General features: G+C 39.3%; 2 protein-coding genes and 2 non-coding genes across 4 annotated transcripts; 2 read left to right on the top strand and 2 right to left on the bottom strand.

Annotated features, from left to right (window-relative positions):
- Positions 1-23,329: 23,329 nt before the first annotated feature.
- On the top strand, positions 23,330-23,437 carry LOC130938557 (small nucleolar RNA R71). Its single transcript, XR_009069719.1, has one exon. It is a non-coding gene; the product is annotated as a small nucleolar RNA R71 (small nucleolar RNA).
- Positions 23,438-31,697: 8,260 nt separating this feature from the next.
- On the top strand, positions 31,698-31,805 carry LOC130937267 (small nucleolar RNA R71). The gene has a single exon (XR_009068491.1). It is a non-coding gene; the product is annotated as a small nucleolar RNA R71 (small nucleolar RNA).
- A 6,133-nt stretch (positions 31,806-37,938) lies between these two features.
- On the bottom strand, positions 37,939-40,489 carry LOC130933956 (protein FAR1-RELATED SEQUENCE 5-like). Its single transcript, XM_057863548.1, has 5 exons — positions 39,846-40,489; positions 39,586-39,734; positions 38,941-39,110; positions 38,148-38,852; positions 37,939-38,052 (listed from the first exon to the last, which is right to left on the bottom strand). Exons 1-5 carry the CDS (start codon positions 40,487-40,489, stop codon positions 37,939-37,941), a joined length of 1,782 nt encoding a protein of 593 aa, XP_057719531.1.
- Positions 40,490-55,849: 15,360 nt separating this feature from the next.
- On the bottom strand, positions 55,850-56,995 carry LOC130933955 (uncharacterized mitochondrial protein AtMg00810-like). The gene is made up of 3 exons (XM_057863547.1): positions 56,886-56,995; positions 56,063-56,480; positions 55,850-55,945 (listed from the first exon to the last, which is right to left on the bottom strand). The coding sequence occupies exons 1-3, from the start codon at positions 56,993-56,995 to the stop codon at positions 55,850-55,852; spliced, it is 624 nt and encodes a 207-aa protein (XP_057719530.1).
- Positions 56,996-72,089: the final 15,094 nt, after the last annotated feature.

Raw genomic sequence — 72,089 nt, 5'->3', positions numbered from 1 at the left:
CAACTAGTTTCAGAGATAAATTTTGAAATCCTGTACTTCTTGTTCTTTTGTGATTAAAGCATTTTTCTTTTAAGAGAGGTGATGGATTCATAGGACATTCATAGCTTTAAGGCATAAACTTTATTAATTTTATTAATTAAGAAAAAGACTAAAATATAGATATAAGATGAAACAAAAAAAATAATAATAAAAACAAAATAAAGGAAAATAAAAAAAATGAAAAACAGAGGCTCCTAATGATAGAGGTTTTCACAGAGTTAGGACTCAACAACCTTGATTTTGAGAAGTGGATGCTCCCTCAGCTTGAGAGGAGAGCTTTTGGCGCTTCAGTTCTTTGATTTCACGCCCTTGCTTCTCTTGTTCCTTCAGCAATTTGCAGATCATGCAGTTCTGATTCTGCTGTTCTTCCTTCAGTTGCTCCATAGTCTCTTGCAGCTTGTTGATGGATGCTTCTAGGCTGGCCCAGTAGCCAATTTCAGGGAATTCAGGGAGGAACTCATGCGCCCTCCTCTTGATAGAGTTGTCTTGCACTTGTCCTTCCATTGACTTCTTGGTGATTGGGTGTTCAATGGGTATGAACTCATCCACTCCCATCTTCACCCCAGCCTCTTTGCAGAGCAAGGAAATCAAGCTTGGATAAGCCAATTTGGCTTCAGTGGAATTCTTATTTGCAATTGTGTAAATCTCACAAGCAATCACATGATGGACCTCCACCTCTTTTCCAAGCATAATGCAATGAATCATCACTGCTCTCTTGATGGTGACCTCAGAACGGTTGCTAGTGGGCAATATGGAATGCCCAATATAGTCTAGCCAACCTCTTGCAATTGGTTTGAGGTCTCCCCTCTTGAGTTGGTTTGGGACACCCTTAGAATTGGTTATCCACTTAGTTCCAGGGAGGCATATGTCCTCTAGAACCTGATCCAACCCCTTATCTACTCTCACCATCCTCCTATTAAAGGAATCAGGATCATCTTGCAGTTGAGGCAACTTGAATATTTCTCTTATTTTGTCCAGATGGAAGTATATAACTTTCCCTCTGACCATGGTTCTATGGGTATGGTAAGCAGTTCCAGTCATTCTCTGCTTATCTGTTAGCCACAGATTTGAGTAGAATTCCTGAACCATGTTCCTTCCAACCTTTGTCTCAGGATTGGTTAGAACTTCCCATCCTCTGTTTCGAATTTGCTCTTGGATCCCCGGATATTCATCTTCTTTCAGATCAAATTTAACTTCCGGGATCACTGACCTCAGGCCCATTATTTTATGATAATGGTCTTCATGTTCTTTGGTTAAGAACTTCTCTTCATTCCAAAGATTCTTTGGATTATTCTCTTTCTTGCCTCTTAAATTGGTTTGTTTTCCCTTAGGAGCCATGATATTGATGAATCTTGGCTTAGTGATCATGGAAAAGCACACCAAACTTAGAGGTTTGCTTGTCCTCAAGCAAAAGAGAAGAGAGAAGAGAGGGGGAGGAAGAGAAAATTCGAATGGTGTGGTTGGAAGAGTGGAACAAACGTGTATTTATAAGGTGGGGAGGGGAGTTTTTCGAAAACAAAGAACAATTTGAAAGGAGATTTGAGAAGATTTGAGAAGAAATTGAGAAAAGGGTGAAATTTTTGAACAATGTTTGTAATTGATTTGAAATAAAATTTAAAAAAAGGTTTTGATTTTTGAAGATTTGGAAGTGAATGATGAATGATTGAAGTGTGATTTTGTAGAAAAGTATGGGTGAGAAAAGGAAAGTTTGAAAAAATCTGATTTGAAAACAAAATTGTGGTCCCCCCACCAAGCTGGCGTTAAACGCCCAGAATGGCACCCATTCTGGCGTTTAACGCCCATTTGTTGCCCTATTTGGGCGTTTAACGCCCAGCCAGGTACCCTGGCTGGCGTTAAACGCCAGAAATTCTTCCTCACTGGGCGTTTTTCTAAAACGCCCAGGATGCTGCACACCTGGCGTTAAACGCCCAGAATGGTGCCCATTCTGGCGTTTAACGCCCAAAATGGCACCATTCCTGGCGTTAAACGCCCAGAATGGTACCCATTCTGGCGTTTAACGCCCAAAATGCCCCTTACTGGCGTTTTTTCGCCAGTAAGCTCATTTTCTCTGCTTTTTGAGCTGAATCCTTCTGTAACTCTGTGAATTCCTTCATTTTTGATACTTGCCTCTGTAAGAACTAATCATACACCTTCCTAATGACTGGGTTGCCTCCCAGCAAGCGCTTCTTTACTGTCTTTAGCTGGACTTTCACTGAGAATCACTCAAGTCTCAGTTTTGAGCATTCCTGCTCAAAATTTCCTTCAAGATAGTGCTTGATCCTCTGTCCATTAACAATGAACTTCTTGTCAGAATCAATATCCTGAAGCTCAACATATCCATATGGTGACACTCCTGTAATCACATATGGACCCCTCCAACGGGATTTGAGTTTTCCTGGAAACAGTCTGAGCCTAGAGTTGAAGAGCAGAACTTTTTGTCCTGGCTCAAAGACTCTGGTTGACAATCTCTTGTCATGCCACTTCTTTGCCTTTTCCTTATAGATTTTTGCATTTTCAAAGGCATTGAGTCTGAACTCCTCTAGCTCATTTAGCTGGAGCAGTCTTTTCTCACCAGCTAACTGTGCATCCATGTTTAGGAATCTGGTTGCCCAGTAGGCTTTATGTTCCAGTTCCACAGGCAAATGACAGGCCTTCCCATACACTAGTTGGTATGGAGAGGTGCCTATAGGAGTCTTGAATGCTGTTCTGTATGCCCACAGAGCATCATCCAAGCTCTTTGCCCAATCCTTTCTTCGGGTCATCACAGTCCGTTCCAGGATTCTTTTTAGCTCTCTGTTAGAGACTTCAGCTTGCCCATTTGTCTGTGGATGATACGAAGTTGCCACTTTATGGCTGATTCCATATCTAACCATAGCAGAGTATAGCTGTTTATTGCAGAAATGAGTGCCCCCATCACTGATTAGCACTCTGGGGACGCCAAACCTGCTGAAAATGTTTTTCTGGAGGAATTTCAGCACGGTTTTGGTATCATTAGTGGGTGTAGCAATTGCTTCTACCCACTTAGATACATAGTCCACTGCCACCAGAATGTAAGTGTTTGAGTATGATGGTGGGAATGGTCCCATGAAATCAATTCCCCATACATCAAACAGCTCTATCTCTAATATCCCTTGTTGAGGCATGGCATATCCATGAGGCAGGTTACCAGCTCTTTGGCAACTGTCACAGTTACGCACAAACTCTCGGGAATCTTTATAGAGAGTAGGCCAGTAGAAGCCGCACTGGAGAACTTTAGTGGCTGTTCGCTCACTTCCAAAATGTCCTCCATACTGTGATCCATGGCAGTGCCATAGGATCCTTCGTGCTTCTTCTCTGGGTACACACCTGCGGATCACTCCGTCAGCACATCTCTTAAAGAGATATAGTTCATCCCAAAGGTAGTACTTGGCATCTGAAATTAGTTTCTTTCTCTGCACATAACTGTACTCTTTGGGTATGAACCTCACAGCTTTATAGTTTGCAATATCTGCAAACCATGGAGCTTCCTGAATGGCAAAGAGTTGCTCATCTGGGAAAGTCTCAGAGATCTCAGTAGAAGGGAGGGACGCCCCAGCTACTGGTTCTATTCTGGACAGATGATCAGCTACTTGGTTCTCTGTCCCTTTTCTGTCTCTTATTTCTATATCAAACTCTTGCAGAAGCAACACCCATCTTATAAGCCTGGGTTTTGAATCCTGCTTTGTGAGTAAGTATTTAAGAGCAGCATGGTCAGTGTACACAATCACCTTTGATCCCACTAAGTAGGATCTAAACTTGTCAATGGCATAGACCACTGCAAGCAACTCTTTTTCTGTGGTTGTGTAATTCTTCTGTGCATCATTTAGAACACGGCTAGCATAATAAATGACATGCAGAAGTTTGTTATGCCTCTGTCCCAACACTGCACCAATGGCATGATCACTGGCATCACACATTAATTCAAATGGTAATGCCCAATCTGGTGCAGAGATGACTGGTGCTGTGACCAGCTTAGCTTTCAGGGTCTCAAATGCCTGCAAACACTGTGTGTCAAACACAAATGGCGTGTCAGCAGCTAGCAGGTTACTTAAAGGTTTTGCAATTTTCGAAAAATCCTTGATAAACCTTCTGTAGAATCCTGCATGCCCCAGAAAGCTTCTGATTGCCTTAACATTGGCAGGTGGTGGTAATTTTTCAATTACCTCTACCTTTGCCTTATCCACCTCTATTCCCCTGCTTGAAATTTTGTGCCCAAGGATAATTCCTTCAGTCACCATAAAGTGACATTTCTCCCAGTTTAAAACCAGGTTAGTCTCTTGGCATCTTTTCAGGACAAGTGATAAGTGGTTAAGACAGGAGCTGAATGAGTCTCCATATACTGAGAAGTCATCCATGAAGACTTCCAGAAATTTCTCTACCATATCTGAGAAGATAGAGAGCATGCACCTCTGAAAGGTTGCAGGTGCATTGCACAGACCAAAAGGCATTCTCCTATAGGCAAACACGCCAGAAGGGCATGTGAATGCTGTTTTCTCTTGGTCTTGAGGATCTACTGCAATTTGGTTGTAGCCTGAGTAGCCATCCAAAAAGCAGTAATAGTCATGGCCAGCTAGTCTTTCTAGCATTTGGTCTATGAATGGTAAAGGAAAATGATCCTTTCTGGTGGCTGTATTGAGTCTTCTGTAGTCAATACACATGCGCCACCCTGTGACTGTTCTTGTAGGAACCAGTTCATTTTTTCATTATGAACCACTGTCATGCCTCCTTTTTTGGGAACAACTTGGACAGGGCTCACCCAGGGGCTATCAGAAATAGGATAAATAATCCCAGCCTCTAGTAATTTAGTGACCTCTTTCTGCACCACTTCCTTCATGGCAGGATTTAGCCTCCTCTGTGGTTGAACCACTGGTTTGGCATTATCCTCCAATAGGATCTTGTGCATGCATCTGGCTGGGCTAATGCCCTTGAGATCACTTATGGACCACCCAAGAGCTGTCTTGTGTGTCCTTAGCACTTGAATCAGTGCTTCCTCTTCCTGTGAATTTAAGGCAGAGCTTATAATTACTGGAAAAGTTTCACCCTCTCCCAGAAATGCATATTTCAGGGATGGTGGTAATGGTTTGAGTTCAGGCTTATGAGGCTTATCCTCCTCCTGAGGAATTTTCGAAAATTCCTTTGCCTCCTCTGGCTCTTCCTGATCAGTTTGAGCATCTTTGAAGATGTCCTCAAGCTCTGATTCTAGACTTTCAGCCATATTGATCTCTTCTACCAGAGAGTCAATAATGTCAGCGCCCATGCAGTCCTCTGGTGTGTCTGGATGCTGCATTGCTTTTACAGCATTCAACTTGAACTCATCCTCATTGACTCTCAAGGTTACTTCCCCTTTTTGTACATCAATGAGAGTTCGTCCAGTTGCTAGGAAAGGTCTTCCTAGAATGAGAGTTGCACTTTTGTGCTCCTCCATTTCCAGCACCACAAAGTCAGTTGGAAAGGCAAATGGCCCAACCTTGACAATCATGTCCTCTATTATGCCTGATGGGTGTTTAATGGAGCCATCAGCAAGTTGGAGGCATATCCTGGTTGGTTTGACTTCTCCAATCAACCCAAGCTTTCTGATAGTGGATGCAGGTATTAAATTGATACTTGCTCCCAGATCACATAAGGCTGTCTTGGTGTAAGTGCCTTCCAATGTGCATGGTATCAGAAAGCTTCCAGGATCTTGAAGCTTTTCTGGTAAGCTTTTTAGAATGACTGCACTGCATTCTTCAGTGAGAAACACTTTTTCAGTTTCTCTCCAATCCTTCTTATGACTTAAGATCTCTTTCATGAACTTAGCATAAGAAGGTATTTGCTCAAGTGCCTCTGCAAAAGGAATCTTTATTTCAAGAGTCCTTAAATAGTCTGCAAAGCGGGCAAATTGTTTATCCTGTTCCGCTTTGCGGAGTTTCTGAGGATAAGGCATCTTGGCTTGATATTCTTCAACCTTAGATGCTGCAGGTTTATTCCTTACAGAAGTGGTTGAAGAAGCCTTGTTAGAGGGATTACTGTCAGCACTCTCAGGTGTCTGATCCTCCCTTGGCGTTTGAACGCCAGGAATGGGTGAAGTTTGGGCGTTAAACGCCAACTTCCCTTCCTTTTCTGGCGTTTAAACGCCAGAACTGGGCAAGGAATGGGCGTTTAACGCCAGCTTTCCTTCCCTTTCTGGCGTTTGAACGCCAGAACTGGGCAAGGAATGGGCGTTTAACGCCAACTTTCCTTCCCTTTCTGGCGTTTGAACGCCAATATTCCTCTCTGGGCTCTTACTGTCCTCAGAGGGATTTTGAACAGTAGTTTGGTTGTCCTCTGTCATTTGTTCCTTATTTGGCTTTTTGCTCTTTTGAACAGTGTTATTCAAGGTCTTTCCACTCCTCAATTGAACTGCTTGACACTCTTCTGTTATCTGTTTAGATATTTGCTGTTTTGCTTGATTCAACTGTAGCTCTATGCTTTTATTAGCAACTTTAGTTTCATTGAGCATCTCTTTAAATTCTGCTAACTGTTCTGTCATCAGGAGTAGTTGTTGATTAAGCTCCATTACCTGTTCTTGAGGATTAGAGTCAGTGACTACTGTCATGACTTCCTCTTCTGGAGAGAACTCATTGCTAGAGTACAGATATTGGTTTCTAGCAACAGTGTCTATGAGCTCTTGAGCTTCTTCAATTGTCTTCCTCATGTGTATAGATCCACCAGTTGAGTGGTCTAAAGACATCTGAGCTTTTTCTGTAAGCCCATAGTAGAAAATGTCTAACTGTACCCACTCTGAAAACATTTCAGAGGGACATTTTCTTAGCATACCTCTATACCTCTCCCAGGCATTATAAAGGGATTCATGATCCTCTTGTTTAAAGCCTTGGATGTCCAGCCTTAGCTGTGTCATCCTCTTTGGAGGGTAAAAATGATTCAGGAATTTGTCTGATAACTGTTTCCATGTCTTTATGCTTGCTGTAGGTTGGTTATTTAACCACCTTTTAGCTTGATCTTTTACAGCAAATGGAAACAGTAATAGTCTGTAGACATCCTGATCCACCTCTTTATCATGTACTGTGTCAGCAATTTGTAAGAACTGTGCCAGAAACTCAGTAGGTTCTTCCTGTGGAAGACCGGAATACTGGCAATTTTGCTGCACTATGATAATGAGTTGAGGATTTAGCTCAAAGCTGCTTGCTTTGATGGGAGGTATACAGATGCTACTCCCATATGCAGCTGTAATGGGGTTAGCATAAGACCCCAGAGTCCTCTTGGACTGATTAATTCCACTTAAGTCCATAATGGACAAAAGGGAAATGAGAATGATTGCAAAGAGATAAATTTTGTTTATTTTTATTATTATTATTATTTTTTTTTTGAAATAACCGAAAAAAATAAAATAAAAAGAAATTTAAATAAAAAAAAATTCGAAAATCAAAAGGGAAAATGAGATCAAAGCAAATTGAGAACTGAATCAATTAGTAAAAAAAAGATTTTGAAAACAGCAATTAAGAAGATATGATTGAAAAATTTTTATGAAAGAGATTTGATTTTTTTTAAAAAGAGGAAAGAGAAAAACACAAAAGACACCAAACTTAAAATTTTTAGAAAATCAAACACTGAATTTTTCGAAAATTTTAAGAGAAAAACACAAAGAGGACACCAAACTTAGAATTTTTATGAATCAAAAAGGGACTAAGAACATGCAAAAACGAAAATTTAAAAGAAAAACAAAAGCATGCAATTGACACCAAACTTAGAATATGAAACTAGACTCAACTAAAAGACTCTAAACCAACAAAAATAAAACAGTCCTAATCTAAGCAACAAAATAAACCGTCAGTTGTCCAAACTCGAACAATCCCCGGCAACGGCGCCAAAAACTTGGTGCACGAAATTGCAATAACACTTTTGCAATCCCGCACAACTAACCAGCAAGTGCACTGGGTCGTCCAAGTAATACCTTGCGTGAGCAAGGGTCGATCCCACGGAGATTGTCGGCTTGAAGCAAGCTATGGTTATCTTGTAAATCTTAGTCAGGGTATCAGAAATTATCAGGATTGATTGTAAGAAGCAAAAGAACATGTAATGGTTACTTGTACTGCAGTAATGGAGAATGGGTTGAGGTTTGGAGATGCTCCATCTTCTGAATCTCTGCTTTCCTACTATCTTCTTCATCAAACACGCATGTCTCCTTCCATGGCAAGCTCGTGTAGGGTCTCACTGTTGTCAGCAGCTACCTCCCATCCGCGCAGTGAAAGCTAATGCACGCACTCTGTCACAGTGCTGCCAATCACCGGTTTGGTTCCCTCCCCTACCGGAATAGAATCACTCTTTTGCATCTGTCACTAACGCCCAGTAGGTTACAGGTTTGAAGCACGTCACAGTCATTCAATCATTGAATCCTACTCAGAATACCACAGACAAGGTTTAGGCCTTCCGGATTCTCTTGAACGCTGCCATCAGGTCCTGCCTATACCACGAAGATTCCGATGAAAGAACCCAAGAGATAACTACTCAATCTAAGATAGAACAGAGGTGGTTGTCAGGCACGTGTTCATGGTTGAGAATGATGATGATTGTCACGGATCATCTCATTCATCCGGATTAAGAACAAGTGTTATCTTAGAATGGAAACAAGCATGATTGAATAGGAAACAGTAGTAATTGCATTAATCCATCAAGACACAGCAGAGCTCCTCACCCCCAACCATGGGGTTTAGAGGCTCATACTGTGGAAAGAAACGTGTACAAAATGTTATGAGGTCATAAGGTACGGATACAATGTCAAAAGATCCTATAAGTAGTAAACTAGTGTCCTAAGGTTTACAGAATTGAGTAAATGACAGAAAAATCCACTTCCGGGCCCACTTGGTGTGTGCTTGGGATGAGCAATGAAGGAATTTCGTGTAGAGACCTTTTCTGGAGTTAAACGCCAGCTTTCATGCCAGTTTGGGCGTTTAACTCCAAATTTTATGCCAGTTCCGGCGTTTAACGCTGGAATTTCTGTAGGTGACTTTGAGCGCCGGTTTGGGCCATCAAATCTTGGGCAAAGTATGGACTATTATATATTGCTGGAAAGCCCAGGATGTCTACTTTCCAATGCCGTTGAGAGCGCGCCAATTGGGCTTCTGTAGCTCCAGAAAATCCACTTTGAGTGCAGGGAGGTCAGAATCCAACAGCATCTGCAGTCCTTTTCAGTCTCTGGATCAGATTTTTGCTCAGGACCCTCAATTTCAGTCAGAAAATACCTGAAATCACAGAAAAACACACAAACTCATAGTAAAGTCCAGAAAAGTAAATTTTAATTAAAAACTAATAAAAATATACTAAAAACTAACTAAAAGATACTGAAAACATACTAAAAACAATGCCAAAAAGCATACAAATTATCCGCTCATCAATAGGCTTCTCTTGGAGTTAAACGCCAGCTCTGGTGCCAGTTTGGGCGTTTAACTCCAATTCTGGTGCCAGTTTGGGCGTTTTACGCCAGAATTTTTATGCTGACATGGAACGCCAGTTTGGGCCATCAAATCTCAGACAAAGTATAGACTATTATACATTGCTGGAAAGCACAAGATGTCTACTTTCCAACGCAATTAAGATCGGGCCAATTGGACTTTTGTAGCTCCAGAAAATCCATTTCGAGTGTAGGGAGGTCAGAATCCAACAGCATCTGCAGTCCTTTTTAAGCCTTTGAATCAGATTTTTGCCCGGTCCTTCAATTTCAGCCAGAAAATACCTAAAATTATAGAAAAACACACAAACTCATTGTAAAGTCCAGAAATGTGAATTTTGCATAAAAACTAATAATTATATACTAAAAACTAACTAAATCATACTAAAAACTACCTAAAAATAATGCCAAAAAGCGTATAAATTATCCGCTCATCACAACACCAAACTTAAATTGTTGCTTGTCCCCAAGCAACTGAAAACAAAATAGAATAAAAAGAAGAGAATATACAATGAATCTCACAATATCAATGAAACTTAGTCCCAATTAGATGAGCGGGACTAGTAGCTTTTTGCTTCTGAACAGTTTTGGCATCCCACTTTATCCTTTGAAATTCAAAATGATTGGCATCTATAGGAACTCAGAATTTAGATAGTGTTATTGATTCTCCTAGTTCAATATGTTGATTCTTGAACACAGCTACTTTATGAGTCTTGGCCGTGACCCTAAGCACTTTGTTTTCCAGTATTACCACCGGATACATAAATGCCACAGACACATAACTGGGTGAACCTTTTCAGATTGTGACTCAGCTTTGATAAAGTCCCCAGTTAGAGGTGTCCAGAGTTCTTAAGCACACTCTTTCTGCTTTGGATCATGACTTTAACCATTCAGTCTCAAGCTTTTCACTTGGACCTTCATGAGACAAGCACAAGGTTAGGGATAGCTTGATTTAGCCGCTTAGGCCAGAATTTTATTCCTGTGGGCCCTCCTATCCATTAATGCTCAAAACCTTGGATCCTTTTTACCTTGCCTTTTGGTTTAAAGGGCTACTTGCTTTTTCTTTCTTCTCTTTTTTTTTCGCCACTTCTTCTTTTTCACTGCTTTTTCTTGCTTCAAGAATCAGTTTCATGATTTTTTAGATTATCAATAACATTTCTCTTTGTTCATAATGGAGTGCTGTTGGTGCTCCATCCTTAGTTGCTCCATATTGGAACTCAAATCTCCCAAAGAGGTGTTGAGTTGCTCCCAATAGTTGTGTGGAGAAAAATGTATCCCTTGAGGCATCTCAGGGATTTCTTGATGAGGGACTTCTTCATGCTCTTGTTGAGGTCCATGAGTGGGCTCTCTTGTTTGATCCATCCTCTTTTTAGTGATGGGCTTGTCCTCTTCAATGAGGATGTCTTCCTCTATGACATTTCTAGCTAAACTGCATAGGTGACAAATGAGATGAGGGAAGGCTAACCTTGCCAAAGTAGAGGTCTTGTCAGCCACCTTGTAGAGACCTCATAAACTTCTACTTCCTCTCCAATCATGATGCTATAGATCATGATAGCCCGATCTATAGTAACTTCGGATCGGTTGCTAGTAGGAATGATGGAGCGTTAGATGAATTCCAACCATCCTCAAGCCATAGATTTAAGTTCATGCCTTATCAATTGAACCGGCTTGCCTTTGGAGTCTCTTTTTCACTAGCTCCTTCCACACATATGTCCATGAGAACTTGGTCCAACCTTTGATCAAAGTTGACCCTTCTAGTGTAGGGGCGTGCATCTCCTTGCATCATTGGCAAGTTGAATGCCAACCTTACATTTTTCGGACTGAAATCTAAGTATTTCCCCCGAACCACGGTAAGCCAATTCTTTGGGTTCGGGTTCACACTTTGATCATGGTTCTTAGTGATCCATGCATTAGCATAGAACTCTTGAACCATTAAGATTCTGACTTGTTGAATGGGGTTGGTGAGAACTTCCTAACCTCTTCTTCGAATCTCATGTCGGATCTCGAGATACTTATTCCTTTTGAGCATGAAAGGGACCTCAGGGATCACCTTTTTCTTGGCGACAACTTCATAGAAGTAGTCTTGATGGACCTTTGAGATAAATCTCTCCATCTTCTATGACTCAGAGGTAGAAGTTTTGCCTTCCCTTTCCTCTTTCTAGAGGTTTCTCCGGCCTTAAGTGTCATAAATAGTTATGGAAAAACAAAAAGCAATGCTTTTACCACACAAAACTTAAAAGGTTTGCTCGTCCTCGAGCAAAGAAAGAAAGAAGGACGGAGAAAAAGAAGAAATAGAGGAGAATGAGGTTGAAGAATGGTCCGACCAAGGGGGGAAAGAAGTGTTTATGATGTGTGAAAATGAAGGAGGGATGAAGGGTTTATATAGAAGTGGAGAGAAGGGTGTCCATATGTGGGGGTTGAGTTTGGAAGGGAAAGTTTTTGAATTTTGAATGGTGGGGTAGGTGGGGTGTTTGGGGAAAAGTGGATGGAGGTTATTGGAGAAGGGTATTGGGGAAAAGAAACGGAGGTGATTGGTGAGGGGTCTTTAGGGAAGGGTGTTATTGGAATGTGTGAAGAAGTGAGAGAGTGAGTTGAGGTAGGTGGGGATCCTGTGGGGTCCACAAAGCCTGAGTTGTCAAAGTTTTCTCATTCTTGCACCATTCTGGCATGTAAACGCCCTCTGAGTGCTAATCCTGGTGTTAAACGCTAGGTTACTGCCCATTCCTAGCGTTAAACGCCAGCTTTTCTTCCCTTTCTGGCATTTAACGCCAGCTTTTCTTCCCTTTCTGGCGTTTAACGCCAGCTTAGTGCCCTTTTCTGGTGTTAAATAATGCACGAAAACTTGTCTCTCAACAAATTTCCCTTCGGCAAGTATACCGAATTATCGTCAAGCAAAAACTCACAATAGAGTGAGGTCGAATCCCACAGGGATTGATTGGTCAAGCAACTTTAGTTGGAAGAGTATGCTAGTTGAGCTAAACAGAATGTAGTTTGAGAATTGTAGAAAATTAAATGCCGGGAAAGTAAATAGCAGAAAATAAAGTGCTGAATCTTATATGGGAAATTGGGGAAATGAGCATAGAAATAAATGGCAGAAAGTAAAGAGAATGGGTAAGATCAGAAATGGGGAATTCATTGGGCTCAGGAGATGTTGTATTCTCCAGATCAAATTCATTTTCATCTCTTCCTCAATCAAAGCATCTATTGATCTCATTGGCAATCTTAGGTGATTGGGTTCCAATTCCTTGGCAACCCAATCTCTCTAATCTTGAACAATTGCCCAATTCCTTGATTTAATTGCTCATGGAAAGAGATGAAGTATGGTCACGGATTATACCACATGTATTTCCAAATCAAAGTGTTGGGAGGATTACATGTCACTATATCCGCCCATACCTCCAATTTGGTCCAACATGAGAAATCATTTCTAGCATGATCTCCCCATCCCTTTTCCAAGGTTCAGAGGAGATCCAATTATGGAGAGTTTCTTTTCCAAGACAACTAACCAATTGAATTAAGATCGAAAGCTTTCTAGTAAATCAAAAGAGAAGAAAGAAGAAGAAGAATGAAAACTATAATTGATCCACCAAATTACAATAGAGCTCCCTAACCCAATGAAAGGGGTTTAGTTGTTCATAGCTCTAAAAATGGAAAATGGCAGAAAATAATACATGCTTAGCTAAAAGTGCAGAAAAGTAAATATACAGAGGGTAGTTCTCCAAAGTGCCAAGCTTCTCTATAGTTCAAAACTACTCCTATATATACTACTCTTCTTGATCTTCTAGTGAGTTCTCCAAGTCCTGGATGTGGGCCTTAGATCTTGACTTGAAGCAGTTACAATCTTTAGTGGGCTCAGCTTGCAGAAAAGTGTGAGTTAGGCATGGGCGTTAGTAATGTTAACGTTAAGTGAAATTGTGGGTTCGAGAACGTTAGTGGCAATCACCTTTTTCACTAACGTTCCAACCCCATATAGCCCACGTTAACTCCAACGTTAGTGGCACTAACGTGACCACTAACGTTGCTTTATGAACCTTCGCAAGTGTTATTAGGACTCACATTTCCCAATAGCGTTGCCTTGTGGCCCTTGTCCCTACGTTAGAGTTCACGTTAGTGTAACTAATATGGCTCTTAACGTGGGTATGCCTCATCTTCGAGAGCGTTAGTGACACTTACCTTTGTCACTAACGCTCCAAGTGCCCCTACTCTCCACGTTAGAGCTCACGTTAACTAAGTTAACGTGGCCACTAACGTGGTAGTGAATGTCATCTCCAACGTTAGTGACAAAGGTGAGTGTCACTAACGTTGGCTCATCAATCTTAGCTTCACGTTAACTTTCACGTTAGTTGTCTTAACATGACCAATAACGTGGGCAATGCTAGTTTGATTCAACATTAGTGACAAAGGTGAGTGTCACTAACGTTGGCATTGTTCCTCTCTTCCACGTTAGAGTTCACGTTAACTAAGTTAATGTGACTCTTAACGTGGCTCATTGCCAAATTTTGGAGCGTTAGTGGTGTTCACGTTTACTACTAACGCTGGAGCTCTCTTTGTCTCCACGTTAACTACCACGTTAACCTAGTTAACGTGGCAATTAACGTGGGCTTATGATGGCTTCGCAGGCGTTATTGGTTATCACTTTTCTTATTAACGTTGCAAGCACATTCCCATTCCACGTTAGTGGTCATGTTAACTAGGTTAACGTGGCTACTAACGCGGTTCTTCCTTGCTTCCTTTGTCCTAAAATCAAGCAAATAAAGTGCATCAAAGCTCTAGCCAAAGTCATGAGATTATGCATCATCAATTTGTCATTCAATTCTTGCAAAATTCTCATGAAATCATGTAAAATTCACAATAGTTGCTTGAATCAAGGTGTGAGTATATTTTCATCCAAAACTTGCCTTATTCTCTAAGAAAATGCATGAAACTACCCTAAAACAGTAAAGAAAAGGTAAGTAAAACTAGCCTAGATGCCCTGGCATCACAACACCAAACTTAAAGCTTGCTTCTCCCTAAGCAAGTACTGAAACATAGGAAGAATGGATGAAAGAACAAGAAGACAATATAGAAGTAAAATTCCAGGTTTATGGGGTTTCATGCATAGCAACTTAGGTTCATTCCTTTACTAGGTTTTAGGCCTTTATCAAGTCCTTGGTCACTCACTTGATTGTATCCTTTGAGACTTCTTAATTATTGATCCTTGCCCCTTTTTTTTTCAAGATTTATTGCATTCTTCTTTTGGCTAAGTGCTCTATAAGAGGGCGACTCTTTATGATAAGCTTTCAGTCAACACTCCCGAACCAGTTGGTTCAAGGTGCTAGGTGTTAAGACACCCCTAAGGACTTACTCCCTCAAGTCTCTTTCCCTCATACATACATACAACAGGCACATGGTTTGTTATTTTTCTTTCTTGAGACCTTGGTGTCCAGCACCTCTTTGTGTTACTAAGTGTTCTGTAGCAAAGGTCACTCTTGATAGTGGACTTTCAGCTGATAATCCCGGATTAGTTAATCCAAGTTACCAAGTGATGAGGCACCCTTAAGAGCTTATTCATCCAAGCATATCCCTTGCACATGAACACCACAGACACATGCCTCACTCTTCAAACCCTTGGTGCCTAGCATTATTTCTTATTGTTTTTCCTTTCTTTCTAACTTTTATTGCTCTTTCTCTTTTCTTATTAGGATCTTATTATTTAGTTAGTCTCATAGGATGTGTTTCAAGCATAAGATTCAGGATAGATAGTTGCCTTCTTTCCTTGTTGGTGAACCAACTTAGCTAACTAATCACCCTACCACAAACATTCAGAACTCACTTCACAAAATAACTCCACTCTTGTTCTTATCATAATATTTTCTTTTTGATTAACTTAAAGGACAGGCATACAAGTAAGAAAGATGAAGATGAAAACTAGGGACCTAGACTAGTGAGCATGGACCTAAGCAATAGCATTTTAAAGCATAATTAAAAATTCCTAAACTACTATGGAAGCATGTTTTGTTTCATACATGATTTTTCTTATTTAATGCTTTGAAAAAAATAGAACTAAAAAGGAACTCCACCACCTTTCACTTATTGGAATGCTCATGTTCCTTTGTCTTGGGATCCTCCTTGATTGTTTGAGTCCACATTCCCTTTGCGCTTCCCTATTAGCTTTTTCCAGAAACCAGCATCCTCCATCTTCTTCTTTAATTCTTTCTTTTGCTATTTCACCTTCCCCTCTTCTTGTTCTGTTAAGTCCTTGCGGACTGCCTCATAACTTGGGATGTCAGGGTGCAAGTTATGCATATACCCAGTCATATAAGTTAACTTGGCCTGAGTGTTTATGCTAAATTCTTCTCGATGTAGTTGTCTTCCTTCATTGAGCACACTGAATTCGTTGAAGGCTTTCATCTGAGCTATCTAGCGTTGGTTGAGTTCTTACAGGCGTTTGTCCTGGCTTTCTTGCCTTTCGGACACTTGATTAATGGCTTGGGTGAGCTGGGAGTAATGCTCCTGTTGCAACTCCATTTGCTGTTTCTGCCACTCCTGTTGCAACTCCATTTGCAACTCCATTTGCCATTTGCAACTAGAGAGTACCAAAGTCTAGCACCTGGATCATTCTTCTCGGCTGAATCCTGGATCCCTTCAGCTATAATTTCATGCACATTGATGCTTCCACCCTTCACTAGGAAATGTACCATGGTGGCTCGAGCAATATTGACCTCAGAATTATTTGCGGCTGGAAGGATAGACCTCTTTACTAGCTCAAACCATCCCTTGGCTTCTAGGATAAGGTATCCTCTCCTAATGAACCTCGATCTCTTGTCCAAGTATCTTTCCCAATCAAACCCAATAACACACATATCACTCACAATTTTTTCAAGTTCATCTTCCTTGGGAGCATTACTTATTCTTACTTGATAGCTAAACTCATCAAAATGAGGTGATTTTAGCTGAAGAGTCCTTGTTATAGCATTGGGGCTGAAGTCCACCTCTGTTCCTCTTACATAACTTTTGAAGGTGGGGGCCCTAGTACTGTCTTCTCTGACTGTATTTGCATAGAACTCTTTGATGAGGTTTGTATTTATCTTTGTCTCTGGGTTGGTGAGCTTTTGCCAACCCCTCTGTGTAATTGATGATTGGATTTTTGACGGTTTAGAATTTCACAAATGAAATCTCGTCGAAGTATAGTCTCTAAACCAACAATAATCCTCTCATACAAAAATTTGTTTGTCATAAGTACAAACCCCTAAAATCTATAAACCGAAGTATTTAAACCTCGGGTCGTCTCTTAAAGGACTTGCAGGGTAGTGTTCTTGTTATTGGTTATGGACTTGTTTATTTTGGGGTTTTGGATGAGAAATATGACTAGTAAATGGTAAGAAAACTTTATTAACAAAATGGTCTTGGCAAGGTTTGGTTGTCAAGGGTCTTCATCATTATCACTAGCCACAAGTATGGTAGTTGCAAGGATTAATCCCACTTAGTCATCCTTAAATCAATTAATAAAGGAAAGTCAAGTGAGTTATATCAATCCTAGTCCATAAATCCTAGCTTTCCACTAATTGGATTAATGAAGGTGGTGCGCGAAATTGTGAACAATACTTTTTTTTCACAACTCAAATAATCCCCGGTAATGGCTCCAAGAACTTGGTGGCTCAATACCATGGCATTACACAACTTCGCACAACTAACCAGCAAGTGCACTGGGTCGTCCAAGTAATAAACCTTACGTGAGTAAGGGTCGATCCCACGGAGATTGTTAGTATTGAAGCAAGCTATGGTCATCTTGTAAATCTTAGTCAGGCAAACTCAGATGTATATGGTGATGAACGAAAATAACATAAAGATAAAGATAGAGATACTTATGTATATCATTGGTGTAAGAGCTTCAGACAAGTGTATGAAGATGCTTTCCCTTCCGTCTCTCTGCTTTCCTAATGTCTTCATCCAATCCTTTCTTACTCCTTCCCATGGCAAGCTCGTGTAAGGTTTCACTGTTGTCAGCAGCTACCTCCCATCCGCGCAGTGAAAGCTAATGCACACACTCTGTCACAGTGCTGCCAATCACCGGTTTGGTTCCCTCCCCTACCGGAATAGAATAACTCTTTTGCGTCTGTCACTAACGCCCAGTAGGTTACAGGTTTGAAGCACGTCACAGTCATTCAATCATTGAATCCTACTCAGAATACCACAGACAAGGTTAGACCTTCCGGATTCTCTTGAATGCTGCCATCAGTTCTTTCCTATACCACGAAGACTCTGATCTCACGGAATGGCTGGCTCGTTTGTCAGGTGAGCACTCGGTTGTCAGGCGATCAACCATGCATCGTGCAATCCGGAATCCAAGAGATATTCACTAAGCCTCAAATGCTTGTAGAACAAGAGTGGTTGTCAGTCACCTTGTTCATAGGTGAGAATGATGATGAGTGTCAATCATCACCTTCATCAAGTTGAAGAACAAGTGATATCTTGGTAAAAGAACAAGCGGAATTGAATAGAAGAACTATAGTAATTGCATTAATACTCGAGGTACAGCAGAGCTCCACACCTTAATCTATGGTGTGTAGAAACTCCACCGTTGAAAATACATAAGAACAAGGTCTAGGCATGGCCGTGAGGCCAGCCTCCCTAAAGTGATCAAAGGATCAAAAATAATCCAAAGATTTCTAATACAATAGCAACAGGTCTTACTTATAAGAAACTAGTAGCCTAAGGTGTACAGAAATGAGTAAATGACATAAAAATCCTCTTCCGGGCCCACTTGGTGTGTGCTTGGGCTGAGCAATGAAGCAAATTTCGTGTAGAGACTCTTCTTGGAGTTAAACGCCAGCCTTGGTGCCAGTTTGGGCGTTTAACTCCCATTTGGGTGCCAGTTCCAGCGTTTAACGCTGGGATTTCTTGAGGTGACTTTGAACGCCGGTTTGGGCCATCAAATCTTGGGCAAAGTATGGACTATCATATATTGCTGGAAAGCCCAGGATGTCTACTTTCCAACGCCGTTGAGAGCGCGCCAATTGGGCTTCTGTAGCTCCAGAAAATTTGCTTCGAGTGCAGGGAGGTCAGAATCCAACAGCATCTGCAGTCCTTTTTGGTCTCTGGATCAGATTTTTGCTCAGGTCCCTCAATTTCAGCCAGAAAATACCTGAAATCACAGAAAAACACACAAACTCATAGTAAAGTCCAGAAAAGTGAATTTTAACTAAAAACTAATAGAAATATACTAAAAACTAACTAGATCATATCAAAAACATACTAAAAACAATGCCAAAAAGTATACAAATCATCCGCTCATCACAACACCAAACTTAAATTGTTGCTTGTCCCCAAGTAACTGAAAATCAAATAAGATAAAAGGAAGAGAATATGCAATGAATTCCAAAAACATCTGTGAAGATCAGTATTAATTAGATGAGCGGGGCTTTTAACTTTTTGCCTCTGAACAGTTTTGGCATCTCAATCTATCCTTTGAAATTCAGAATGGTTGGCTTCTTTAGGAACTTAGAATCCAGATAGTGTTAATGATTCTCCTAGTAAAGTATGATGATTCTTGAACATAGCTATTTATTGAGTCTTGGCTGTGGCCCAAAGCACTCTGTCTTTCCAGTATTACCACCGGATACATACATGCCACAGACACATAATTGGGTGAACCTTTTCAGATTGTGACTTAGCTTTGCTGAAGTCCCCAATTAGAGGTGTCCAGGGTTCTTAAGCACACTCTTATTTTCCTTGGATCACAACTCTTATTATTATTTTTTTTTTCGTTTTCTCTTTTTTTTTTTTTTGAATAGCAATGCTTTTTCTTGCTTCAAGAATCATTTTATTGATTTTTCAGATCCTCAATAACATGTCTCCTTTTTCATCATTCTTTCAAGAGCCAACATTCATGAACCACAAATTCAAGATACATATGCACTGTTTAAGCATACATTCAGAGAACAAAAATATTGCCACCACATCAAAATAATTAAACTATTATAAAATTCAAAATTCATGCAATTCTTTCTTTTTCAATTAAGCACATTTTTATTCAAGAAAGGTGATGGATTCATAGGACATTCATAACTTTAAGGCATAGACACTAAGACACTAATGATCATAAGACACAAGCATGGATAACATAAAGCACCAAAATTCGAAAAACAAAGGAATAAAGAACAAGGAAATCAAGGAATGGGTCCACCTCAGTGATGGCGGCTCTTCCTTGCTTTTGAAGGTCCTATGGAGTGTTTGAGCTCCTCAATATCTCTTCCTTGCCTTTGTTGCTCCTCTCTCATGATTCTTTGTTCTTCTCTAATTTCATGGAGGAGAATGGAGTGTTCTTGGTGCTCCACCCTTAGTTGTCCCATATTGGAACTCAACTCTCCTAGGGAGGTGTTTAGTTGCCCCCAATAGTCTTGTGGAGGAAAGTGCATCCCTTGAGGAATCTCAGGGATCTCATGATGAGTGGGATCTCTTGTGTACTCCATCCTTTTCTTAGTGATGGGCTTGTCCTCATCAACGGTGATGTCTCCCTCTATGTCAACTCCCACTGAATAACAGAGGTGACAAATGAGGTGAGGAAAGGCTAACCTTGCCAAGGTAGAGGTCTTGTCCGCCACCCTATAGAGTTCTTGGGCCATAACCTCATGAACCTCTATTTCTTCTCCAATCATGATGCTATGGATCATGATAGCCCGGTCTATGGTAACTTCGGACCGGTTGCTAGTGGGAATGATTGAGCGTTGTATGAACTCTAACCATCCTCTAGCCACGGGTTTGAGGTCATGCCTTCTCAATTGGACCGGCTTTCCTCTTGAATCTTGCTTCCATTGTGCGCCCTCTTCACATATGACTGTGAGGACTTGGTCCAACCTTTGATCAAAGTTGACCCTTCTAGTGTAAGGGTGCTCATCTCCTTACATCATAGGCAAGTTGAACGCCACCCTCACACTTTCCGGACTAAAATCCAAGTATTTCCCCCGAACCATAGTAAGATAATTCTTTGGATCCGGGTTCACACTTTGGTCATGGTTCTTGGTGATCCATGCATTGGCATAGAACTCTTGAACCATCAAGATTCCGACTTGTTGAATGGGGTTGGTAAGTACTTCCCAACCTCTTCTTCGGATCTCATGGCGGATCTCCGGATATTCACCCTTTTTGAGTGAAAAGGGAACTTCGGGGATCACTTTCTTCAAGGCCACAACTTCATAGAAGTGGTCTTGATGCACCCTTGAGAGGAATCTATCCATCTCCCATGACTCGGAGGTGGAAGCCTTTGCCTTCCCTTTCCTCTTTCTAGAGGTTTCTCCGGCCTTGGATGCCATAAATGGTTATGGAAAAACGAAAAAGCAACGCTTTCACCACACCAAACTTAAAATGTTTGCTCGTCCTCGAGCAAAAGAAGAAAGAAGAGAGTAGAAGAAGAAGAAATGAGGAAGAGGGAGATGGTGGTGTATTCGGCCAAGGAGGGGGAGAAGTGGTGTTTAGGTAGTGGGAAAATGAAGGGGTAAAGAGGGGTTTATATAGGAAAGAGGGGGATGAGGGTTCGGCCATTTGAGGTTGGGTTTGGGAGGGAAAGTGGTTTGAATTTGAAGGGTGAGGTTGGTGGGGTTTTATGAAGGATGGATGTGAGTGGTGAAGAGAAAGATGAGATTTGATAGGTGAGGGGTTTTTTGGAAAGAGGTGTTGAGGTGATTGGTGAATGGGGGAAGAAGAGAGAGAGTGATGGTAGGGTCCTGTGGGGTCCACAGATCCTGTAGTGTCAAGGAAAAGGCATCCTTGCACCAAATGGCATCAAAATCCACGTTTTGAGCCTTTCTGGCGTTAAACGCCAGGCTGGTGCCCATTCCTGGCGTTTAACGCCAGGTTTTTGCCCTTTACTGGCGTTTAACGCCAGTCTGGTGCCCCTTTCTGGCGTTAAACGCCCAGAATGGTGCCAGACTGGGCGTTAAACACCCAACAGCTAGGCTGACTGGCGTTTAAACGCCAGCAGCATCTTCCTCCAGGGTGTGCTGTTTCTCTTCCTGTTTTTCATTCTGTTTTTGCTTTTTTCATTGTTTTTGTGACTTCTTATGATCATCAACCTACAAAAAAGATAAAATAACAAAAGAAAATAGTTAACTATAAAACATTGGGTTGCCTCCCAACAAGCACTTCTTTACTGTCATTAGCTTGACAGAGGACTCTCATGGAGCCTCAGAGATGCTCAGAACCGTGTTGGAACTTCCCAACACCAAACTTAGAGTTTGAATGTGGGGGTTCAACACCAAACTTAGAGTTTGATTGTGGCCTCCCAACACCAAACTTAGAGTCTGACTGTGGGGGCTCTGTTTGGCTCTGTTTTGAGAGAAGCTCTTTATGCTTCTTCTCCATGATGACAGAGGGATATCCTTGGGCCTTAAACACCAAGGATTCTTCATTCACTTGAATGATCAACTCTCCTCTATCAACATCAATCACAGCCTTTGCTGTGGCTAGGAAGGGTCTGCCAAGGATGATGGATTCATCCATGCACTTCCCAGTCTCTAGGACTATGAAATCAGTAGGAATGTAATGGTCTTTAACCTTAACCAGAACATCCTCTACAAGTCCATAGGCTTGTTTTCTTGAGTTGTCTGCCATCTCTAGTGAGATTTTTGCAGCTTGCACCTCAAAGATCCCTAATTTCTCCATTACAGAGAGGGGCATGAGGTTTACACTTGACCCCAAGTCACACAAGGCCTTCTTGAAGGTCATGGTGCCTATGGTACAAGGTATAGAAAACTTCCCAGGATCCTGCCTCTTTTGAGGCAATTGCTGCCTAGACAAGTTATCCAGTTCTTTGGTGAGCAAAGGGGGTTCATCCTCCCAAGTCTCATTTCCAAATAACCTGTCATTTAGCTTCATGATTGCTCCAAGGTATTTAGCAACTTACTCCTCAGTGACATACTCATCCTCTTCAGAGGAAGAATACTCATCAGAGCTCATGAAAGGCAGTAGTAAGTCCAAGGGAATCTCTATGGTCTCAGTTTGAGCCTCAGATTCCCAAGGTTCCTCATTGGGGAACTCATTGGAGGCCAGTGGACGTCCAGTGAGGCCTTCCTCAGTGGCGTTCACTGCCTCTTCTTCCTCCCAGAATTCGGCCATATTTATGGCTTTGCACTCTCCTTTTGGATTTTCTTCAGTGTTACTTGGGAGAGTGCTTGGGGGAAGTTCAGTAATTTTCTTGCTCAGCTGACCCACTTGTCCTTCCAAATTCCTAATGGAGGATCTAGTTTCAGTCATGAAACTTTGAGTGGTTTTGATTAGATCAGAGACCATGGTTGCTAAGTCAGAGGTATTCTGCTTAGAGCTCTCTGTCTGTTGCTGAGAAGATGATGGAAAAGGTTTACCATTGTTAAACCTGTTTCTTCCACCATTATTATTGAAACCTTGTTGAGGTCTCTCTTGATTCTTCCATGAGAGATTTGGGTGATTTCTCCATGAAGAATTATAGGTGTTACCATAGGGTTCTCCCAGGTAATTTGCCTCTTCCATTGAAGGGTTCTCAGGATCATAAGCTTCTTCCTCAGATGAAGCATCCTTAGTACTGTTTGGTGCATTTTGCATTCCAGACAGACTTTGAGAAATTAGATTGACTTGTTGAGTCAATATTTTATTCTGAGCCAAAATGGCATTCAGAGTGTCAATTTCAAGAACTCCTTTCTTCTGACTAGTCCCATTGTTCACAGGATTCCTTTCAGAAGTGTACATGAATTGGTTATTTGCAACCATTTCAATCAGTTCTTGAGCTTCAGTAGGCGTCTTCTTCAGATGAAGAGATCCTCCAGCAGAGCTATCCAAAGACATCTTGGATAGTTCAGAGAGACCATCATAGAAAATACCTATGATGCTCCATTCAGAAAGCATGTCTGAAGGACATCTTCTAATTAATTGTTTGTATCTTTCCCAAGCTTCATAGAGGGATTCTCCATCCTTCTGTCTGAAGGTTTGGACTTCCACTCTAAGCTTACTCCATCTTTATGGTGGAAAGAACTTTGCCAAGAAGGCATTGACTAGCTTTTCCCAAGAGTCCAGGCTTTCTTTAGGTTGAGAATCCAACCATATTCTAGCTCTGTCTCTTACAGCAAAAGGGAATAGCATCAGTCTATAGACCTCAGGGTTAACCCCATTAGTCTTGACTGTGTCACAGATTTGCAAGAATTCAGCTAAGAACTGATGAGGATCTTCCATTGGAAGTCCATGGAACTTGCAATTCTGTTGCATTAGAGAAACTAATTGAGGCTTAAGCTCAAAGTTGTTTGCTCCAATGGCAGGGATAGAGATGCTTCTCCCATAGAAATCAGGAGTAGGTGCAGTAAAGTCACCCAGCACCTTCCTTGCATTGTTGGCATTGTTGTTGTTTTCGGCTGCCATGTGTTCTTCTTCCTTGAAGAATTCGGTCAGGTCCTCTAAAGAGAGTTGTGCCTTGGCTTCTCTTAGCTTTCTCTTCAAGGTCCTTTCAGGTTCAGGATCAGCTTCAACAAGAATGCCTTTGTCTCTGCTCCTGCTCATATGAAAGAGAAGAGAAAAAAAAAATGTGGAATCCTCTATGTCACAGTATAGAGATTCCTTGAAATGTCAGAGGAAAAGAGAAATAGAAAGAAGAAGGAGAAGAAGAATTCGAACTTTAGTTAGATAAGGTTCAAATTGTGTATTCAAAAGGAGTGGTACTCCATAAATAGAAGGATGTGGGAAGGAGGGAAGAGAATTTTCGAAAATTCATTTAAAAGATTTTGAAAACATTTTGAAAATTTGATTGATAATTTTCGAAAATTAAAAGTGAAAAAGAAATCAAGTGATTTTTGAAAAAGATTTTGAAATTAGAAATTAAAAAGATTTGATTGAAAACTATTTTGAAAAAGATGTGGTTAAGAAGATATGATTGAAAAGTTATGGTCAAAGAGATGAGATTGAGAAGATATGATTTGAAAACAATTTTAAAGATATAATTTGAAAACAATTTGAAAAAGATTTGATCTTTAAAAATTAATAACTTTCCTAACAAGAAAAGATATGATTCAAACATAAAACCTTTCTCAACAGAAAAGGCAACAATTTTGAGATGTTCAATCAAATCATTAATTGTTAGTAAGTATCTTTTAAAAAGGAAAGAAATTGATTTTGAAAACATTTGATTGAAAAGATTTGATTTGAAAAAGATTTGATTTTGAAAAACTAAAAAAAAATTGATTTGAAAACAAAATCTTCCCCCTAGCACCATCCTGGCGTTAAACGCCCAGAATGGTATACATTCTGGCGTTTAACGCCCAAAATGCTACCTCTTTGGGCGTTAAACGCCCAACCAGGTGCCCTGGCTGGCGTTTAAACGCCAGTCTGCCTTCTTCACTGGGCATTTTTGAATGCTCAGCTTTTTCTGTATAATTCCTCTGCAGTATGTTCTGAATCTTCAATTCTTTGTATCATTGACTTGAAAAGACACCAATTAAAAATATTTTTGGATTTTTTAATAATCAAAATGCAAAAGGAATCAATTAACAATGCATGCAAGACACCAAACTTAGCAGTTTGTATACTACTGACACTATATGAGACACACAAAATACTTCAAGTCAATAGAATTCAAAGATCAAAACAAAGAAATATATGCATGGATTCGAAAATTATAACAAAAACATGCATTTGACACCAAACTTAGGATGAGACACTAAACTTAAGCAAGAAACATCAAATATTTTTGGTCTTTTTATGATTTTGTAAAATTTTTTTGTGTTTTTCGAAAATTAAGTGGGAAAAGGCATCAAAATTCTTAATGAGAATTCCAGGAATCAGTGCAATGCTAGTCTAAGACTCCGGTCCAGGAATTAGACATGGCTTTACAGCCAGCCAAGCTTTCAAAGAAAGCTTCGGTCCAAAACACTAGACATGACCAGAGGCCAGCCAAGCCTTAGCAAATCACTGCTCCAAAAGCAAGATTGATAAGAAATCAACAAGTTCTTGTGGTGATAAGTTGAAACCTCGGTCCAATGAGATTAGACATGGCTTCTCAGCCAGCCAGATTTCAACAAATCATCATGAAACTCTAGAATTCATCTTCAAGAATTTCAAAAAAAAATAATACCTAATCTAAGCAACAAGATGAACCGTCAGTTGTCCAGCCTAAACAATCCCGGGCAATAACACCAAAAACTTGATGTTGTTGCCGGATCTTGGCACTGATGTTACCAAAAGCTTGCTCAAAACTTGAACAATCCCCGGCAACGGCGCCAAAAACTTGGTGTGCGAAATTGTGAACAATACTTTTTTTTCACAACTCAAATAATCCCCGGTAATGGCTCCAAGAACTTGGTGGCTCAATACCATGGCATTACACAACTTCGCACAACTAACCAGCAAGTGCACTGGGTCGTCCAAGTAATAAACCTTACGTGAGTAAGGGTCGATCCCACGGAGATTGTTAGTATTGAAGCAAGCTATGGTCATCTTGTAAATCTTAGTCAGGCAAACTCAGATGTATATGGTGATGAACGAAAATAACATAAAGATAAAGATAGAGATACTTATGTATATCATTGGTGTAAGAGCTTCAGACAAGTGTATGAAGATGCTTTCCCTTCCGTCTCTCTGCTTTCCTAATGTCTTCATCCAATCCTTTCTTACTCCTTCCCATGGCAAGCTCGTGTAAGGTTTCACTGTTGTCAGCAGCTACCTCCCATCCGCGCAGTGAAAGCTAATGCACACACTCTGTCACAGTGCTGCCAATCACCGGTTTGGTTCCCTCCCCTACCGGAATAGAATAACTCTTTTGCGTCTGTCACTAACGCCCAGTAGGTTACAGGTTTGAAGCACGTCACAGTCATTCAATCATTGAATCCTACTCAGAATACCACAGACAAGGTTAGACCTTCCGGATTCTCTTGAATGCTGCCATCAGTTCTTGCCTATACCACGAAGACTCTGATCTCACGGAATGGCTGGCTCGTTTGTCAGGCGAGCACTCGGTTGTCAGGCGATCAACCATGCATCGTGCAATCCGGAATCCAAGAGATATTCACTAAGCCTCAAATGCTTGTAGAACAAGAGTGGTTGTCAGTCACCTTGTTCATAGGTGAGAATGATGATGAGTGTCAATCATCACCTTCATCAAGTTGAAGAACAAGTGATATCTTGGTAAAAGAACAAGCGGAATTGAATAGAAGAACTATAGTAATTGCATTAATACTCGAGGTACAGCAGAGCTCCACACCTTAATCTATGGTGTGTAGAAACTCCACCGTTGAAAATACATAAGAACAAGGTCTAGGCATGGCCGTGAGGCCAGCCTCCCTAAAGTGATCAAAGGATCAAAAATAATCCAAAGATTTCTAATACAATAGCAACAGGTCTTACTTATAAGAAACTAGTAGCCTAAGGTGTACAGAAATGAGTAAATGACATAAAAATCCTCTTCCGGGCCCACTTGGTGTGTGCTTGGGCTGAGCAATGAAGCAAATTTCGTGTAGAGACTCTTCTTGGAGTTAAACGCCAGCCTTGGTGCCAGTTTGGGCGTTTAACTCCCATTTGGGTGCCAGTTCCAGCGTTTAACGCTGGGATTTCTTGAGGTGACTTTGAACGCCGGTTTGGGCCATCAAATCTTGGGCAAAGTATGAACTATCATATATTGCTGGAAAGCCCAGGATGTCTACTTTCCAACGCCGTTGAGAGCGCGCCAATTGGGCTTCTGTAGCTCAAGAAAATTCGCTTCGAGTGCAGGGAGGTCAGAATCCAACAGCATCTGTAGTCCTTTTTGGTCTCTGGATCAGATTTTTGCTCAGGTCCCTCAATTTCAGCCAGAAAATACCTGAAATCACAGAAAAACACACAAACTCATAGTAAAGTCCAGAAAAGTGAATTTTAACTAAAAACTAATAGAAATATACTAAAAACTAACTAGATCATATCAAAAACATACTAAAAACAATGCCAAAAAGTATACAAATCATCCGCTCATCAGAAGGCTAGAGTTAATGGCTATCAACTATCAATCAATTGGACACTAGTGACTCAAGAAATCCTAAGTTACCTTCTCAAGCCAAGAACATAAAATTCTAGTCTAACATTCTTCCAAGCATTTAATCAAACACTTGGAAGGCACAAAAGAAAAGTATAGTCAATCACAACAAGAATGAATTCTAACTACAATTGAATGCAAAGAATTAACAACAACAATCAAGGAAATCACAATTATCATGAATTACCTCAAATTGCATTATTGAAAGAAAATAAAGAGAACAAGAGTATCTCAATTACAAAACCTAAAAACAAAATAAGAGAAATTACAACAAGAGAATAGGGATAGAGAGAAGAACCAAAGTGTAGCAATCACCAATTGGAGGTAGAAGTAGAAGGAGACTTGAATTAAACCTAGAACTTTAAGATCCTAATCTAACCCTAATTCCTAATCCTAATTCTAGAGAGAAGTGAGAGCTTCTCTCTCTAAAAACTAGTTTTAACTACTTCTAAAATTAAACTATGACTAATGATCAAAAGTATGTAAAGTATGTTCATTCCCCCTTCAATCCTTGGCTTAAATAGCATCAGAAATGAGTTGGATTGGGCCCACAAGGCTTCTAAAATCGCTGGCCACGTGTTGCATTAAGTGGGTCATGTGCCACCATCGGCGCGTCCGCGTACCATGCGCGTGCGCGCCTCTATGCGCAATGCAACTATGGCAAATCTTATATCGTTTCGAAGCCCCGAATGTTAGCTTTCCAACCCAACTAGAACTGCATCATTTGGACCTCTGTAGCTCAAGTTATGGTCATTTAAGTGCGAAGAGGTCAGCTTGACAGCTTTCCGGTTCTTTCATTTCTTCATGAGTTCTCCAACTTTTCATGCTTTCTTTCTTCATTCCCTTGATCCAATCTTTGCCTCCTAAACCTTAAATCACTTAACAAACATATCAAGGCATCTAATGGAATCAAGATAAATTACATTTAGCTATTTTAAGACCTAAAAAGCATGTTTTCACTCTTAAGCACAATTATGGGAGAAGTTATAAAACCATGCTATTTTATTGAATAAATGTGGGTAAAAGGTTATAAAATCCCCTAAAATCAATACAAGATAAACCCTACAAATGGGGTTTATCAGTAATCTTCTCCCTGACCCTAGGGCACTCATCCTTATCGAACTGGAATGTCAATTCTGGTAAGATTTTCTTGTTTTTGATCCATTCATATTGAAGCTCATAGAAGGCGGTCTTGAATCTCCCAGCATCGGAAGGAGGCTGCTCCATGGGCTCCTTCCCTCTTCTTCTTTTAGAGCTGGATGAAGCCATGAGTGATGGTTGATGTGTTTGTTACTCACAAGATGGCTAGGAGGGTGTGTATAAAAATTTTGGTGAATGATGAAATGTGTGTGTTCGAAAGAGGGAAGGGAGATGAATGAGAACAAGAAGTGTACGGAGAGGGTGTAGAATGAGGATCATTTATATAGAAGAATGGTGGGTGTTTGAAAGGTGTGGATTGATAGTGTTGTTTTGTGATGGACGGCTGGGGCTTAACCTTGGATGAGCACAAGGATCACCTCTTTTATGAGATTCTTGGTTCGGTCTCCAAGGCTATCCACTTTCCAATGTTGCATGGCAACACTTTCCAAGATACTCCCCTTGGAGACAAGTGTATAAGTTCCTTGGCATAGTGGCCGAATCTCCCTTCCTTGATTGTCCTATCAAGTACCATCAATACCTTTTTTGATTTCCTATACAAGACAAAAGGAATGCAAACGGTTAATTGAAATTGTTGGTGGGAAAGATTAAGGTGTGAACTAACTACTAAAAAAATCTTTTTCTTTTGTTTTTGAAATATCTAAACAACTAAATGCTTTTCATGGATACAAATCAATCGACCATTCAAGTACCCATGCATGCAACGTAGGTAACACTAAACTTGTTTGTGATCATATGGTGCAACAAGATTTGAAAGGGGTCTTATACTATTGAGTGTGTTCAAGCCCTCTTGGTGTGCCTTGAACACCAAACTTATCATGTACTATATGTTGCATGTAGGGATGCTCATATTGTTTGTCGAAGTTGATTTAGAATCCATGAACTTTGCTTTATTACTACTATTAGAGATTAAAGAGAGAGGGTGTAGAACATGGGTTGCCTCCCATGAAGCGCTTCTTTAGTGTCATTAGCTTGACGTTTGGTCCTTGTCAAGGTGGTTGGTAGTGCTTAAAATCTTCCCCCCTTGCAGTGAACATGTTTCCATTGGCTTTGTTGAGAAGTTCCACATGTTCCAGAGATAAGATTTTATTGATGGTGTATACTGGAGGCAGCTGAGATGGAATGGTTGGGAGATGAGGTGGTATAGGTGGGAAGTAGGCAGATACCACTTCATCTCCTGGAGAGAAACCTTCTGTAGGGATTTTCTTATTTTTCCATCCCCTTGGGACCTTTTTTCTTGTGTCCTTTGATGTCGCTTTGCTACTTGTGGTTTTCCCTTTGATGGAAGTTTTGTTGCTTGTCTCATACGACCCTGGTGGGTCTGGTTCCTTTTGGATTGCACTTGGTTGATGTTCTTTCTGATCACATTGGTTTTTAACCACAGGAGTTCTTAGGGGTAGTGCTTGAACTCCCTTGTTTGACTCTTCCTTCAGCTCTTTGTTATCATGATTTGCTTCTTGTGAGAGTTTGAAAACATTGAAGGTGAGCTGTTCATCATGTATTCTCAGTACTAGCTCTCCTCGCTCCACATCTATAAGTGCTCTGGTTGTGGCTAAGAATGGCCTTCCCAGAATGATGGGGGTGAATAGGATTCTCATCCATTTCCAGGTGACAAAGTCTGTGGGGAGGAAGTAGTTCCCAACCTTCACTAACACATTCTCAACCACTCCTATTGCCTGTTTTTGAGTTTTGTCAGCCAATTTGATGATTACATCTGTGGGTGTTAACTCATTGATTTGAAGATTTTTCATGAGGGATAGAGGCATTAGATTGATACTTGCTCCCAGGTCACAAAGTCCCTTATCAATCATTATTTCTCCTATAGCACAGGGAATGTGGAAACTCCCTGGATCCTTCTTCTTTGTGGGTGGCTCTGTTTGAATGAGAGCACTGCAATCCCTGTTCATCTTTATTGTTTGTCCACCCTTCAATGAACTCTTTCTGGCTAGTAGCTCCTTTATATACTTGATGTAAGAGGGCATTAATGAATGGTATATTTACATCAAGAGATGCAAACATGTCGAGGAACCTTTAATACATTCTCCCTGCTACACCACCCTTAAGCCTTTGGGAAAAGGGTGCATATGGGTTCAGTATCTCCTTTTTCTTCAGCTCTTCCTTGAGTGTGAGTTGGGGTGCATGGTTTCTTTCTTCATGGTTTCCCTTTGGACTGTCTTGGAGGTGTTCTACTTCCTCCATACTCCTCTCATCACTTGTAGTGATCATCTTACATTCTTCCCACCTTACTTTCTTTGTTTCTCCTCTTGGATTCTTCTCTATGTCGCTGGGAAATCCATCAGTGGGTTTGGGAATTTGTTGAGATAGATACCCTACTTGGGACTCCAGTCTCTTGATGTTTTTCCCTTGGTTTTTGATATTGGCTCGCACTTCTTCCTTAAACACCTTATTGTCTTGGACTTCTCTACATATATCTTCAAGTAGAGTCTCAATCTTTGAAAGTCTATCCTCGGTTAGTGATGATGGATTGAGATTAGGTGGTTGAGAAGGGTGGTTAGGTGAGTGTTGATAGGATCTTTGTGAGGTATATTGGTGAGTTGCATTGTTATTGGAATTGTGGTTGTGGCGTCTCTGGTCTTGGTCTTGGTCTTGTTGATTTCCCCATCCAAAGTTAGCGTGATTTCTCCATCAAGAGTTGTAAGTTTTGGAGTATGGATCATGGATTTGTCTAGATGAGTTTCCAACATAGTTGGCTTGTTCCCAGTCACCTTCTTCTCCTATATTCACTCTTTCTTGAGCTGGTGATGAAGTGATGACTGCTGCAACTTGGTTTTCCTCCACCATCTTGGTAAGATCTGCTAGCTGCTTCGTGATCGTCTTATTTTGAGCTAGCAATGCATCCATGTGGTTCAGCTCCATTACTCCTCGAGTGTTGCTTCTTTCAGAGGCATAGAAGTAGTCATGCTCAGCTGCTGTCTCAATGACATCTATGGCTTCTTCAATGGTTTTCTTCTTGTTTAGAGAGCCTCCTAAGGAATGGTCTACAGCCTTCTTTGATTCACAAGAGAGACCTTCATAGAAAATGTGAAGTTGAACCCATTCATTAAACATGTCTGGTGGGCATCTTCTTGTTAAGTCCTTGAACCTCTCCCATGCCTCATAGAGAGTCTCACCATCTTGTTGCCTGAAAATTTGCACCTCAGCTCTCAGCCTGTTAATTCTTTGAGGAGGGTAGAATCTTGCCAAAAACTTGTTCACCACTTCTTTCCAATTTGTTAAGCTCTCCTTTGGGAAGGATTCAAGCCACTTGGATGCTTTATCCCTGAGTGAAAAAGGGAACAAAAACAGCCTATAGACATCCAGGTGGACTCCATTAGACTTTACAGTGTCACATATTCTCAAGAAGGTGGTTAGATGTTGACTGGGGTCATCTTGAGCACTTCCTCCAAATGAGCAGTTGTTCTGAACAAGGGTGATGAGCTGGGGTTTTAGTTCAAAGTTGTTGGCATGTATGGTGGGCTTTTGGATGCTACTTCCATAATTTCCTGGATTTGGATTAATGTAAGAGCCTAGAACTCTCATCTCTTGCCCAGCATGATTTGCAGGGCCTTCTCTAGCATGGTTGTGAGCTTCTCCTTCATGATTGTTTTCCAATTTCTCATCCATGTTTATTTCAAAATACTCTTCCTCTTCCTCAGCACCAATAACTCCTTTCCCTCTTGCTTCCCTCCTTAGTCTCCGGAGGGTCCTTTCAGGTTCTGAATCGAAGGAAGTTGAAGCTCCCCCTCTTCTCCCTGTCATACAACTAACAAAGCACACAGCAAGAGATGAAATGAAGAGATTATTCTTGTTAGAGTGATTGTTAGTGTGAGTGGTGCAAATTATCAAACAGTTAGTGGGTTAGTGAGCAAAATTGTAAATAATAACAAAGAAAGAAAGAAAACAGAGAGGGTATAGGAGATGAGGACGTGGTGCACGAAATTGTGATCACTACTTTTCACAACTCAAATAATCCCTAGTAATGGCCCCAAAGACTTGGTGCTCAATACCATGGCATAAACACAACTTCGCACAACTAAGCAGCAAGTGCACTGGGTCGTCCAAGTAATAAACCTTACGCGAGTAAGGGTTGATCCCACGGAGATTGTCGGTATGAAGCAAGCTATGGTCATCTTGTAAATCTCAGTCAGGCAGACTCAAATGGTTATGGATGATATATGAATAAAACTTAAAGATAAAGATAGAGATACTTATGTAATTCATTGGTGAGAACTTCAGATAAGTGAATGGAGATGCTTTGTCCCTTCCGTCTCTCTGCTTTCCTACTGTCTTCATCCAATCCTTCTTACTCCTTTCCATGGCAAGTTGTATGTTGGGCATCACCATTGTCAATGGCTACAGTCCCGTCCTCTCAGTGAAAATGTTCAACGCACCCTGTCACGGCACGGCTATTCAGCTGTCGGTTCTTGATCATGTCGGAATAGAATCCAGTGATTCTTTTGCGTCTGTCACTAACGCCCCACAATCGCAAGTTTGAAGCTCGTCACAGTCATTCAATCATTGAATCCTACTCAGAATACCACAGACAAGGTTTAGACCTTCCGGATTCTCTTGAATGCCGCCATCAATTCTAGCTTATACCACGAAGATTCCGATTAAAGAATCCAAGATATAAACATTAGAGCCTTGTTTGCTTGTAGAACGGAAGTGGTTGTCAGTCACGCGTTCATAAGTGAGAATGATGATGAGCGTCACATAATCATCACATTCATCATGTTCTTGGGTACGAATGAATATCTTGGAATAAGAACAAGCTGAATTGAATAGAAGAACAATAGTAATTGCATTAATACTCGAGGTACAACAGAGCTCCACACCTTAATCAATGGTGTGTAGAAACTCCACCGTTGAAAATACATAAGAACAAGGTCTAGGCATGGCCGTGAGGCCAGCCCCATGATCTAAGATAGCATAAGACTAAAGATAGCTACCCCGATGAAAAATACAATAGTAAAAGGTCCTATTTATAGGGAACTAGTAGCTTAAGAATTACAAAGGTGAGTAAATGACATAAAAATCCACTTCCGGGCCCACTTGGTGTGTGCTTGGGCTGAGCATTGAAGCATTTTCGTGTAGAGACTCTTCTTGGAGTTAAACGCCAGCTTTTGTGCCAGTTTGAGCGTTTAACTCCCATTCTTGTGCCAGTTCCGGCGTTAAACGCCGGGCAATTTTGAGCTGATTTGGAACGCCGGTTTGGGCCATCAAATCTTGAGCAAAGTATGGACTATTATATATTGCTGGAAAGCCCAGGATGTCTACTTTCCAACGCCGTTGAGAGCGTGCCAATTGGGTTTCTGTAGCTCCAGAAAATCTACTTCGAGTGCAGGGAGGTCAGAATCCAACAGCATCTACAGTCCTTTTCAGTCTCTGAATCAGATTTTTGCTCAGGTCCCTCAATTTCAGCCAGAAAATACCTGAAATCACAGAAAAACACACAAACTCATAGTAAAGTCCAGAAAAGTGAATTTTAACTAAAAACTAATAAAAATATACTAAAAATTAACTAAATCATACTAAAAACATACTAAAAATAATGCCAAAAAGCGTACAAATTATCCGCTCATCAGGACGAAACTAAACAAACTAAAGGTAAACGACTGAAGAAAGTAAACAAACAAAAGAAAAATGCTCAATCTAGTGAACTTCCAACTTAATCATTATTGATACAAAATCAATCCCCGGCAACGGCGCCAGAAACTTGATGCACGAAAACTTGTCTCTCAACAAATTTCCCTTCGGCAAGTATACCGAATTATCGTCAAGTAAAAACTCACAATAGAGTGAGGTCGAATCCCACAGGGATTGATTGGTCAAGCAACTTTAGTTGGAAGAGTATGCTAGTTGAGCTAAACAGAATGTAGTTTGAGAATTGTAGAAAATTAAATGGCGGAAAAGTAAATAGCAAAAAATAAAGTGCAGAATCTTAGATGGAGATTTGGGAAAATGAGCATAGAAATAAATGGCAGAAAGTAAAGAGAATGGGTAAGATCAGAAATGGGAAATTCATTGGGCTCAGGAGATGTTGTATTCTCCGGATCAAATTCATTTTCATCTCTTCCTCAATCAAAGCATCTATTGATCTCCTTGGCAATCTTAGGTGATTGGGTTCCAATTCCTTGACAACCCAATCTCTCTAAGCTTGAACAATTGTCCAATTCCTTGATTTAATTGCTCATGGGAAGAGATGAAGTGTGGTCACTGATTATACCACATGTATTTTCAAATCAAAGTGTTGGGAAGATTACATCTCACTATATCCGCCCAGACCCCAATTTGGTCCAACATGAGAAAGCATTTCTAGCATGATCTCCTCATCCCTTTTTCCAAGGCTCAGAGGAGATCCAATTATGGAGAGTTTCTTTTCCAAGACAACTAACCAATTGAATTAAGATCGAAAGCTTTCTAGTAAATCAAAAGAGAAGAAAGAAAAAGAAGAATGAAAACTATAATTGATCCATCAAATTACAACAGAGCTCCCTAACCCAATGAAAGGGGTTTAGTTGTTCATAGCTCTAGAAATGGAAAATGGTAAAAAAATAATACATGCTTAGCTAAAAGTGCAGAAAAGTAAATATACAGAGGGTAGTTCTCCAAAATGCCAAGCTTCTCTATAGTTCAAAACGACTCCTATATATACTACTCTTCTTGATCTTCTAGTAAGTTCTCCAAGTCCTGGATGTGGGCCTTAGATCTTGAGTTGAAGCAGTTACAATCTTTAGTGGGCTCAGCTTGCAGAAAAGTGTGAGTTAGGCATGGGCGTTAGTGATGTTAACGTTAAGTGAAATTGTGGGTTCGAGAACGTTAGTGGCAATCACCTTTTTCACTAATGTTCCAACCCCATATAGCCCATGTTAACTCCAACGTTAGTGGCACTAACGTGACCACTAACGTTGCCTTATAAACCTTCGCAAGCGTTATTAGGACTCACATTTCCCAATAGTGTTGCCTTGTGGCCCTTGTCCCTACGTTAGAGTTCACGTTAGTGTAACTAACGTGGCTCTTAACGTGAGTATGCCTCATCTTCGAGAGCGTTAGTGACACTTACCTTTGTCACTAATGCTCCAAGTGCCCCTACTCTCCACGTTAGAGCTCACGTTAACTAAGTTAACGTGGCCACTAACGTGGTAGTGAATGTCATCTCCAACGTTAGTGACAAAGGTGAGTGTCACTAACGTTGGCTCATCAATCTTAGCTTCACGTTAACTTTCACGTTAGTGGTCTTAACGTGACTACTAATGTGGGCAATGCTAGTTTGATCCAACATTAGTGACAAAGGTGAGTGTCACTAACGTTGGCATTGTTCCTCTCTTCCACGTTAGAGTTCACGTTAACTAAGTTAACATGACTCTTAACGTAGCTCATTGCCAAATTTTGGAGCATTAGTGGTGTTCATGTTTACCACTAAAGCTGGAGCTCTCTTTATCTCCACGTTAACTACCACGTTAACCTAGTTAACGTGGCAATTAACGTGGGCTTATGATGGCTTCGTAGGCGTTATTGGTGATCACTTTTCTTATTAACGTTGCAAGCTCATTCCTATTCCACGTTAGTGGTCACATTAAATAGGTTAGCATGGCTACTAAGTGGTTCTTCCTTGCTTCCTTTGTCCTGAAATCAAGCAAATAAAGTGCATCAAAGCTCTAGCCAAAGTCATGAGATTATGCATCATCAATTTGTCATTCAATTCTTGCAAAATCCTCATAAAATCATGTAAAATTCACAATAGTTGCTTGAATCAAGGTGTGAGTGTATTTTCATCCAAAACTTGCCTTATTCTCTAAGAAAATGCATGAAATTACCCTAAAACAGTAAAGAAAAGGTCAGTAAAACTGGCCTAGATGCCCTGGCATCATTAAACGCCCAGAATGGTGCCAGACTGGGCGTTTAACGCCCATTCTGCTACCCTTACTGGCGTTTAAACGCCAGTAAGCTCCTCCTCCAGGGTGTGCTATTTTTAATGCTATTTTTTAATTTGCTTTGATTTTTGCAGTTGTTTTTGTGACTCCACATGATCATCAACCTAAAGAAAACATAAAATAACAATGGAAAATGGAAATTTATCATAGATAAATAAAAATTGGGTTGCCTCCCAATAAATGCTTCTTTAATATCAGAGCATGGTTGTGGCCTCCGAACACCAAACTTAGAGTTTGAATGTAGGGGCTCTGTTTGACTCTGTATTGAGAGAAACTTTTCATGCTTCTTCTTCATGTGTACAGAAGGAGATCTTGGAGCCTTAAACACAAGGTAGTCCTCATTCACTTGAAGGACCAATTCTCCTCTGTCAACATCAATCACAGCTTTTGCTGTGGCTAGGAAGGGTCTGCCAAGGATGATGGATTCATCCTTATTCTTCCCAGTGTCCAAAATTATGAAGTCAACAAGGATGTAAAGGCCTTCAACCTTCACTAAGACATCCTCTACAAGTCCATAAGCCTGTTTCCTTGAATTGTCTGCCATCTCCAGTGAGATTCTTGCAGCTTGTACCTCAAAGATTCTCTAGTTTCTCCATTACAAAGAGTGGCATGAGGTTTACTCTTGACCCCAGGTCACACAGAACCTTCTCAAAGGTCATGGTGCCAATGGTGCAAGGTATTAAGAACCTTCCAGGATTCGGTTTCTTTTGAGGTATCTTCAGCTGAGCCAAGGTGTTTAGTTCATTAATGAGCAATGGAGGTTCATCCTCCCAAGTCTCATTACCAAATAATTTGGCATTCAGCTTTATGATTGGTCCAAGGTACTTAGCAACTTGCTCTTCAATAACGCAGGTACAAGTCAAGTACAATTTGGTTAAATTACAGAATAACCATGAACTATACTCATTGTGCATTAAGTCTAAGCAAAATTAAAAGAGCAAAGTCGTTTGTTCTCACATGGAAAAGGGTTCTTGGAATAAAATAACATCTGGACTTATAAGAGCAAAATGAACATCCGATCACATACAGAATTGAACATCCACTTAATTTGATTAAAAAAATCGTGAAGCCAATGTATAGGACAACCGGCTACGTATCAGAAAAGTATACAGTAAAGCAGGTACAAGTCAAGTACAATTTGGTTAAGTTATCTCGTAAATTACATAATAACCATGAACTATAGTCATTGTGCATTAAGACTAAGCAAAATTAAAAGAGCAAGGTCGTTTGTTCTCACATGGAAAAAAGGTTCTTGGAATAAATAACATATGGACTTCTGCAACAGCTGCCTACAAACCTTAAAACTAAGATGAACCCTTAAAACACACATATGAAGAGATAAACACTAGCACAACCTTGTTCAACTAATCCTACTTTTTGTTGAAGGAGCTTAACAAAGACATAAAACCACCGCCTTGTTCGGGAACATTCCGGCCAACAACAGAACCATGGTTTACATCTTGCGAAGCGTGCAGATGAACCACCTGCAAAAAAAAAAAGAAAAAGGCAAAACAGTTATGATGTAGAATAGTACTATACCAAATAAACCTACAAAGTTGAGGTTAACCCAAACTTGTACCGGGGATGAATTCTTGTGTTTCCTCCGAATTGAATTCTTAAAGGACTTCTCAAGGGCAGCGCTGAGCCTCTTACCCTTTGGCCTGCCTTTTGTGGTGACCTTCGATGGGGCATGGATGTCATCAACACCGACAACGTTCAAACTCTGTGAGCCATTGCTGGTGTCGGGTTGAAACACGCTCTCAGACCTCTTCTTGGCACGGTGCGCATTTAACTTGGCCCTTGTTTCTTCTAAAGTAGCATGCAGCAATGCTGTTTCGTCATCGTCACCGACGAACTCTTGAGCAACATTATAGAAGTGTGCACATAGTCCCTTGAATGCAACATGACTCTCATCCGACCGACTGACATCACGGCTACTTTTGACATACGTATGATTGTGCTTTATCATCTTGCTCCATCGAGGGAGAACATAACAGGTTGGAACTTTATACACTTTATACGAATAAAAAACTTCAAGACAGTGACAACACAACACACCTAAACTCTCGAAAAGATTGCACTCACAACAAACTTGCTGTATGGAAGGGTCATACTGAACGTCATACAGAACACATAGAATAGTATCATTGACTAGTATCTCCTCTTCTACCTTCACGCAGACCAATGGACCATGTTCATCAACTACAGAAACTTTGCAATTAGCCTTCTTCACAAACTCAGTTTGAACATCCCATAATATGCTCGTGGTGTACTCTTGCTGAAACTGTTTTTTCCATAGGAGAGGTAATTGCACAAGGGATAACCCCCCTCGAGTTTGTTGCATCATCATCCAATTCTCTCTGCTCCTTGACCCCGAGAACATTGTCATATTCGTGAACAAATTGAACCAAGCTAGTCTTATTGTGTAAATATCCACCATAGAATATGTGCATGCTCTCACTTCTTTGTGTACTACTAATGGCAGCCAAAAATTCACCCTTGAAGTATATCGGGACCCACATGCGTCGGTCATCATACAGATCTACAAAAAAAAAAAGAATCCCAGTTTAAGCATAGAAACCTTACACCAGAAATATTACTACAACTAAGAAACGACCTTCCACAATCACTGGTATACTAAACATCCTAATGTATACTATACTGAACATCCATATAATTGTCATCCACAGTTACTAACATACTAAAAATCAAGAATCCAAAAAATTCTCAATTAAAGCGTGTGAAGTGATCGTACAGTAACAGACCTGACAGCCATGTGTTGTTACGTAAGTTGTAGTCATCTATAAAATCAGCCTAATTATCTTCAAAGGACTCCTCAGTCCGAGAGTTTCACACAATGTCATTTAGGTCATCATACAAAGCTTTGTATCGGTGGTAACCACCAAGCTTGAACGGTAACTTCTTCATAATATGCCTGATGCACCATCGGTGGCGTGTGTCAAGTAAAGTATTTTTGATTGCACGAAAAATGGACCGACATTGGTCAGTTATGATACGCTGTGGAGTAGTTCCCATGCACTTCACCCATTGGCTAAAGACCCACTCATAACTTGGGATTTCCTCATTCCCAAGCAAAGCACAACTGAGAAGGATTGACTTGCCATGGTGGTTGACCCCAACGAACGACACAAACAGTAATCCATGCCTACCAAAAAAACCAACTAGACATAAGAAATGCCAAACATGATTAGATATAATTTAAACAAATAACCAGCCCAACAATAATTGAACTACTTCATACATGTTTGTACAGTACGTGCTAACAACTGACATGACGTCTCCGTAGTATTCATACGACGCCCTGCATCTTGCATCCACCCATAATACACTCTTAAGTTTACTCTCCTCGTCCAACTTCACCGCGTAAAAGAAGTTCGGATTTGTGTCCTTCATTCTCATGAAGTAGTTCATCATCTCCCTGACATCCACATTCACGTTGCTGGTTCGAAGCCTTGCTGTTATATAGTTTTTTAAATCCTTCTTTGAGTATCCTAAGTTAGAGGGGCCTCCACCCTCATTTGCCAAAGCAAGGGATGTCTTATTTGGTCGAATCCCAGCCTCATCGTTATCCTCGATCACGCACTTCGCATGCATGGTCAGCTGCCTATACTCATGGTGCATTGCCTTTCTCGCTGAACAGGGGTGTGAGTGCGTCAAGTCAACCTTGAACAAAACCCAGTCTTGCATGTCTTTATCAAACTTGAGATATATCCTTGCCTTGCACCCAGCAACCGAAATCGTATTCTTCTGCGTTGGTGCTTTGACACGAGACTCGCGGTACTTGTCGTGATTACAATGTATAGCTTGGTTAAGCGGAGCCTTTGTGATCTTGTCATATGTTGTCGTCCGTATCTTAGTTGTAAATCCTACTTTCTTTGCATAGGTAACTGATAAACCCATATTTCATGAGTTCTTTTGTGCTTAATTTGAATGATTTATATAATCTTTCACCTACTTATTCACATTAATTGCATGGTTTTACTTTCCTTTCCTTATTATGTCATATTGTGAAAAACATGTTTTCTAAGCTTTGAAAATTAATTATTTTAATTACCTTTATTTCCATTCGATGCCGTGATTAGTGTGTTGAGCAGTTTCAGATTTTCTAAGGCAGAATGACTTAAAGGATGAAAAAGGAAACATACTAAAAGAAAAGGAGAAAGCAAAATGGAGCTTTAAGGAAACTGGCATCCACGCGATCGCATGGACGATGCGATCGCGTGCCAAGCACGAATCAGCAGCGACGCGGCCGCATGACTGACGCAACCGTGCGCCTTAAGCAGAACGCACATGACGCGGTCGCATGACTGACGCGACCGCGTGGCAAGGAAAAGCTCCGAATGACGCGACCGCGTGACCCACGCGAACGCGTGACAGAGGCCACGCACCAGAAAATTACAGAACACACCCCAGCGAGTTCTAAAGCCCTTTTTGGCCCAAATCCAAGTCCAGAAAGCATAGACCAGAGGTTATGAAGTGAGGGAATGCATCCATTCAAGAAGGCTCTCATAATTCACTTTCCATGATTTAGATCTAGTTTGGAGAGAGGTTCTCTCTCTCCCTTTAGGATTTAGGTAGTGTTTTTAGAAATTAGGATTTAGGATTTCTTCTTGTTTCAAGAGTAACTCTGGATCCAGGTTTTTAAATGTTCTTTTATTTTAGTTCTATAATTATTTATTCCAGCAATTGAATTGATCATTTACTTTTATAATTTAATTTATGAATTATTCCATGTTACAGATAATTATTTAAATTAATGGTATTGAGGCATTTTCAGTTTATTATTGCTCTTGTTAATTTATGGTTATCATTGTTCACAATTTGAGAATATTTTTATTATTCCAGCAATTTTATCTTTTCCCCTTTTGGTTCTGATTAAGAATTTAGTAATTCAACATTTGTTGAACTCAACATAATTAATAATCATTATCTTGCTAATTGAGCTGAACCTAAATAATCCCAACCTTTTCTTAGGAAATAATTAGGATTCAAAGGTCAATTTAATTAGTCCCTTGACTTTCCTTTGCCCTGGTAAAGGTTGACCAAGTGGAGTTTAGATTCAACTTTTATTATAGTTGAGAGAGATAACTAAGTTGGACCTCTAAATTCCCTTATCTTGCCAAAAATTGTTTCACAGTTATTTATTTATTTTAATTGCCATTTACTTTACTTGTCTTTTAACTCACTTGCTTCTCACCTTCTAAACCCCGATTACAACCCTTGTAACCAATAATAAGAACATACTTCCTCGCAGTTCCTTGAGAAGACGACCCGAGGTTTGAATACTCGGTTAACAATTTCTAAAGGGGTTTGTTACTTGTGACACCCAAAACATTTGTACGAAGGGATTTTTGTCGGTTTAGAGACTATATCTACAACGCGACTGTTTTTATGACATTCTTTACTGGCAAAAATCTTAACGTCAAAATGGCGCCATTGCCGGGGAACTGCTAACGTGTGCCTTATTATTGGTTATTGTAAATATTTTTCTTTTGCTTGTTTATTTATTTTCGTTTTTCCTTTTTATCTTTATTTGCTACTATGAACTCTCACCCCTCTCGCTTTGAGTTTGGTTCTAATATTGTTAAAGGAAATAGAAGTTACAGCAGGAATGTGCACCAAGGTCAGACCAATCAAGGATGGATGGAACCAAGAGGATCTAATCAACCCTTTTGGCAGCAACACCCTCCGAGATATCCTGGACAAAGACCATTCTACCGTGCATACCCAGCTGAAAGACATGGTGGACAACCTTGTAACTACCAACAAGCCCCACCCCGTGCATATGAACCGTCCTTTCAACATAACCCCGAACCACCACACTCACAAGCTTCTCTTCACCATTCGCCATCATATGATCCTTCCTTACCCCAATACCAATCCAATCGTTCCCAATCATCACTACTTCCCTATGTATCATGTCTAAGTCCCGCAAACCACGAAGCAGAGGATCGCCTAAAAGAAACAATAACTAAATTTCAAGCAACCATTCAACAACTGGAGCACGCTCTAATCCAATGGGCCACTAAACGCTCAAATATACAAGGATCAACCACAGTTCCATGTGGACAACCCGATGAAGAGCGTAGCATGAAGGAAATACTAGAGACTCCAGTGGACAAGGCAGAAATTAATTTGTACTAGAACAATTAGAAGAAGCTGTCATTGTTCAAGAAGAAGAGTTGGTTGAAGATCTAGGCGATGCTGAACTTCCTTGAGAATCCAGAATTGAGGAAAACTCCGTCCAAGATATCACAATATATGCTAAGGAGGATATAGTACAATCTCCAAGGCAAGTCGTTTACGAAGAATCAGACAGAGTAATCCAAGAAGCAATTTTTCTTGATGATGATGATCACGAGTCCTGTTCTCTCTGTAATGAACTTGTATCTGCAAGTGAATTCCTTGAAATCGAAGAATCTTCCCCAAGTGAATACGAAAATGATGCAAAGGTAGATTTCTCCCAACCTCCAATCTATGACTCGAGTGACGAGGAAGACACAGAAGAATTTGACTTGGACACGGATACAATTGAGGACTCTTGCAAGGATGTGGAGGAATTCACAGAAGAGCATAAGGGAGTAAAACTTACAGAACCACCAGAAACACCTATCCCAAGGCCACTACCACCTAATACAAGCTTCAAGTGGGTACAGTCCTTAACTTACAATTTTACTTATTCACTTGAATATGGTTTACTTGAAATAGATGGCCAGCTTAGAGCTCTCTGCGGCTTTAAGAGTAAGAGGGAAATGGCTCGTACTCAGAGCTGGTGCACAAGGTTCAATAAGGTTTCACGCTTCACCTCGAAGTACACGGATTGGTATCATGCTCAATTGCATGGATCACGGAGAACGTTTGGTCACCACGGTGAGATTCTACCTTTTAAACCGCCCGGATGGAGACATGTAGATCGGGACGGAGGCGGATTTAAAAGCAAGGCTTGGAATCCTGGAGTTTATTCTGACATTTGTCGTCCCGGGAGCTGAACAATATCTTTAAAGCTGCTCAGAAGCTTCACATGCCTAGTTTGGGACCCCGGAGGCTATTGGCATTCCAAGCACTGGTGGAATTTTTGGACAAATTTAAACATAAACCACCATAACAGGATACTCCTCCACTGTCCAACTTAAGGACTTTAACTAAAAGTGCTAGGTGGGAGACAACCCACCATGGTATGGTCGCTTCTTTTTCAATTTATTTCTTGTTAATTGCTTTCCTTTTTCCTTCTTCATTTTAATCTATTAAACCTGGAATCCTGCATAAGCATTCATGATAGTCATTGCATTCTACGTTTTTTTCATGCATAAAAAAAAGGGAGGTTGCACAATGCGACCGCATACCCTATGCGATCGCGTCATATCGCGAAAAAACACCACTCATGCGACCGCGTGACCCACGCAGCCGCGTGTGATATATATCGGCATAAGGATCCAACAAACAGAAAGTTAGGCTGGAATCGTGCGGCCCTTGTGCGCTTCGCACAAATTGGTCCACGCGATCGCATGCCCCATGCGATCGCATCATTTACCCAATACCAATCCCACGCGACCGCGTGAGCGACGCGATCGCGTCGCATGGATTGTACATCACCCCAAAAGGAGACAGAGAGTTGTGCTGAAACGGCGCTGGAGTCGTGCGTTCAGCACAAATTCCAGCGACGCGATCGCGAGACCCACGCGATCGCGTCAACCTTCTTTCCCCCCTCTCTCATGCGATCGCGCACCCCACGCGATCGCGTCACTCCCATTTTCACCCCAACCACGCGACCGCGTGCCCCACGCGGCCGCGTGGATTCGAAAGCATAACCTCCCAGCCACGCGAACCCTATCATTCGCGCAGGCCCCCCACCCCCAATCCTCTTCTCCCTCTCCACTCCCTCTCCCTCCAAACACCACCCCGCCGCCACCGCCGACCACCCGTACGCCGTCGCCACCCCGTACGCCGCCGCCCTACACCCATCCCCCCTCCCCTTCTCTCTTCTTCCTTCTTTTTCCTCTTCCCCTTCCCTCTCCGCCACTGCCACCGCGAGCGCCGCCCACCACCGCGCAGCCTCTCTCTCCGCCACCCAACCGTGCCCCCTTCTTCTATCACCAACCCAAACCCTAGCCACCACTACCCCCTCAGCCGCCACCGCGTCGCCGTGCACCACCACCGCGCCGGACGCCACCGCAGCCACTTCTTCCCTGTTCCACCCCTTCCGCTTACCAGGTTCCGCAACACGCAACCATTTTTATCCGTTCGTCATTTTTCTGTCATTTTTTTCCATTTCTGTTCATAATTAGGATAGCTAGACTTGCATGTTGTAGTGGATTTTTAGGTTGTTAGGTAGCTTAGGCTGTGGTTAGTGGATATAGGTCTGTTTACTTGCACTGTTCTTACTTCTGTTTTATCCTATGTGCAATTCTGCTGCTGCTATATTCTTGATTCATATGCTGCTTTCTTGTATATCGCTGCTGTTTACATTGCATTTTTATGTTTATTTTATATCTATGTACATGCAGCTTGATTTTTTTTAATTCATATAAACTGATATGATTGCTATTTATTTTCCGGGACAATCCAATTTTCGCCGGAATGCTGCCCAAATTTTTTTGAAAATTTTTTTTCATTCATGTTTTGGTTTGGCATTTCTGAAATCTGTTTCACTCTGCTTTACCCATACCATTTCATGAATGCTATGGCAGACTTTCTTCTCCTTTTTGATTTCCTGGTTCATAAACTGCTTGTTCAATTATGAGTACTTCTATTCTTACCTGTGAATCACTGTTATATGGAATTTTTTCTATGCCACTTACTTTAACCCGCACTTTACCAACTCACTGATTTTAATTTACTAATTTCTTTTTCAAATCCTAACCGTACTAACCCTTTTGATCTCTTTTCTGGTTCTTTTCACTTTCCTCTAACTTTCTCACTATGGCATATTGATTTTTTTTCTTTCCATTTAACATTCATTCAGTCACATTTCAATTACTCATTTTCCTTCTTTTATTTCTCCCTTAGCGCTTTGAGTTTCATTTTTTTCAATTGCCTACTTGCTTTCCTATTTTACCCATATCCTGGTTTTCTATTTTTCAGGATGTCTGCCTCCCAAAGGAAAGGCAAAGGCAAGGCTACTGGCAAGCGCAAGAGAGGAGCTTCCTCCCAGTCCATCATTGCTCTAATGCACGATTCTTCATGGCGGGAGAAGAACTTCACACAGCAGGAAAAAGCTGACCAGCTGCTCCCTTCGACTGATCATATTAAATTTGCAAACCGGTACTGTGAACTGAAGTACCCGACTTTTGCAAACTCCAGAAATCTATACCTCGAATGAACTTTGAAAATTCCAGAAGCCCTCCAGCAGTACACCACTGAGCAAATCAAACAAAGGTGCTGGTTCTTTCTGGAAAGAACACTTACAGAGGTCAATGCATCTTGGGTCCGGGAATTCTATTGCAACTACTACCTTACTACCCTTGATGCAGTAAACCTGAGGGGAAAGCAAATTCTAGTCACTGAAGATGCCTTAGAGGATATCCTCCAGCTCCCAGCCAAATCCGATCAGCCTGATGGTTTTTCAAAGGCTGAGGAGGACATGAGTCAGATGCAGTTTGACTGGGATGCCATAAAGGCACGGATAGCTCTCGACCCAACAGTTCCTTGGGAGATGGGTCAGGACACTACCATGCCTCGAGGGATCAAGAGAGTATACTTGAATGATGAAGCTCGGCTATGGCATCAGATATTGAGCAACTATGTGATGCCGAGCACTCATGAGAATGAGATCCCGGTTGCCATGCTTACCCTCCTCTGGTGTGTGCTGGAGGGTAAGGACCTGTACTTGCCTCGTTTCATTCGGCACTATATGGCCAGGGTCCACGTCCGAGGCACCCTCCCTTTTCCATATCTGGTTACATAGCTTGGCCGTCGGGTTGACGTGCCATGGGAGGACGCCGATGAGAGACCACCAGCGGCGGATTGCAGGAAGATCATTCCTCACAGTAGGAACTTCCTAGCTTTGGGCTACAGACCACCACCCTTCACTGCTACTGATGAGACAGCCCTACCGTCTGCTGGACCCTCTTCTTCCACAGCTGCCACTGCTACTCCTGCCACTACTACTGCACCTCCACCTGCCTCTGAGCCCGTATACCGCCTCGTGCACCGCCTATTCCGACAGCTTGATCAGATGGAGCGCCGTAACCGGCACCGATATGAGAGATTGGAGCGCCGCAGCAGGCGACGCTATTCCCATCTGAAGCTGATGATCAGACAGGGCGCCGACATCCCCTCCGAGCCCGACACTCCATCAGAGCCATCAGAGGAGGAGGAGGATGAGCACGAGGAGGAGACTCATTTCCAGGAGGAGATTCATCAGCAGGCAGCCACAGAGCAGGCTGCCCCGCATCAGGAGGTTATGCCCCAGATAGAGGTTGCCGATCCGAAGATCCCACTCCAGTCAGTCCCACCTCTACAGCAGCCAGACTCCCAGCCCACCACCACTGAGACTCCAGCTGCCATCCCTACCAGTGATGACACCCCTTTACACCCGGCTTGACAGAGCATCGGGGACGATGCTTCATTTTAAGTGTGGGGAGGTCGCCATCTCTGGCGTTTATTTTGGTGAACCACTACATACTTTTTCTTTTTATTTTGGATATTTTTCTGAATTTTTCTTTTTACTGTTATTTTCTGAGTACGTATACATTGTTTTTATGTATTTTTACTCTATTTTCTGTATTCTGCATCTTCAGTTTATATTTTAGCCATTTAAGTTATTTTAGTTATTTAGTTTAGTTTGCAATTCTGATTTATTAGTGGATTAATTAGTATAGTTTACCCTTTTTAGCATAAGATAGTATAGTTTAAATAGAAAAATATAAAAAGGAAGTAAGCTAGGAAATTGAACATATCAGATTTAAATCCATAAACCTTATATATAGCATTACATGATGTAGTTAAGCTAACAGCATTTCATCAAGGAGGAACATTATAACTTTAAAAGCTACCCTAAATAATTTTTTTATGAGAATAATGGGAAATTTTAACTAAACCTGCATACAATATATAAATGATATATGATGCTTGAGTTAGAGAACACATAGCCTGGGAGTCTTGAGCTTAAATTGTATGGTTGCATTCAAACCATAATTTTATTTCTGTGTGTTACATTTCTTTTTATTCTGATGTTCTTTCCTTTGCTTTAATCTATATGTCCAATTATAGAACATAGAATAGATACATACCAAGAGAATGATTGAGGCCATTATTTGATTTTAGCTCACTTACCCCAAATTAGCCTACCTTTTTACATCACCCTTGTTAACCCCCTTGAGCCTTTTAAAACCCCTTTATTCTATTTAGCCAAATTATTAGCCTTAAGCAGAAAAACAAAAGAAAACCCCAAGTGAATCCTTGGTTAGCTTAAGATAGAAAATCATAAATAGAGTTAAAAGTGGAAAACCTTGTGGGAACATGAGTGATAGAAATAAAGGGTTTGGAAGATCAAAAGGAAATAAAAAAAATAAATTTGGGAAGCATGCTCATGAGAAAATCAAAGTAATTCAATTACCATTTTCAGTTTAAAAAATAAAAATAAAAATAATTTCAGCTTTGAAATAAAAGGGGATACAAAAAGAAATTTCCCAATGAAAACAATGCACATGGGATAAAAAAAATAAAAAATAAAAATAAAAAAGTGAAACATGAGCATGTAACAATAAGTGGGAAATATGGGAAAATAGGTAAGAAGTTTTATCTTGCTGAATATGTATGTTAGGTGAGATCTTAGTCTAATTAAGGATTCACTCATTAGCTCACTTGACCCTAAAATCCTTACCTTTACCTTGGCCCCATTATAACCTCAATTAAGACCTCATGACTTTTTGGTATGACTATACTTTATAATTGTTGATTGGTTAGATGAAAAACAAAGTTGTAAGAAAGTAAGAATAAAAAGAAAAATAGAGTGAATAAACCCAATAAACACTGAGTGACTAGAGAGTAAACACAAAATCCAATGAGGGTTCAATAACTCATCAACATATATCTGTGCTTGAAATTTACTAATTGTTTTGCAAGTTTGTACAATGTTTTCTTTCCCCATCTCATTTGCTAATTTGCTTTATTATTTAAGGGTTGGCTATATATCTATATGTATATACATAACTCCTTGAGAATGTGAATCAACTTAGCTACATGTAAGCTTTATATATGAGTGAATAAATTAGAATTGCAGGATGCATCATTCATTTAGGTAGTTGCATTTAAATTAGGTTGCATTGCATGACATCCCATCACTATAACCTTAATTATTTACCTTGGATTTAGCATGAGGACATGCTAGTGTTTAAGTGTGGGGAGGTTGATAAACCCATATTTCATGAGTTTTTTTGTGCTTAATTTGAGTGATTTATATAATCTTTCACCTACTTATTCACATTAATTGCATGGTTTTACTTTCCTTTCCTTATTATGTCATATTGGGAAAAACATGTTTTCTAAGCTTTGAAAATTAATTATTTTAATTACCTTTATTTCCATTCGATACCGTGATTAGTGTGTTGAGCAGTTTCAGATTTTCTAAGGCAGAATGACTTAAAGGATGAAAAAGGAAACATACTAAAAGGAAAGGAGAAAAAAACGGAGCTTTAAGGAAACTGGTATCCACGCGATCGCATGGACGATGCGATCGCGTGCCAAGCACAAATCAGCAGCGACGCGGCCGCATGATTGACGCGACCGCGCGCCTTAAGCAGAACGCACATGACGCGGTCGCATGACTGACGCGACTGCATGGCATGGAAAAGCTCCGAATGATGCGACCGCGTGACCCACGCGGACGCGTGACAGAGGCCACGCACCAGAAAATTACAGAACACACCCCAGCGAGTTCTAAAGCCCTTTTTGGCCCAAATTCATGTCCAAAAAGTATAGACCATAGGTTATGAAGTGAGGGAATGCATCCATTCAAGAAGGCTCTCATAATTCACTTTCCATGATTTAGATCTAGTTTGGAGAGAGGTTCTCTCTCTCCCTTTAGGATTTAGGTAGTGTTTTTAGAAATTAGGATTTAGGATTTCTTCTTGTTTCAAGAGTAACTCTGGATCCAGGTTTTTAAATGTTCTTTTATTTTAGTTCTATAATTATTTATTCCAGCAATTGAATTGATCATTTACTTTTATAATTTAATTTATGAATTATTCCATGTTACAGATAATTATTTAAATTAATGGTATTGAGGCATTTTCAGTTTATTATTGCTCTTGTTAATTTATGGTTATCATTGTTCATGATTTGAGAATATTTTTATTATTCCAGCAATTTTACCTTTTCCCCTTTTGGTTCTGATTAAGAATTTAGTAATTCAACATTTGTTGAACTCAACATAATTAATAATCGTTATCTTGCTAATTGAGCTGAACCTAAATAATCCCAACCTTTTCTTAGGAAATAATTAGGATTCAAAGGTCAATTTAATTAGTCCCTTGACTTTCCTTTGCCCTGGTAAAGGTTGACCAAGTGGAGTTTAGATTCAACTTTTATTATAGTTGAGAGAGATAACTAAGTTGGACCTCTAAATTTCCTTATCTTTCCAAAAGTTGTTTCACAGTTATTTATTTATTTTAATTGCCATTTACTTTACTTGTCTTTTAACTCACCTGTTTCTCACCTTCTAAACCCCGATTACAACCCTTGTAACCAATAATAAGAACATACTTCCTCGCAGTTCCTTGAGAAGACGACCCGAGGTTTGAATACTCGGTTAACAATTTCTAAAGGGGTTTGTTACTTGTGACACCCAAAACATTTGTACGAAGGGATTTTTGTCGGTTTAGAGACTATATCTACAACGCGACTGTTTTTATGACATTCTTTACTGACAAAAATCTTAACGTCAGTAACATAAAAGTCATGAGCCATCTGTAACTACGCAAACCGCATTCCAATTCTTGGTATCTCATCTTCTCGAAGGGAACCATGATCTGGTAACTACATTTTAGATTAATTAAAAAAATAATTAACATTACTTATCAAATGAAACATGAGAACTATTACTACACGCAATAAAAGGAGAGTTTAAAACCTCGTCACCAAGCTCCATCTCTTGACTTCCAATTTTAGTGACATCCGACAATTTCATAGCCTATAATTTCGAAAGAAACAAAGTATATGAAAGGAAAAAAATTATTAAATATCATGAAAATAAAACCTAAAAAACAAGCACTAAAAACACAACAGCAGCTAGAAATCATGCTAATCATCATCCCCATCTTAGCTTAACAATAACTACATGGAAATAACAAGGACGATAGTACAATTATGTATACCACTTTAGCTATTATTTAAGGGCCTGCATCACCCTTTATTCGCTTCTTTTTTCACTCCATGAACAAAAACCTTTTCATGTAGATTTCCATACATAAACTCTTTTGTCCACATGCAGGAAGAACATAAGCACACTATTTCATTATAAACAAATCAAATAACTTTATAATTGATTAATCTATGAAAATATACGATACACATAAGCATATAATCCCATAAGCATAAAAAATAATAAAATAATATGCAAGAAACATATGAGCACGCATATGAGCATGTAGGTATACCACATAATATGCAAGAAGGATATGAGCATATAACTAAAATATGCAGTGAACATATAAGCATACCATTACATGATTAAAATACTCATATAAGCATTTCATGGTTAGCTGTTACAAATACAATTAGCATTCAATTCAATTCAGTAAAAGATTTTAGCCATTGCATCAACCTATGGTTATCTATTCTAAATAATTGAATGCCCATCATGTAGGGATACTATATGCACACCATAGATTATAATGCATTCATATAAGCATACTAACAAATTAAATTATACTATCTCATCATTCATATAAGCACATAACTCCATAATAGGATGATTAGCATATTAAAGATGTCATTTAACATAAAGACAACATATATTCATATACAAAAATACGCATAAAATATACTTCCTGGATATAATCATAAAAACATGAAATGATTAATTGATTTCAGCAAATCCTCGGTGCATATAATCAAACCATTCATTATAAAACAATCACAAAATCAGTTGCATCTGAACTCATCGATTACAACTTCATATTTCATTAAACATACAAATAAAGAACTCATTTACATTGTGACTAAAAATAAAACTTTTTCGCAAAATAAACATCCATGACAGAATTTAAGGATCCTAATTGCTCACCTTGTTCAACTTGTGACCATGGCCTGCGACATCGCCCGATAAGTTTTCTTGTTCGTTTGATAAATTTTCTGCAATGTCACTCGAAACACAGACTAGCAGTTCAACTATATCGACCTCCATTAATGAATTTCGGCTAGACAGTGTGCATAAAGGAGGACCATCACTTGAAACACGTTCGTATTGAGATTCTGCCATTCGGAATGGGTCAAAACAGGCTGCGATCTGTGCAGACGAGAGGGCAGTGCTACGTGATTAATTGTTATTGGCGGTGGACTGTTCAATCGTAGAAGAAGGTGGAAAAAGACCATTGGAATGTAGTGCTGGACAGTGGATTGTGCTGGGCGGTGGAAAGAGACGTAGAGGGGAGTCACTTGATCATGGAGGAGATGACGCGGTGAGATAATTGAGGATAATCCTATAATTGAGGATAATCCTAAATTGTTTCCAATTTCAAATTTGAAATAATACAAAATTATTTGAAATAATACAAAATTAATTAATAACCTATAATTTATTATTAATTTCAATTAAATCCCATTGTATACATTGTACAAAAAAGTTATTGTCTCCTCATACTTTCCTTATCATATAGGATATGATTAAACGAGAACTTAAGAGATAAGAAGTAATTTGACTATCATTAAATCAGACTATTTCTTATTATTTTAACATTAAAAAAATTAAATATAACAAAAAGTAATTTGGTCTGTTAGTAGTGAAATTGTTTATTATCCCTCAAGTTTATTATTTGAATCACATTCTATGCAGAATTTTAAATAGACACAAACTCACACGTTGATGTCACGTAAAAATTATACATAAAATAAAATATAATCAAAATAAAATTCTGAAATTCTTTTGATCAAATTAAATAAACCAAGTTTCCGTAGCTAAAAAATAGTTATTGTAGCACTGTGTGCTAACATTTTCTTTTCTTTTTGACGTGTGCCAAGATATTAATATTGTCTATAAACAAACCCATCAAAATTAAATTAATAAGATCTCTCTTTGTGCAATGTGCAACAAGTTGTCCATATGATGATCGAGATAAAATAGCGCGTACTTACGAAATCAAAATCACGTAACTTTCCTCCTCCTCCCCTCTTCTTTTTTCTTGAAATAAAAAAAATAAAAATAAAAATATGCAACTATCTAATTTGGGTTTGTAAGTTTCCACAACACATCTTAAAAAGTTAATAATTACTCACTATTTTTTTTTATTTTTCTTTTTCTCTTTACAATAATTTACATTTCTAAGTTTCGTTCATCCTCAATTTTTTTAGCAGATCACTTATTCAAGATGAAAAGTTTGTTTAATAACAAAATTCTTTTAAAAAATAAAAGGATCCTATTAAAAAACAACAAAAAAATTACACATAAAAAATAAAAAAAATATACGTTCAAAATTCATGCTATCCGTGGATTTTGATTGATATATCATATATTATATAAAAATGCTAGGTCAACAAGCTATTTTTATAATAAAATATAATTAAATTTTTGTTTTCTTCTTATACGCTTCTTCTTTTTTCTTTAACTAATTTTTATTGTGCCAATAAATAATTGAACTAACTTGATTAAATTTACTTACCAAAATAACTTGGTAATGTAATATTACCGTTATTCATAACGATTAAAATAAACTTTATAATATAAACTTGATTCATCAGCCATGTGCTTGTATTATCGTGAATCTAAATCCCTTAAAGTTAAGTGATTAACTCACTATTACATTTAAGTAAGTACAAATGATTTGAGTCTTATTTTATGGATGCAGCAGCATTTTGTTAATCTGCTGAATTAGGAGATACTATAAAAAAATAAAAAAAATTAAATTTAATAAAAAATATTTAAAAGCTAGTAAAAATAATCTAAAGTAGTCTAATTTTTTTATTTAAATTATCGTTAAAATAAATAGACAATTTTAAATATAATAAATATATAATTATAGGCGTTACATATATAAAATTATAAATATTAAATAAAATAAAATAATTTTGTATTATTATCTCCAGAAGATTAAAACTTAATTATAATTTGCTAATTATCTAAGCATTAAATTGTTGAAAGAAGGATACATGCATTGATGATGGATGATGAGGAGAGACTTAAATTCTGCATTAATAGGTTGATAATGAATCCTGAATTAGAATAACATTTTCCATGATTTCCCATGCAGCTATGTATATCCATGTCTTGATCAACTTTAGCAATTAGCATACATACAAGTATATAATAAATGCCCTTCCAAGCCAAATGCTACATTATTATAATTAAAGCTTCAATTCATTCGATCATGCATTCCATATCTAATAATAATTCAACTCTTATCCCGATATAACAGATTTTGAACCCTTCAATCTCAGAAAAAAAATGTCTCAGCTGTGGAAACTAGTCTGTGTGCTGGTTGTTATTGTAGTAGCCATCAGTGTCCCTTTAAGCGATGCTTCTCGCACAGTCCTAGAAGATTATTATCAACTTCCTTCTGCACCTCACGACGATGATTACGATTATTACTCTCCTTCTCCATCTCCTAGTTCATACGAAGAAGATGATGAATTTGTGTATAATGATGACAATGATTATTATTATTATTCTCCTGCGCCTGCGCCTTCTACTTCCTATCAAGATGAACTTTACGACGATTATTATTACTCCCCTGCCCCATCTCCTTCATACAAAGACGAATTAGTGTACCACGATGACGATTATGATTATGATAATTACTCCCCTTCCCCTTCTCCTTCGTATGAAGATGAGTTTGGGTACACTGATGATTATTACTACTCTCCTTCTCCTTCACCTTCTTATGAGGATGATTATTACTATACTCCTGCTCCTGCTCCTTCAAATGACGATGAATTCTACGATGATGATGACGATGATGATGATTATTACTACCCTGCTCCATCTCCTTCTCCATTCCAAGATGAATTGGATTACTACTCCTCTGCACCTTCTCCTTCGAATTCGCAAAAGGAAAACGTGCTCTTTGATGGTGAATATTACTCTCCCTCTCGATCACAGGCGTCACAAGCTAATTACCTTGACGACAATGAAGAAACTCTTAGTCCTACAGTAATGTCCATGGAAACTACTGATGATGATGACGCAGAAGCAGAAGCTGAAGCTGATGAAGATGATCCCGCTACTGAAGTAGTAATACCTAATAATAATAATAATGATGATGGCGGTGAAGTGATGAATAACGAGCAATACGTTGAGGATGAGAAGAAGAGTAATAATAATAATAATAACAAAAGAGCGATTGGGTATGCGATGGTGGGTATATGTTTGGCTGGATTGGGAGCACTAGTTTACAAGAAGCACAAGAACAACAACCAGAGGCGCAACAACCACCCCATGTATGTGCAGTTGTCTCAAAATAGGGACTTTGCTTAATCATTTTTCATTATCATGTTTCAAATTAAATCACCATGGGACAACATCTCAGTGATTATTTTCAACTTTCCATCCATAACTGTTGCTCCATATAGCCTCTTGTACTATTTTCTACTTTTACTTTATACTTTATTTACTAAGTTATTTTTGTTAGAAACAAGAAAGTAATACAAATTAAAAAAAGTGTTATGTATTATTAATGATACAATATACAATGGTATATATAGGTGCTAGAAGAATCAAAACAATAAAAGCATAATATCATATAATAAAATACAGATATGCTAAATAAATATAATTGATGCCAACTGATCTTAATTGATTCTAATTATACTCTAACATTTCTCTTCAAACTTAAGTCGGAGCTAAGAATATCATCTTGAGTTTGGATAATAGAGTTCGAAAACGAGTAGGATGATGAGCCTTCGTAAAGATATTAGCAGTCTGATCCAGAGTCCCAATACAGCTATGAGACGAATAACATTAATAAAGAGACGTTGTCGGACAAAATGACAATCAATCTCAATGCGTTTGTGGAAAACATCATTATGGACAATTTGAATAGCACTGCGATTGTCACAAAAAAAAATATCAGTTGGGGACGACTGAAGAGCACCCAAATCTTCGAGAAACTAACGAATTAAGACAACTTCAATAGTAGTATTAGCGAGAGCACGGTGTTCAGTTTCGATGGTTGATCGAGTAGTGAACATTTGCTTCTTGGCTTGCTAGGGAATGAGAGAGTCACCAAGAAACAAATAATAACCAGTAGTAGAACGACGATCAGTGGGATCACCAGCCTAATCAATATCTGAGTATGCTTGAAGGATTAAAGATGAACGGACAGAAAAATGAAGGCCATGAAACAGAGTGTCTTTGATGTAGCGAAGAATATGAAGAACTGCCGCAAAGTGAGTAGTACGAGGAGTTGAAAAGAACTGGCTAAGAACATGGACTAGATAGACGATGCCTGGTCGTGTGACGGTCAAGTAGACGAAACCTCTAACTAATTGTCGATAAAAAATAGGATTATCCAAAATAGTTCCATCCAAAGGAGTAAACCGAACATCAGGCTCAAGAGGAGTAGACTCAGTGCAATTATCTGTAATTCCAGCTCGAGTAAGAAGATCAGAAGCATACTTAGCTTGAAAAAGATAGATACCGTCTTCTGAGTATATGACTTCAAGGCCAATAAAATAACTAAGAGAACCAAGATCTTTCATATCAAAAGTATAGTGAATGGATGCTTTAAGATCAGAGATACTGTAAAACCCAGATAAATGATAACTAATTAATTAATAAATTAATTATGATAAAAAAAGGGGTTAAAATTTGAAATTTATAATTTGAGAAATTACCAAAGTTAAAATTTGCTGTACCAACTTAAATCTATCCGGTATTGCATGTGAGGAAACTAAAATTCCAAAAATGACAACAAAAATATTTAGAATAAAAATCCGAACACTTATCTTAAAGTTTTTGGCCCAAGGTAGGGCCAAAGGGCTAAAATCACAATGGGCCTACATTAAGGCCTAACCCCATGACATATAAATCCCTCACTTAGCCAATTTCATCACATTTTTTCCAAGTTGAGAGAGAGAGAGAGCTCAAAGAGCTTGAGAAGGAGAGAAAGAGAAACCCTTGTTCAAATCCACATATCTCACAAACCATAACTTTGATGGAAGACCCGGTTGTGGCCACGCGACTACCTCATCATCCTCTTCGTTTCTTACTAACTTTTGTGGTGAGTACTCCCAAGAACCCTGAGCTATTTTCATTTTTCTCCTCAAATTTGTATTTTGGTATGTGTGTTGAAATATTGTGATTTTGATGTTTAGAGGAAGCTTAATCTTGAGTTTTAGCGAGATTTTGGGCCCAAGGTTAAGTGGTGCAAGGTAAGAAAACTCTTTCTCTTTGATTTTTCTTAATTACATGCGAAATCCTAGCTTGAACGTGTGTAAATTATTTAATTTAAGAGTGATGGCTTGCTTGAGTTGAGTTGATTGTGCAGGTTTGGCACTTGGGTTACTTGCGGAGTGCTTGGTAGAGGCTTGGTGGTGCTAATTGAGGATTGGGTCTGTTCGGAGAGAAAATTCAAGGGATTTGAAAACCGCCGTCAACGAAGGTACGGGTTTCGGCTTCAAGTAAATACCATGTGAAAACCTAGGCTAGATGACTGTAAACCCCACATAATTAGTGAATAATTAGTCAATAAATTAATTATTAATTAAAAAAATTAGGAAATTAAATTTTATTAATCCAACGTGGTAAAAATACTAAAAATACGAGTTTTAACACTAATTTTAAAGATTTTAGCCCAAAACTGGACCAACAGACCGAACTGGTTAGACCAGATCCAAACTAGGCCCAAGGCCTAATATATAAGACATTCAACTCAGCTCTTTCTTCTCAAAAATGAAATGAAGCACGCTGAGAATGAAGAGAGGTGAGGATGATGCCTAAGGCTCCCACTTTCAACTTCAAATTCCTATAACTTACAATCCGGAGCTCTGATCGTCGCACCGTTTGCAGCCACGCGATCAGCATGCTGAGCTCTACAAAGTTCACTAACCAATTTGGTAAGAAAATATCAATTTCATTCTTAGCCTCTCTTTCCCCCAATTTTTGAAAATTTGGATAATTGGGTATTGAAATTTGATGTTTTGGGGTTTAGGATCAAACTAGCTTGAGAAAATTATTGGATTTTATTCTATTAGTGCATGAGTAAGGTAAGAACTCTCAGACTCCCTATGGATTGTTACTTAGTAAGATTTGATATTGCTTATATTGATATATTGTGGAAATAGGTTGAATTATGTTGAATTGGAGTTTATTGATGATGTTGGGAGCTTGATTTTGAATCTTAGTGGCTGGAATTCTGTTTGGAGAGGTTTTGGGATTGTGGATACTTGAGAAATAGTGAAATTGAGGTGTCTTTAGATTAGGGAGAAATCGGCCAAGGTATAGTTTTGGTTTCTCGTAGATAATGTATGATGTTTCATGAAAACGTAGGCTAGACGACCATAGAATAGGTTGGAATGTGTAAGTATGTTAATGTTTAGTAACCTTGATTGAAATATAAAATTATGTTGACAACGAGTTAATGAATGATGATATTGTTGATTGTTGTAGTTGATGTTCGATAGTGATAACGTATTATGATGAGCATGAGTTATGTTGTTTGGATTGTTGGATTCTGTGGAAAGGAATTGAATATAATTGAGTAAGTAGTTTGCATGGAAGTGATGGAAATGACATAAAATGGCATTGAGATTGTTTAGTATTATTTTAAAGTGTGAAATCATTGGTTGTGAATGGAAGTTGGTAAAACTAGAGGTTTTGGAACTTTTGTTAAAAAACTGATTTTTGACCTAACTTCAACGGGACATAACTCGACTTTCAGACTCTCAAACTTTTCCAAACTTATTTTTAATGAAACTTAGGTCCGTGAAGTTTACTCCATTTGAAGAACGGAGAGTTAAATCTCAATTTGACCCCTGAAATTTGGCCTGATGCTCAAAATAGCCCCCACAATTTTGTTGGCCCAAATTAGAACCCCTAAATTTACAATTGTGGCTCTAGCTTGCCCCTGCAATCATCTCCATCATCGAAATGCTAATCTAGCGCAATTTCATGATATGGTGGACACTACTTAAACGACGGCGCATTGGTTTCGCGTGCAAACCCTTTGGAAACCACGTAGTGTAAGGGTTTTTTTTATATTTGGCAACTTATGATCGTCATAGTGGAAAGAAAAAGAGTTTTAACCCACAAAAAACTGAAACGACGCGATTTCCAAAGGGTTTGGGCGCGAAACCAATACACCGTCATTTAAGTAGTGTCTATTATGTCATGCAATTGCATCAAATCAGCATTCTGGTGACGGAGATGATCGCAGGAGCAAGTTAGAGCCACAATTGCAAATTTGGGGGTTCTAACTGGGACCAACAAAATTATGGAGGTCATTCTGAGCATCGGGCTAAATTTCAGGGGCCAAATTGGGATTTAATGATCTCTAACGGGAAAGTTATGCACGTTAGAAGTTTTGTGTGTAAAAGCATATTTTGCAGGACTTAGCAGCTTTTTGACACTTATTGAGGGCAAGCGTTCGGGAACACACATGCGACACAGACCCTGGACTCTGCCCAGATGTCTCACATATGCGGGCGTATGCACGCGTACGCGAATGGAAAAACTGACGTAGGAAAATCGTTGGTTAGAAATTTTCACAAAATAATTTCATTGAAGTATAGATCCAAACTAACAATCAACCCTCAATCAAAGTTTAATTTGTTTCTCACTCAAGTCAAACCAATAAAAATCGAGAGTATTTAAACCTCGGATCATCTCTCAAAAGAATTGCAGGGAAGTGTGCATATTATTGGATATTAGAATTTTGGGGGTTTTTAATATGATGAACAAGAAATGTAAATTGCAAGAAAGTAAACTAACAACTAAGAGATCAAATGCTAAAAGGCACTCATGACAAGGATTAAGAGTCAAGGCATCCTATCTAGATCATTGATCACAACATGGTAATTTACAAATGGTTAATTTCACTTAGTTATCCTCTAACATTGGAGGGTTAAGTCAAGTGGACATAATTGGTCTTAAAACCAACTAACAACCCTAAATTACCAATAATACTGTACATCAATGATATCAAGGAATCTAAGCCTTCAATCACAAGCCAAGAGTATAAAAATCTACTCTAAAATCCAACCAAGCATTGTATCAAATACTTGGAAGGTATAAAAATGAAAGCATGGTAAAATTGCAAGAATAACAAAATCTAAAGCTACCAAATACAATATAACAATAACTAATCAAATAAACAACATTAAACATGAAATACCTCAAATTGAATTAATATGAAATTAAAACCAACAAGAGTTCATAAGCATAAAAGCAACAAATAAAAGAAATAACAAGTAAAACTAAGACAACAAACATGTAATAACAAGAAATTGTAAGAAAAACTAAATAAAAAACAAGTATAAAAACCTAAATCTAAGAGAAACTTAACTAATCTACCCTAATTCTAGAGAGAAGAGAGAGCTTCTCTCTCTAGAAAAATGACCTAAAACATATTTCTGGCTAAACCTAATTGCTCTCCCTTTGTTTCTCCTTGAGAATTGCATAAAATACTTCAGAAATGAGTTGGATTCGGGCCTGAAGCAGTCTAGAAATCGCCAGCCACATTTTCTTTAAGTGAGTCACGTGTTTCGTGTCACGCGTTCGCGGGATGTCACACGTACATGGAACATGGCAAAATTTCAGGTCACGCATACACGGAAGGTCATGCCACTACTACATTAAAGACATTTAGTAATATTTATCTCTTAACATTTATTAAAATGTTAGTAATTATAACAAAATTACATTTTAAATAACATTTATGCTAAAATGTTACCAAATACATTAATTTTTTTTAAATATTACCTATTCCTAATTATTTATTCACATTTACAAAAACAAGCAAACTTCCTTGATCACAAAATCAAAATCTCTCACTCATCCAAATCTCGCTGACACTGCGATTTAATTCCTTCGTATGTTTGCTTCAGTCTCGATTTCGCTGGATTTCAATCTCGATCTCTCCCTCGCTCGATTCTCGATCTTACCCTCACTCTTGCTCGATTCTCGCCCTTGCTCGATTTTCGCCCTCACTCGATTCTCGATCTCGCCCTCGCTCTCGCTCGATCTTGATTCTCGATATTTCTCCTGTGAGGCTGCAACCTTTGAATTTGTCGCCAATCTGCTCTCCTGAGTCATTGTTGCCTCTGTGATCATTGCTGCTCCTCTGTCCTCCTCATTGTAAGTGTCTCTGCTTTCTGCTTGTAGTATTGTCACCATCGCTCTGTAGGTAGGTCATCGTTCCATCCTCAATGTGTTAATTTATGTTATGAATTCGTGGCCAACCCCTAATTTAGTGCTTTTTATTACAGAATATGTTAATATATGCATTGATTTTGATTACTGTATTTGTTAATTTTTGTAAATTACATTGATTGTTGAGTATAGGCTGGTAATGTTGATGTCCTGAATTGTTACTATGCTCATTGGGAGGATAATGAGAACTTTCAAAGGTGAAGTTATTGGATGCTTGATGAGTAAGTTTCTGTCATTCTGTTGAAGTTAGAGTTTGTAACGTCTATTCCTGATTTCTTTCATTACATTCAGAATGATACTTAGAGGCTTATTGGCATTTTTGGTAATATTATTGAGTTATTAATAGATTGAGTCTTAAATTTGCATTAGTTGAAAATTGTGGAAATTTTTTTTGTAATGATGTTTAATTTGTTCTAAATCCAACTTGGACCTTACAAACAAATTGCGTTTGTTAGGTTTTATAATAAAAGATTGAGATTAAATATATTTTGAAAACTGATAAAGCTGCTGGCTGAAGCAGGCTACCCTGCAGCTGCATTTGACTCATTTTGATCCTCGGGTTAACTAGAAAAGGCCATAGGGGATCTTAAGGGACTTATCACTTAAATTTCTAGTGTTGATTGATGAGCGGATAATTTATACACTTTTTGGCATTGTTTTAGGTAGTTTTTAGTAGGATCTAGCTACTTTTAGGGATGTTTTTATTAGTTTTTATGCAAAATTCACATTTCTGGACTTTACTATGAGTTTGTGTGTTTTTCTGTGATTTTAGGTATTTTCTGGCTAAAATTAAGGGACCTGAGCAAAAATTTGATAGGAGGCTGACAAAGGACTGCTGATGTTGTTGGATTCTGACCTCCCTACACTCGAAATGGATTTTCTGGAGCTACAAAACTCCAAATGGCGCGCTTTCAACTGCGTTGGAAAGTAGACATCCAGGGCTTTCCAGCAATAAATAATGATTCATACTTTGTTCGAGCTTAGACGACGCAAACTGGCATTCAACGCCAGTTCCATGCTGCATTCTAGAGTAAAACGCTAGAAACACGTCACAAACCAGAGTTAAACGCCAAAAACACGTTACAACTTGGCGTTTATCCCCAAGAGAAGCCTCTGCACGTGTAAAGCTCAAGCTCAGCCCAATCACACACCAAAGTGGGCCCCGAAAGTGGATTTCTGCATTTAGACTTATTTCTGTAAACCCTAGTAACTAGTTTAGTATAAATAAAACTTTTTACTATTGTATTACACATCTTTAGCTTTCCTTAGATCATTTTTGGAGACTATTGATCACGTTTGGGGGCTGGCCATTCGGCCAGGCCTGAACCTTGTTCTTATGTATTTTCAACGGTGGAGTTTCTACACACCATAGATTAAGGTGTGGAGCTCTGCTATTCCTCGAGTATTAATGCAATTACTATTATTCTTCTATTCAATTTAGCTTATTCTTATTCTAAGATATTCGCTGCACTTCAACATGATGAATGTGATGATTCGTGACACTCATCATCATTCTCACCTATAAACATGTGCCTGACAATCACTCCCGTTCTACCTTAGATCGAGCGCGTATCTCTTAGATTCCTTAATCAGAATCTTCGTGGTATAAGCTAGAATTATTGGCAGCATTCTTGAGAATCTGGAAAGTCTAAACCTTGTCTGTGGTATTCTGAGTAGGATTCAGGGATGAATGACTGTGACGAGCTTCAAACTCGCAAGTGTTGGGCATAGTGACAGACGCAAAAGAATCACTGAATTCTATTCTGACATGATCGAGAACCGACAGATGATTAGCCGTGCTGTCACACAGCATTTGGACCATTTTCACTAAGAGGATGGGAAGTAGCCATTGACAATGGTGACGCCCTACATTCAGGTTGCCATGGAAAGGAGTAAGAATGATTGGATGAAAGTAGTAGGAAAGTAGAGATTCAAGAGGGATAAAGCATCTCCATACACTTATCTGAAATTTCCACCAATGATTTACATAAGTATCTCTATCTTTATTTATCTTTGTATTCGAAAACCATTATAACCATTTGAATCCGCCTGACTGAGATTTACAAGATGACCACAGCTTGCTTCATACCAACAATCTTCATGGGATCGACCCTTACTCACGTAAGGTATTACTTGGACTACCCAGTGCACTTGCGGGTTAGTTGTGTGAAGTTGTGACAAAGTGTGATTCACGTTTGAGAGCTCCAATTTTATTGGAGCCATTATTGATGATCGCAATTTCGTGCACCATTGATCATTTTTCATGTCAACTTAAACATTGTTTTTGTCTGCATGAAGTTAGAGCATATTGTTCTTGTACATTATCGTGATACTAAAGAACAATAGTCCAGGTGGCAAAGGAGGAAACCAGATGCTGATACGGTTAGTGTGTATGAATACGATTCATAGAGAATAAGTTGTTAGATATTTTGAAGCTTGTAAGTTTTATTTTTACTGAACTGAATAACCTTTTCAGGTTTTCCTGAGAGCCATGGCAGAAATTGGGCAGGTAAAGCTTTATGGTGAGCACCCAACATTGATAGAAACGTCTCTTTACCGAGCAAGATGCCCTCTTTATAAGGAAGAGAGGTATTACTGACCATTATTCTCACAACATTGTTCTGAGAAGCATAGAAATGAAAGTGATGCATTTCTGTAGTACATGAGAAATGTAAAACTAAGGGTGACATCAGTGTATGAAATTAGATTGAATTTTTCATGGTATAATTCATTCATCAAAACTAACTTCAATTTACATATAATTTGCACATACATAGACATATGAGAGATCCTTGCTTTATAGTTTCATTTATGATGACTGCTTTGCAAAATTTGAAGACATTTACTATTGAATCTCCTAAAAGCATACTCTTCATTATTATAGGCTTCAGGCTGAGGAAGATAGACTGGAAGAGATTGGTCCGATGGCATACTATTTAGAATGGGTAAAAGCATGGAAAGGGGACACATCTCGTGAAGCTATTTAGAAGCATTTTGAAGAAACTAGTGAAGATGAAACTGCTCAACTAATTGAAATGTTCAGCCATCAAACTGATCGGGAGTATTGCATAATGATGGGAACTGATGTGTGTATTAAAAGGGATCCTTTAGCAATGCGAATGAAGAAGGAACAGATAAAGCAAAGTATGTACTCTTAACAACTAAAGTGGGTTATGTCAGTATCCTGTTTTAGTTTTTTAGTCTTCTCATATCATCAGGCCAAGGCCAAGCATCCCATACTTTGTGGCTGTAAAAATCATTCAGCTTGCACTGAGATCTACCATTCATGTGCTTTTGGTCACATTAGATTCTAGATATACTAAATCTAGAATATCAATTAGTTAAAAAGTTACCTTCATTCTTGCAGTATGGGGTGGAGATTCAGTTTACCCAATGATGACATGTCATCATATACCTATTTTTCTATGCTTTTTCATACAAGAAATTGATGATTTGTGCTTAAATATTTAATGCTTTTGTGCTTAAATGATATATTTTCTTGATCTTTTAATTTTATAAATCTTGTAGGAAATAAGAAGAAAAAGAAGCAAAGAAGGACAAAATAAGCTAAAAAGGAGAAAAAAAGAGCTTTGGGGCACACTTTGAAGTTGGGGTACACTTTGGAGACTTAGGCCACGCTTTTAAGTCATGGGAGGAAGCAACCAGCACGCACACTGCCCTGCTCTTGCCAAGGGCAGGGCAATATCATGATGAAGCAAAGTGAGGTTGAAGCAAATTTTCGCTAAGTTAAATCTGGGCGCTCACAGCATGACCATGCCTTCTTCAAAGGGCTATAACTTGAGCTATAGACATCCGATTGATGTGCTTCCAGTTGCGTTGGAAAGCTGACATTCAGAGCTTTCCAACGATATATGACAATCCATATTTGGCGTACAATTGAGACATGAGTGAAAGGCATCTTTAAGGGCCAAAAATAAGTGAAAATAAACCAAAGTGCTTCCACCAAGGTTCGAAGCTGGAGCCTCACTCCAAAGCAAAGTAGCGCTCATTATTCTGCTCTGCCCTCTTGGAGAGCAGGGCAATGTCGTGCTTTTCTTCATGAAAAATCAAGGAAAATTGCTCCCCCAAATGCTTTCACCAAGGTTCGAATTTGGGAACTCCCCTTGGCACGCACATGAGTGCATGACACGGCCAGGGACTTGTTGCGCACATCACAGCACGGGCAGAGGCAAGGTGCGCACCATGACAACACTGCTCTGCTCTCCACAAGGGAAGGGCAGCATCCTGATGCCCCTCCCACATTTGGCACGCAACATGCTTCCTCACACAACTTCCCTGCTCTGCCCTCCACAAGAGCAGGGCAGCCTCCTGGGAGCAACATATGGGCCAAAATCAACCAAAATTCAATTTAATTCAATTCCTCACCAAATTGAATCAAGGCCAACCAAACCCATTTCTCCTCAAATCCAAAGCAAGCAAAGCCCACTCAACATGACTCAAAGGCACACAGAGAAGCTAGATTAGGAATTTCATTTTGTGAATTTGTTTTTAATTTCAATTTCATTTTATTTTCATTTTGTAAAAAGCCTATATAAAGGCATCACTCTCATTTCAGAAAGGGAAGCTCCATTAGAAAGAGGTTGGCTCTAAAAAAAAAAGGCTCAATTAGAAAAAGAAGGCTAGCTCCACTAGGGAGCATTAGGATTTGAGTGCTCTCTCTCTTAGTTTTCTTTTCTGTTTTGAATCTTGAGTGAGATTGGAGGAATTCTGTTTCATTCTCACTTTGAGAATTCTCTTTGTTTACTTTCTGCAGATTTCTAAGAAATTGAGGATTGAATTTGAGTTTTCATTTGCTGCTTCCATTCTTCGTTCTTCTGCAAACTTGTTTTCTGTTGAATCAAGGAAGGGCATGAGATCTAGACTTATTTTCTAGTCTCATTGATTCCCTGAGATCTTTACCTGTCTTTTTAATTTTGCAATTAAGCTGAGTTCATTTATGTTCTGCTTCTTCAAGAAATTTTGCCTTGCTGTTTACATCTGCTGCTTTTATTTCATCTGTATTTTTACCTTTCTGTTCCTATTACTTCCAATTTACTTCCAAGCAATTTAATCTCCCTGCAATTGTTCTACGCTTTGCTTTACTACTCTCTTTAATTTCCAGCACCCCAGCCCCATTTACATTTGATGCAATTTACTTTTCTTGCAATTTAAGTTTCAGCTCTTTTACTTTCTTGCTCTTTAAGTTTCAATGCAATTTACTTTCTGCACTTTATAATTCCTGCAAATTTACTTTCTGTTGGCTACATTTCACCCAATTTCACTTCAATGTTAGCTTGACTAAACTAATCACCCACTAAAGCTGCTTGATCCATCAATCCCTGTGGGATCGACCTCACTCTTGTGAGTTATTACTACTTGATGCGACCCGGTGCACTTGCCGGTTGGATTTGTGTGTTGGAAATTCATTTTTCCACAAAAACACCATCAAGTTTTTGGCGCCGTTGCCGGGGATTGATTAGATCAACAATGATTAAGTGGGTGAGAAGTCTAGATCAAGCAATTTTTTTATTTTTGTTCTCTGATTCAAATTGAAACCAAGGTGTTTGTGTTTTTGCCCCACTAAAAAATTCTCATCTCAGACATGAATTTCAATTTTCCTTGGTGTTGTGTTTTCCAAAATTTAAATGGAGTTCAACTCATCTTATGATCAAACAAATTTTATGGGATATTACCCACCATCACCAATCTCTAATGGTGGTTGGGAATATCACTAAGAAATCACAGATTCTGAGCACTCCAATCCATGGAGAAATGCTTCAGAAACACAAGATAAGAAAGAAAATCATATGGGATATTTCCCTCCACCACAAAATGATGAAAGTCATTATTCTAATAGTGGCTGGGAGTATCACCAAGGAATGAAAGAGCATCCACCCTCACGTCCCAGTTTCTCATTTGAAAGTTCTTCATCACTTGATTATGCCTCAACACAAAGTTTCCTCCAAAATCCATACAAGTCATCCCATCAATCACACAACTCATTCCACACCTCTCAACACAACTTCACCACAACACATCCATATCACCAAAATTACTCTCAACCTTTATCTCTTGAACCAGCAGACGAGGATTACCTTCAATGGTCCAAAGAACCCTTAGAAAGCCGATGCCAAGCCATTGAAATACATAGAAAACTTGTGGAAAGATACACACAATCCCAATCCTGGAAAGAAATCATCTTCAAGAAGATGAATGGGCCCTTAGAGCAAACAAGAAGGAACCTAGAACCATCAAACAGAGAGGATGAAGACCAATTTGTGGGTGAGGAAGTGGAAAAGCAAGATGAGGAAGCCTCTGTGTCAAGTGAAATTTCAATGGAAAAGGAGGTTGTCGAGGTGTTTGAACCTGTGGCTTCATATTCACAGAAGCTAATTGCGGTGATAGAGGAACCTGAAACTTCTCTCCCAAAGGAATTAATGGAAAATCATGAAGAAGAAATAGAGGAAGATACTTAAGAGAATTCACACTCAAGTGAAGTAGAGAAGTGCACAGAGGAAGACCTCATTGAACCATCACTGCAAGGAACTCTTGATGAAGACAAAACTCTAACAATTACACAACCACCAAGACTTGGACTCAAGGAAGTGAAGGCAATTGACAAAAACACCAAGAAGAGGATTGTGACCAAGATATCAAGGACAACATTCAAGAAAAGGTCAACTGCAAACAATCCTCCCCCTGATCAAGCAAGCAAACTCAATCAAGCCAATATCAAAAGAAAGCTTGCTGAAAGGAGACCAAGACGGGGGATAGTAGCTGAAACTTCTCCTCCCTTGAAGTCATTCCTCTTAACAAACTGGAAGAAGAGGAAGAAAGTGAATAATAGGTAAACAGTAGGTAACATTCCTTCTCCTTGCCTTGTTTAAATTTTAATAAATTGGCATATGATCACATTCTAAGTTTGGTGTTGCCCTGCAACAAATTGTTTTCAGTTCCTTAGGATGATTGCATCAATTCTACATGAAAATGTCACACTAAGATTCTAAGTTTGGTGTGCCACTTATTTTTCTATGCAACTCATCCAGCAACATCACTTGTCTGCATAATCATATTGCCTTCGCATTGTTATTTTTCTTTTGTTTTGATAGTTCGTTTGCATTCTCTTTGTTTTAGTCACCTCTTTATTTTTAAGTTTTCTTTTATCAACTGTTTTTGTTAATACAGCATCAAGAGATCCTTATTCATGACAGATTTTTGGCTTGGTGATTGTATTCAACAAATAACAGTTTCTTTTGTTTAGTTTTAGTTCAAATAAATTGACATATGGTTGCATTCTAAGTTTGGTGTTGCTATGCAACAAAATTTAGTTCCAATTCTTACAAGATACTTGCATTAATTCCAAGTGAAAGTGTCACACTAAGTTTGGTGTGCCACTTATCTTTTATGCAATGTATTGTGCACACCTTCTTATGCTTGCAATCAAAATGTCGCTGTCTCTTGTGCCTTGATTGTTATTTTTCATTTTTGCTTGCTTACAACACATGTGATGCTAACATTTCATTGTGTAAGACATTCATGATCCATCTTAGCCCCATAGCCATTATTCTAATTGTTGCTTGAGGATGAGCAAGCATTCTGAGTTTGGCAAGGGAAAGAGGAAGAATAGAGGAAAAAGGACAACAATAATGAAGATGAACTACAAGGTTGTAGAGTTCCTTTTCTTCTCATTTGTTTCCAGCATTTAAATTGCATGATTGTCTTCATCTTTTCTGTTTACATGTGTGTATGAATAAAGCATAGCTTGAATCTTGATTTGTAACATGTTGCTGTGGCATTATGATTACCAACTTGAGCTTTGTGAATTCAAAAGCAATAAAGTATCATAATCATAAACAAACAAGGAATTAAAGAAGAATTTAGCATGTGCATACAAGTATTGGAAAGCTAGTATGATTGATTATTGCTCAATTGCATTGGATTTTATTTAATTGAAGTTTTTCATCTAGTACATTTTGTGAAATCTTTTGAAATCATGAAAACCTTGAAGAAGCAAATACAATTAAAGAAAGAAAAGAAAAAGGGAAAGAATGAGAAAGCTGAAGGCTCTGAGTACCAATGGCAATTTATTTGCTAAGTGCTTGTGGTGTTTATGTATCAAGCCAAATGCTTGAAAACAAAATACTTAGAAGTCAAGGCTAGGCTCAAGTGCAAAAGCACTCCCTCAAAGCTCAAGGCTCTGAGCATCAATGATTAGAGAGTCAAGAAAAGAAAAAAAAATGATGAGCTTAATGAAGTCCTCTAATTAAATGCTTGTGGTGCTTATGTATCAAGTGGTAATACTTGAAAACAAAGCATTTAGAAGTCGTAGCTTTGTTATCAACTCATGGGGCAAAGCACCCAAAAGGAGAAGCTAAAAAAAAAATTCAAAAGCTTGTTTCAAGGAAGAATTATAAGAAAAAAATTTCATAAAATGAGCTAGATAGAAGCATCAATCATTTACATTTCTTTTGTGATTGAAGCATGCATAGAAAACTAGCTAACCATGAACATTGAGTTGCTATTCTTCTTACCTTGGATTGTCAATCTTTATTGCATGATTCTTTTCTTGCTTGGGGACAAGCAAGGTTTAAGTTTGGTGTTGTGATGACATGTCATCATATACCTATTTTTCTATGCTTTTTCATACAAGAAATTGATGATTTGTGCTTAAATATTTAATGTTTTTGTGCTTAAATGATATATTTTCTTGATCTTTTAATTTTATAAATCTTGTAGGAAATAAGAAGAAAAAGAAGCAAAGAAGAAAAGAAGCACAAAATAAGCTAAAAAGGAGAAAAAAAAAGAGCTTTGGGGCACACTTTGAAGTTGGGGTACACTTTGGAGCCTTAGGCCACGCTTTTAAAAGCGTGGCCCATGACCAAATCAAAGGAGGAAGCAACCAGCACGCACACTGCCCTGCTCTTGCCAAGGGCAGGGCAATATCGTGATGAAGCAAAGTGAGGTTGAAGCAAATTTTCGCTAAGTTAAATCTGGGCGCTCACAACATGACCATGCCTTCTTCAAAGGGCTATAACTTGAGCTACAGATGTCCGATTGATGTGCTTCTAGTTGCGTTGGAAAGCTGACATTCAGAGCTTTCCAACGATATATGGCAATTCAAATTTGGCGTACAATTAAGGCATGAGTGAAAGGCATCTTTAAAGGCCAAAAATAAGCAAAAATAAACCAAAGTGCTTCCACCAAGGTTCGAAGCTGGAGCCTCACTCCAAAGCAAAGTAGCGCTCATTATTCTGCTCTGCCCTCTTGGAGAGCAGGGCAATGTCGTGCTTCTCTTCATGAAAAATCAAGGAAAATTGCTCCCCCAAATGCTTTCACCAAGGTTCGAATTTGGGAACTCACCTTGGCATGCACATGAGTGCATGACACGGCCAGGGACTTGTTGCGCACATCACAGCACGGGCAGAGGCAAGGCGCGCACCATGACAACACTGCCCTGCTCTCCACAAGGGCAGGGCAGCATCCTGATGCCCCTCCCACACTTGGCACGCAACATGCTTCCTCACACAACTTCCCTGCTCTGCCCTCCTGGTGGACGAAATTGTGATCCATGTTCTAACTATTTTGAGATGAAAGCATTCTTATGGCGCTGGTTGAATTCACAACTCCGTTCAACTAACCAACAAGTGTACTGGGTCGTCCAAGTAATAAACCTTACGTGAGTAAGGGTCGATCCCACAGAGATTGTTGGTATGAAGCAAGCTATGGTCACCTTTTAAATCTGAGTTAGGCAGATAAAATTATGGAATTTAGAGAATCAAATAATAAAAAGAAATAATAAAAGGGATACTTATGCAGCCTCATTGGTAGGAATTTCAGACAAGTGAATGGAGATACTGTATGGCTCAAGGACGCCTGCTCTCCTACTGCTTCAACTCAATCCTTCTTACTCCTTTCCATGGCAAGCTGTGTATAGGGGTTCACCGTTCGACGATGGCTACTTTCTATCCTCTCGGAAAAATGGTCCTCTGCGGCTGTCACTCGCATGGCTAATCGTCTGGAGGCATCACCTGGCCGAAGGCTACATCCCATCCTCGCAGTGAAAACTATGCTCACGCGCTCTGTCACAGCACGGCTAATCACTGGTTGGTTCCTGCGCCTACTGGAATAGAATCCCTTGATTCTTTTGCGTTTGTCATCACGCCCAGCACTTGCAAGTCTGAAGCACGTCACAGTCATTCATTACCGGAATCCTACTCGGAATACCACAGACAAGGTTAGACTTTCCGGATTCCCAGGATCCTACTCGGAATACCACAGACAAGGTGAGACTTTCTGGATCCTCATAAATGCCGCCATCTATCTAGCTTATACCACGAAGATTCTGTTGGGGAATCTAAGAGATACACATTCAAGCTCGGTTGCATGTAGAACGGAAGTGGTTGTCAATCACGCGCGTTCATAAGTGAGAATGATAATGAGGGTTATCTAATCATCACATTCATCATGTTCTTAGGTGCGAATGAATATCTTGGAATAAGAATAAGAGAGATTTGAATAAAAGAAAATAGAATTGCATTAATACTTGAGGTACAGCAGAGCTCCACACCCTTAATCTATGGTGTGTAGAAACTCCACCGTTGAAAATACATAAGTGAAAGGTTCAGGCATGGCCGAATGGCCAGCCCCCATGATCTAAGAACTTATGCGTTCAAAGATGCTCTTCAGATCTAAAGTGATCAAAAGATGTCTAATACATTAGTTAAATGTTCTATTTATAATAAACTAGCTCCTAGGGTTTACATGAGTAAGTAATTGATGCATAAATCCACTTCCGGGGCCCACTTGGTGTATGTTTGGGCTGAGCTTGATCAATCCACGAGCTGAGGCTTCTCTTGGAGTTGAACTCCGAGTTATGACGTGTTTTGGGCGTTCAACTCCGGATCATGACGTTTTTCTGGCGTTTAACTCCAGACAGCAGCATGAACTTGGCGTTCAACGCCAAGTTACGTCGTCAATTTC

This window comes from Arachis stenosperma, chromosome 6 (genome assembly GCF_014773155.1).
Source record: "Arachis stenosperma cultivar V10309 chromosome 6, arast.V10309.gnm1.PFL2, whole genome shotgun sequence".
In the NCBI taxonomy this organism is placed as follows: domain Eukaryota; kingdom Viridiplantae; phylum Streptophyta; class Magnoliopsida; order Fabales; family Fabaceae; genus Arachis; species Arachis stenosperma.
The sequence above is the reverse complement of the archived record's forward strand: the minus strand, read 5'-3'. Positions and strand labels throughout refer to the sequence as shown.

Coding starts and splice junctions, on each gene's coding strand:
- LOC130933956 (XM_057863548.1), bottom strand. CDS start 40,489: ATGGGTTTATCAGTTACCTATGCAAAGAAAGTAGGATTTACAACTAAG. Junction 39,111..39,585: donor CATGGGAACTACTCCACAGC/GTATCATAACTG, acceptor TTTTTTTTGTAG/ATCTGTATGATGACCGACGC. Junction 38,053..38,147: donor AACACAAGAATTCATCCCCG/GTACAAGTTTGG, acceptor TTTTTTTTGCAG/GTGGTTCATCTGCACGCTTC.
- LOC130933955 (XM_057863547.1), bottom strand. CDS start 56,995: ATGAAAATAGCTCAGGGTTCTTGGGAGTACTCACCACAAAAGTTAGTA. Junction 56,481..56,885: donor GGTCTTCCATCAAAGTTATG/GTTTGTGAGATA, acceptor TGGGTTTTACAG/TATCTCTGATCTTAAAGCAT. Junction 55,946..56,062: donor TTCATGGCCTTCATTTTTCT/GTCCGTTCATCT, acceptor CTCATTCCCTAG/CAAGCCAAGAAGCAAATGTT.